Source organism: Ursus maritimus, unplaced genomic scaffold (assembly GCF_017311325.1).
Source record: "Ursus maritimus isolate PB19 unplaced genomic scaffold, ASM1731132v1 scaffold_1, whole genome shotgun sequence".
Classification (NCBI taxonomy): Eukaryota; Metazoa; Chordata; class Mammalia; order Carnivora; family Ursidae; genus Ursus; species Ursus maritimus.
The window spans coordinates 30,736,004-30,808,092 of record NW_024423343.1 but is presented as its reverse complement, the minus strand read 5'-3'; the positions used below and the strand labels follow the sequence as shown (position 1 = coordinate 30,808,092).

General features: G+C 42.0%; 1 long non-coding RNA gene across 3 annotated transcripts; it reads left to right on the top strand.

The window, feature by feature from the left end:
• The first annotated feature begins 37,841 nt into the window (after positions 1 to 37,841).
• Positions 37,842 to 68,442, top strand: LOC103659779. Of its 3 annotated transcripts, none has more exons than XR_567618.2 (5): positions 37,842 to 39,617; positions 49,512 to 49,674; positions 60,041 to 60,243; positions 63,441 to 63,501; positions 67,399 to 68,442. It is a non-coding gene; the product is annotated as an uncharacterized LOC103659779 (long non-coding RNA). The 3 variants fall into 3 exon arrangements; XR_005837679.1 differs by lacking the exon at positions 60,041 to 60,243 and adding an exon at positions 50,754 to 50,938; XR_005837678.1 differs by lacking the exon at positions 60,041 to 60,243.
• Positions 68,443 to 72,089: the final 3,647 nt, after the last annotated feature.

Here is a 72,089-nt window from a genome sequence, read left to right as displayed (position 1 = left end):
AAAACAGCTAAAAAGGGTGATGTCGTTGTGATTTCAGAGTTTCTACTGAAACAGAAATGCGGCAGTGTCGTGCCATGACTCTGTTTATATCCACATTTTCTTATCTGTCAGTGAAGGTTTGCAGTCCTTTGGCAATTAAAATACAGACCCTATTACTGTCATGGTGATATTTATTTTATCAGCGTCAGAGTTGTAAACACCCTCAGTGAGGCAGCAGAACACCATAACCCTCAAGGAGCGTTGAACACAAGCCTTCAACAGCAAGCATATGATTTAATATGTTAGTCTCGAAGATACAATAGCAAAACCACTTCAGGAAGATCCATGATAATGTGAAATCTGTTGTGTGCCTTCTGTTCTAGATTTCAAGCTCTTAAAAGGCAGGGATCCATCTGTCAACTGCCCAAGATGGTAGACTCGTTAGTAGGCCGACAGGAGCCTGAAGGCAGGGCTGTCTGGCTCTGAAGACAGTGTGCTTTCTTGGCACCAGCCCATCACGGCTTCTCCTGGATGACTTTGTATTGCCAGCATTTGGAAGGGCAAAGAATCGAGAGAACATTCCCCCAAAGAGTGCAACCAAGGGATTCACCAGGCTTTGCTTCTTTTTTTTTTTTTTAACCCCCAGTATCTTCAACACCAATGTGATCCTGAAATATAGCATTCCTGAAGTCTATTTAATAACAGTTTTGTTTTTTGGTTTTGGGTTTTTTCAGTCATAATGTGAGGAATATCTGAAGGGCACCAGGTGCATGCTGGTTACCCGTACACAGTATCACGTTGCCCAGTGTACCTGGCGTTCCACAAGTTTCTTCCAGGTGAACGAACTCATGCTTGCCCTTTCTGGGTGTCCCTGCAGAGAGGGAACCAGACCACTCACTCTCTCTCAACCCTTCCAAGCCTTGGTCTTCATGTCTACAGTGGAGATAATCATACCACCCATCTCTTAGAGCAGGAGTTGGAAAACTGTGACCCATGGGTCAAATCCAGCCATGCCAGTTCATTTCCTTATTGTCTATGGCTGTTTCATGCTACAAGGGCAGAGCCGAGTAGGTGTGACAGAGACCATGGTCCTCAAGACATTCTAGGAAGTTTTCCAACTCCTGATGTGAGGGTCAAGGCATATAGTAAGTGCTCAATAAATATTAACAGCTGATGTTATCGTCAGACTCCTCTTCTTTTCTCTCTTCCTCTCCCCAAACACACTCCCATAAGAACTCACTGAACATTTTTCATGCTACAGGTTTCAGTTTTATTCTTTCCCTTTAGATCAAAGCTACTCTCTCTTTTAGCCTAAAACCTCTAGCTCCAATGGAATGTGCTCACCATTTATCAAGCAGGGCGTGGGGTCCGCTCAACTTTGCTAAAGGCATTTCCCTATCCAGCCACCCACTGCTTTGGCTTAAGCTTCTTGAGGACATGAGTGGGGCGCTCACTGTGTATGGTTGTATAGGTTGGACACTGCTCAGCCATGTTCAGGGATTCTGCAGGGCACATGGATACCAGCCGCAGTTCTCTGTTAGGTTGTCCTTTGATTTCTGCCTGACTTTCTGACTGCTTTTCTTCTTGGAGAGGAAACCTCAGTGGCGTCTGTTGATCTTCTCCTTAAGTTCACATCTCCGCTGAGCAACCACCATGTTTTCTTTCCCCTGGTTGCCACTCTGGTCTGCTTTGCTCTCTCAAACTGAGAGCCTTCTTCAAAGTTTTACCTAAGTTAGCTGAAGTCAGGAAAGTGAAAACTCTGCTACGGGGAGTGTGAGCCCTCTCATTCATTCCTCAAGAGCTCCTTTCTCCAGGACACCACCCAAGTAGGGATTCTTAGGCTTCTACTGTGTTCTTGATGAAAGATAATGTCCCTTCTTGGAAATAGAATGATGAGGGGAGGTTATGGGTAGCTAAGAGCAGTCTCTGAACCTTTCTTTTAAATCCAGCTCTTGGCCTTTCCTATGTTCTATACACATGCATATTTTTCTAGCTCATAACGTCAAACCATTTCTTGAACACGTCTCAGTTTAATAGGCAAGGTGACATACTAATTCTATTCCACATGTTATTGTCTATCCCATCTTCTATTGCTTTTTCTTTCATCCTCCCCTCAGAATTGTATTTACATTTTTGTTTTCACCAAGTGTTTTGGGCACAATAGAGATTTTGGGTAGTGATGTTTTCTCAATAAAACTAAGGATGGTCTCACCATTTCCAGTCACATAGGAGCAGGATTTCTGACAAAAAGGTCAGCTTTTGGACTTAAGATAAAGATGTTGCTTTGGAGCAGTTGTCTCCAATTGGTGTATGTTTTGGGGGTTGTGGATGGAAGAGATGGTGGGGAATCACCTGGGGGACTTCTGCAAACTCTCTGTGGCTGTCAAAGATTCTGATACACCTCAATTCTGATATATTCCTCTCCAAATTAAAACGCCATAAGTGAATTAAAGGCAGAGACTGGGAATTAAGTCTGTGAGAAGCTAAGGTTTGCTTGGGCCACTCTGGGTTATTGGGGGGGGGGGTTGAGGGGGGTCTAAATTCGAGTCAGTGACTTTGTTTGCTCAGAAGGCCTTATCTCCAGCATAAAGATGACAAGGAGAGACAAAGGAATCACAGCCATCATGCGATCACATTTTGTCTTCATCAAGGCAACCTCAAATACCAATAACAATAATCAGATTTTCCAATTATGAAGTCGAATCTGATGTAGTTGCATTACAACTTGTTGGGTTCCAGCTCAAACCGTCCTAGGTGCAATTAGGCACAGAGCAAATAAGATGTGGCACAGCCCTCGAGGCGTTTGCAAGTGGATTGAAAGTCACTTCCAGTGGGAGATTTTTTTTTTCTCCTCTTCTAAAAGGCATAACTTTAATTGTGTGGAAAATCATTTTAAAGATCCTGACACAATATACATTAATGACAGTTTGCTCATGGAAAGCACACAAAGTGACAGCCTTAAATGAATTTTCTCTAAAAGGACTTTTCCCTTTTAAGAATTTCTAAGATGTGACCCCACACAATAAAAAATTTGACCTAACCTACCATTAGTCTTGGCTAATCCAAATCCAATTTAGGTCTATCCAAGATGCAGCTAATGTTCTCATCCTCTTAATTCCTTGAATAAGACAATTCCAGAAGTTTAATCGAGGACCAAAAATTGCTCTTCTACCCACACAAATCCTGAAGTGATCTCTCTATATCGGATATACATGTTTTGTTTCGTTTTGTTCTCCAATTAGATTGCGGGTCCCTGAGATGAGGGAATTACATCTTTTTATTCCTTTGTATGCTCCTCTCTTCCTAAACACCCCCAAACTCTTCACATCTATTTCTTGGTAATAATAACACATATGCGTGCTCACTATTTGCTAGGCACTGCGTGGTCTGCAGGCATTACTGCACTCATTTCTTACAAGTACCCTTGGAGATATGGAGACTGAGGCTTAGAAGGGTTAAAATAATTGCCCTAAGGCATAATGCTAAAACGTGGCAGATCGAGGATTTGAACCCAGGCAGTCACCACGGAGAACACGCAGGTGGAAACACCACACTGCACAGTCTCCTGCATGGATGGTTCTCTGGCTAAGCTGACCAAAACGCCACAGGCACTTGATGCTTGCTTGGGGAAGGAGAACACTCCTCCCCTAGCACACTTGAGAGGCATCATCCGTGAGCTTCTGTGATGGGCTAATGAACATTTGCAGCCGCCCTGTGCAACCAGCTGAACGTCTGGCCTCATCAGTTTCACATATTCTATGGCAAGTGCACTCGATAGCATTTTTATGATATATGCTTTTCTCTTTACAATCGTCCAAAAAGGCAAATCACTCCCAACCTTGCTTTGAAGACAAATATAAGGCAGAATAAGAAGAGTAGGTCGCCCACATTCAGGAGGAAAGTCAGTGGGGAAACCAAGGTCTCTCCTGAAGTTCTCGATGTCCCAGCAGTCTCTTAATCCAGACTTTTTCCTCCCTCAAAACATGCGACGGTGAAAACATAGAGCTATGAGACCCCCCAAAAAGGAATGAGATTAAACCATAAGAAAAAAAAAAAGAACACCATAAAAATCCTGGAGAAGAAATTGTGAGTCATTCTCTAGTCTATTGGTAAAAATGTTTTAATGTATTTTTCTATGTGTAGCAGTCATGTGGAATGTTCTTGGGATTCTGACACCACAACAGATCTCTGTGCTAATACAGTTTCAAATATCTAATTTATGGTAGAGCTGTAAAAATCTCTTTTTTTTTTTCTTTCAAAGAGGTGCTCTGTAAATCTGTTTTCCATATTGGGAGATTCTTGAAAGATGTCCATTACACCCAATTAAACACTGGTACTTAGAACACGGTCTTCGCAACACATCTTTTGCCTCTCATTTAGAGTTATTACTCATGTGGCCCAACTATCGCCTGATTTAGAAGGTCTGTGTTGAAAAGCGGAATATGGAAATGGTCCTGGAAAAGGAATGATATATTTAGGATACTTTAAACAGTGTTAGGTATATTTAGTATAGCCTCTTAATGCTGTTTTGGGTGATTTATAGTCTGGGCTATGCTATGCTTCTTAGAAATTATTCCAGTTATATTTCAAATTTTAATTTGCAAAATATTTTAAGAAGTACCAAACAAACAGAGGCGGGTCCAAGTTTTCTTGGATTGCTGGAGCAGCAATAGCACAGATTCTGAAACCAATTCTGGGCACAAAGTGGGCTCTAGCACCAACTCTACCTCTTCATAATTTTTCACTATCTCTGGCAGTATGAGTACGAAGACAACTTGCTGAATTTCAAATGTCCTTCAGTAACTGGAACATTGCATTCTAATGCATTTTGATGAGTCAGATTAGTTATTTGTCACATATGTTGGTAATGCAAGGAAATGTATTCAGTCCAGAAAATTAATCCAGGCAGCCAGCCATGAGCAGATGAATGAAAGTGACCAAAAGCAGATCGGAACAGAAAGCTGAGGAAAGGGTTTTTAAGGAGGCTATTCAGTAGCCAAATCCTTTTAATATTGAGTAATAGATTTAAGAGGCTGAAATCTCCACCTTTGTGTGCAGAAGGCAGAAACCTTTTCCTTGTTTGGGGGAAGTGGAGGTGCACAAAGATATTAGAAGGAGAAGACGATATAATTTTTTCCTTCCTGGATGTATATATCTCACTTCCAGGACACATGTGGATTCCACATGTGGAAAGGGGGAAGACTCTGTTGCCAGCAGGCTGTTTACTAGAGATTAGAAAGGGTTCAGATTCCCTGACACAGCTGGCTGGGGACCCCTCGCCTTGGAGATCAACAGGAAAGTGAAAGGTCTGGGCAAAATTTTGCTCTGTCGCTGGTCACATTTCTCCCAGAGCTGAAAATGACATTGCCCTTCCCAGGCTGTTGAAAGGAGATAATGTCACATCCCGAATGAGATCACTAGGTCATAATCTCATCCTCAACCTGATTTTCTTGGCATGTGTGAGCATCACTGGGAGAAGAGGGGAGGGATGAGCATGGTTTGAACAAAACCATCCCTTGAATTTAGCTCACAGTCATGTCGCCTTCTGCTCTGATGCCATCAGATCTCAGCAGCTACGCGGGTCGGGCTGGGGGTTGGCAATTACACTGTCTGTGGCATGTACTACTGTAAGGTGTAAGTTGAAGCCTTACACTCCTGGCCAGGTGTGTGCTGCTTTGTGGGCTTTGCGAAAAAGAACATTGACAAGGCAATGACCCTAATGTGCTTTGGGGCCTCCGAAAGGCTGGCATGACATAAATGAGGTGGTGTGTTTCAGGGTCCATATGCTGATACCCCAATTAAGAGATCCCTGGAGACAAAGCTTCTTACGCCAAATCAGACAGGACCCGCAGTCAACTGAGAGAAATTCCAGCCTTCTCAGATGTGAGGAGAGTGGAAACAACCATAGAGATTTAGTATGTAGAGTGTTATCTCTGGCACACAAATCCCCAATCTTGGCTGAGGAAATGATTGGACTCTTAGAGCTTCCATGGCATGTTTTCATCACTTCGATGTGACAAAAAGTTGTTGAGACTGACTCTGGATATCACAAATCCTATTAAGTGGCTCTGAGACTACGATGTTATTTTCCCGATCTGCTTGCCAGAGCCACCTTCTCTTTAGACAAGTAACGCTCTACCACGACCAGCTGTGGTACTGACCCTGAGCCTCAGCGGGGGACCTCAGAGACTGGAGGACCCCTTCTGCTTGGCTGGAGGCAGGTCTAGAAGCAAATCATGCCTACGTCTTAGTCTCCATGTCACACTCGAATGGGAGTGTGAAGGCCATCTGAGGAGAAGCAAGGTCGTTACTGAGAAAAAGAAAAAGCGACAGAGAGTATCTACTAACTGCTACTTCGTGTACTGAAGGTCTTCTCTATGTCTAGCTTCATCATTCCTTTAATCCTTTATGTCTCCAGATCTCTGGAAGTAAATTCCAGAGTAAGAGTCTACGCTTATGGACTGCTTTCCATCTCTTTGTTCCTGGTGGAGGAAACTGTAACCATTGGCATTGTGGTCCAGCAAACACCCTTGTCCCTGACCCTCACTCATCCTTGGCGGGGAGTGAGGAAGAGGGAGACGCCAGATGGAAAGGGAAGAAAGAATGGATTGTGACTGCAAGATACCACACCTCCTGTCTTTTCTTCACAGAAGTCCACGAACACGCCACACACAGACCAGCAATTAGGCAAGTGGAAGACAACTTGTCACTTAACTCTTTCCCTTTATTGCCCCCATCCATTTTGATCCTGCCTTTTTTGGGGGCATAGGCTTGCTTCCCTCTTGATTTAGCTTTGGCCCTTGAGGTGCAGTTACCAGAACCAGGAGAGAGTATATTTTGAGAGAGAGATATCTGACAGCAGCCAGACCTATACTATATGAATGTGGCCATGCCCAAACTGTGGCCTGACATGCAGAATAGACTCTTATTCTGCAGTTTACTTCCAGAAATCTGGAGAGGTAAAAGATTAAAGGGGAGGATGATGATAAAACCAGATGTATAGAATGAATACCTGACCTTTCTCTCTTCTACTCTGATCTCCTACTGGCGCCTTCCACTGGCCAATGCCAACAGGTACCTAGAGGGCAAGGGAGCCTACCACTGCCATCCCCATGAGACAGCATTTGGGGCCTGGAGCAGGCTGGAAGAAGGACTAAAGGAGCAGATGGAGGACATCAGTAGAGTCCACACACAGTCGGCCGTTTTGTTGGTTTGCTGGATTTTTTGATCTGATCAGAGGTCCAAAGGGCTACTTGAAAGCAAACACAATCCAGAACAAGAGGACAACTTTTATTACTCCAAACACGTATATAGGTTTAACACACGCTCAATCAAAAGCCCTACGGAATTGAGGCAGGGAGAGAGGGGTGTACTCTATAAAGTTGGCCTTTGTTCTTCAGAAGTATTTCTTTCTAACAAAAGTTTGCCTACAAAGCTACTTTTACATTCTAAAAAGTCCCAAATGTATGACCACTAGCTCCAGATGTGTTAATAGCACTAAAGCAGCTCACAACAGGCTACTTGAGTTATTGAATAAAAGAACTCAACAGGCAGCTAAGCCTTCCGACCACACACTTTCACCTTTGCATGCTCTGAGTCAGCTTTCAATAGGCATTAAATTCTCCCCTTGTTTCCATTCTTTGCTGCAGTCACTTTAGTGGGGACACATGAATAGCCGGGCTACAACTAAGTACCCTTAAATATAGCTATTTGAGAAATCTCTGTGTATATGTGAGTTCCATACATAAGGAATGTCCAAGGGGGAGGTTGAAACGCTGAAATATCAAAATAAAAGACGGGAAGCTTGAGTCTTACTCCGAGTCTATTATTCTAGACCAGCCCCTCAGGTTGACCTTGGACAAACTTCCTTACCCTCGTAGGACTCAACATTTTGCTACTCCAAAAGTGGAAAACAGAGTCGTGTTATCAGGGAGGAGGTGTGGGCTGGAACCGGCCCACACCCATAATCCTGGACTCTGCTGAAAGTGAATGGTCTTTTAAGGTGAGGAAAAGGTGGGTTTTCTTGTAGTGTTTGCTTCTAGGCAGTTGCTTCCAGAGGATTCACGGGTGTACAACTTAAGAGGCAACCAAGTGTGAGGATAAAACTTACATTAAATGGAGCTCGTGTGTCTGGTACTATGACAACCCTCTAAGCCATGCTCCCTGGTTTGGTTGATTAATTTTCACATCTGAAAATTTTTACATCACTCCGTTTTCTACTGCAGTGTAGAGCCTTCCCCAGAAAGTATTTCACGGTGAGTTATTTATTTAGTGTGACAGGGAAGGGATTAATAATGCACCGCCTTACAAAAATCATACCCTCCTCTTCCGCATGTCCACATAACGCACCAGAGCGGCAATAAAGTGACAGTTCTGGGATGGTATCCAAAAACAAGTGGAATTACCCCACCCCCTTACCTTCTTCAAAGCCTCAGGCTGCTGAAACCCACTTTCTATCCTTCTCAATATTTGTCTGGCTGGTACATTCATACGTTTCCCACAATATGCTCATACCACCAGAAGCACTAAGGGTCTTTCCAGATCATTCAAAATTCTTCCTAATTCAACATCTCCTGTAAGGAAAACCCCCAAAGAATCTGTCTCTATTCTAGAACCATTCTTGTGACTGATTTCACACTTCTAGGTTTTACTTTAATTGATATTAGAGGTAGAAATGCCAGATCTGGGATGTCTCTCCACTAACTGCAAAAGGAGAGAGAGAGGATGGGCAAATGGATTTATCCCGTGTTAAGTGAACACCAACACACCTGTCTCAAAGGAGAAATCATTAAACAGGTATTCAATAAGCCTGTTATTACTCCCCCCGCAGGCAAATAGAGTCAGAGCACCTACGTCCTTCGGGAAGCTCTGAGTATTCAGATAACAGCATTTGTTTGTTTCTTCATTCATGCTTATGTTCAGAGAGCTCCTCTGCTGAATGGAAGATCGAATTAGAAAGCCAAAGAGCAGAAACACTTCAAGACTTAAGTGGGAAATATTAGAAGGTAAGAAGGGAACTAGAGCCATGAAAGAAAAAGAAACATCCATTCGCTAAGACAGGGCAGCTTTGTAAAGAAATCTGCCCCAAACTCTTGTGTTCCTCTGCCTGGAGAACAAGGCACTCACCTTTATTTCTAGTCAGAATTGTAAGGACTAGCATTTTAGAGTACTGTAAATGGTAAATGCGTTCTCAGCAATTACGACGGGACCAGGTTTCTAAAACTTCAGTTGTGTATTTATTGGCTTCATAAGTTTTATTATATATATGCAGTGGTGTCCATGAGAATGGGGCTTTCAGAGCTCCGATTTCAGGGAGTGCACCCATGAAGGGTTCCAGCTGCTGCCTTCTGAAATCCGCAGCCACATTGGCCATGAGCCACGCTTCCCATGGGCTGCTCCCTGCAGTGACTGAGTGCAGCAGGGTTACTAAGGCAAACCCATTCCTGGGAGATGTTCCTAACATGGGCACGCATGGCAGGTGGTTGGGGAGCTGATTTTAGGCACTATGCTGAATAGGTTTCCCTTTTATTGAAATCCGGATTTGTGTGTTTACCTTTATGTGTGACTTCACAGATGAGACGGTTTAGGAAAAGGCTAAGTATGGGTTTCCCTGAAGACTGAGGCAAAGGCTTGGCAGGGAGCTCACTTGGAAAAGTACCTGAGTGGGGGTCTGGGGATGTGAAACAAGAAAGGAGGAAAAGCAGGACGTGGATGTACAACTGAACCGACCACTGGTGTGACTGGGCCCGAGGACTCCAAACACCTCCTTGCTAAGGTCTCCCTAGACTGGGCTACTGTCTGAGATTTGGCCTCCTGATTTTCCTTCCCTCCTTCCCTCCCTCCTTTACTTAGTATCAGGCCTGATGTGACCCTGATGGTTCTTAGTCCCTCCTGGCTCCCCTTCCATTTCCTTTTATAGGCATTTCTCTTAATACATTTCTTAGACGTTTAACCCCATCTTTGTGTCTGCTTCTCGGAGGACCCAGATCAACACATTTTAGGTAATCCCACTTGCACCGTATATATAACTATACACAATTACATATTTACATAATCATATGCCATTATGTGTATACTATGTATATATATTTACAATAAACTTACAGTAATGTATCGGATACTTCCAGCTCATCATTCAGTGACTCCTGGGCCCACCTCTTACTCCAGCCATTGCTGCACCAACCAGCTGCGGGTAGGTCGCAACTAACTTTGCACAGCTGCAGCTTGTGTTGCACCTCAGAACACCTGCCAGAACCTGCTGCCCACTCGTGCTTATATAGCCCAGAAGCATGGGCTGTTAATACCCATGGCGCCATCTTTGATTAGTGGAGGACAGGAGTTACTGGATAGATATTTTCCCCTGTCATCCTCTGAGGCTCATGACATAGGGTGCCTCAGAAGATTCTGTGGATCAAATGCTAGTCGTGCTTAGCAACAGTCGAATCAACCACGCATCAGCTCTCCACTGGGTTTCCTAGATCCCTGTTTTACTCTCCCAAACCCTCACTCCTGCTTCCTGGATGGGATACCTTTTCCAGTGAACTCTCCTTGCTGTGACTTTCGGGGAAATCCATACTTAGCATCTTCCTAAACCAGATCTTTTATGAAATCATGCATTAAAAAGAAATACATGAGTACCAAAACTGCAAATAATTAGCACAGTGCTAAAATTAACTGATGTACCACCTGGTATCTGTACCCATTTTAGGAAACACTGTAACAAGAGATGTTTGTTAAGGCATTTTTGTTCAAATTAATTCAGTGTCATAACATTGAGTAAAAATGTCCAGTGAAAACAGAAATAGCTAACAGAACCAGGGCTCCCTGGTGTATTTTGCTTTTACATGTTTTGTATGTCCTCAGTGACGATGGGCTTCTCTCTAAGCATTTTATTCTGTTTGGCTTTGTATCATCTGGGTACATTGTGGTTTAGCCTTTTATAGTCATTTGGTTACAGTTTTGTCTCTTGGGACTGTCTTCTCAGGTAGCTGAAATTCTACTCCCTGAGCTCGCTGGGTAGGCAGAGTTCAGATTTCCCCCCAGATTCCCATTCCCTGGTTATTCAGACAAACACTAATTTAGGAACTGTCAGGAGACTTGGCAGATGGAATTAAGTTTATTAATCGGCTGACCTTAAGATAGGGCAACTATCTTGGAATTATTGGGGTAATGTAATCACAAGAACCCTTAAAAGCAGAAGAGGAAGGCAGAGAGAAGTGGCAGGACGGCAGAGTGAGGGAGAGATGGGGCGGAAGAGGAAGCTGAAGAGGCAGCAGCTGTCTTGTGATCATGAGGCAATGAACACGAGGACAAGACGCAGTGAGCTGAAGACGAGTGGAGGCAGCAGTCTGTCTGAAGGCTGGCCGGGAACCACAGGCCTAGTGCCCTGTCCCCTCAGACTTCTCGTCACATGAGAACAAACCCCTATTTGGTTAAGCCACTCTAGGTAGATCTTTTATCACCTGTACCAAACACATTGTAAAGATTATTTATTTGAGAAAGAGAGAGAAAGAGAGAGGGAGAGGAGGGGCAGGGGGAAAGAGAAAAATCTCCAGCAGACTCCCTGCTGAGCGTTGAGCCCGAGGCAGGGCTTGATCTCAGGACTCGGAGATCATGACCTAAGCCAAAACCAACAGTTGGATGCTCTACCCACTGAGCCACCCAGGTGCCCCTGTACCAAACACATTTTAACCAGTACAGGCCCCTTCCAGAAAAGATTCGCTGATACCCAACAAGAGTCTCTCATATTTTTGTCAGTAAGATGCTTGAACAATTGCTTTATCATACAGATAAATACTACGGGCATTGGGCTGGATGGGCCCATTTCCCCCTGGTCTGCCAAGCAAACGAGTGACAGGCTGAGCCTTCCTTGCTGTGGGACTGCAATGTCCAGGTCCAAACGCATGCTGACGCCCCTACCAACGTATCACACGGTGGATGGGATACTGCCTGTCCGCAGTACATCTCTCTTCTCACAGCTACACATACTTACAAATAGGTCGAGTTCATTTATAAAAGCAGAAAATGGCCGCCTCAAAGCAGAACAATGAATCCGCCCGCAAATCCTTGAGATCATTGGCTTCCCCGTATTGGGATTACTTGATTTATCTTCTCAAGCTGAAGTTTCTAATTTGTGACCGTAAGTTTTTGACTTTTGCCCCAGTGGTATGACACCTTTAGGATTCCACCTCCTGGGTGAAGTACGCACAGTTGGCACAGAGTTGAGTCGGAGCTGCCTAGCTATCTCCTTCCGAACAAAAGCACTTCCTGTTTATGGCAGAAATCACCCCATGTGGTTATTTGTCAGCTAGTTGCAATGCAGCTGACAAATCCCGAAATCCTGTTGTGAAAGACAACCCTCTCCTGACTTGTCCAGCACTTCCACTTTGCAGCCAAACTGTAAATGCCATCCCAAAGGTATTAGGTGGCTCTTTTTCTACGTTCATGACAAGAAACAAGAAAATGAAAAGTTGCACGAAGCTGGGAAAATTGCAGAAACCTGGCAGGGGATGACTTTCACCTGAGCAATTTGTCAGTTCCAAAGGGACATCTGAAGCAGGTTTTAAGAATAAGAAGCATCCGGTTCTCATTCCAACCGGTTCGCTTGGCCATAATCATTGCAATATGGACTAACAACCCCAGCCCTGCAACGCACCTGCAGAGGCTCAATGAGTACAACCGACCTGCAGTATTAATTAACGTTGATGACAAAAGTCAGAAAGGTCTTTATTTATTACAATATGTTCTCTTTATAACTGGGGACAGATTGTCGTTTCCTAGCTCCAGCTTGTCAAAATAGACTCGCTCACGGACTCCTCTCACCTCGAGGGGAGGAAACGCAGCACCGTCCACACTCCCCTTCCCACACTTCCCTTCCCTGGGACCTCGAGTGGGCTAGCCCTGCAATGGTGCGAAGTGGTGTAAGCCATCTCAACCATGTGAACCTTCTGGTAGTCAAATCACTTGGTAAACATATGCCTTTGACGTGAGAAGTCTAATTTTACTTTCCCTCTGCCCAGTCCCCTGGTCCCGCTAGATTGGTCAGTTCCTAATTAAGATAATACCCAAAGTGAAAGGTCAACTTAAAAAAAAAAAAAAAAGTAGTGGATTTGAAAAGAATTCGGGGTCAAGGATGTCGAGTCTAATCCTTATTCAGTCACTAACTTGCAGACCTCCTCAAGCCTCTTAATTGTTGTGCCTTTGCTTGTGGAAGAACTGGGACTGCCCTTTCTTACAATAATGTTCTTAGGATTAGTAAGTGCTGGAAAATCCCTCTGCAAATATGAAATGCTATGTAAATAATAACAGGCTACACGAGCAGATATTACTGAATAAGATCTTGAACCAGCTGGCCCTTCCTGACTTTGGCACCTGGAAGAGTCATACACACGCATACACATACACACGGACACACGCACATAAAACCACTCAGACCCACACACAATGGTCCTAAAGGATCTATTGGTAATGATTCTCATGAGAATGGATGACTCGACTTGAGTGCAGACTTACCTGATGGCTGCAGCAAACACTGGTTGACCTCTTGAGGTCCTTTCTAGACCTCTCAGCCTACAATTTCTTGTTGATGATGCTAACCCGAATGGATATAGAGGGAGGGCCATATCTAAAGGCACCACCCTTGCCAGTAACAGCGATGGTTATCAGTATACTGAGCTTTGGTCTTCATTTATAAAGTGTAATCGCATCAAACACTTTACAAATATACATTTTCCAGATCTGCTGCACTATGCGAAACAAACAAAAGAAAACTCAAGTATCAGTGGATATTATAATATGTGGTACAGTGCTGAAGGTAACAAAACAGTTGTATAATTATTCCCAGCATGACATGTTGATGCACAAAAATTTTGGCTTCCTTTAAACAGTGTCTGTCAATTTCCCTACATCAGCACAGGAATCACTGACATGCACAATTCTACCCATCAGTATGATGCCTAATTATTTGAAAAGGGTGAAAACTTTATGCCACTTTCCAACATGATGGACATAACCTTTAAATATTGGCAATTGCTGAGATGTTTCATGTTGTAAGTTTTCTGAACATACTGGTGAGTTTTTTCTCGCCATCAGCTTCACTTTCCACTCAAATTATGAAGTGTTAACAAAGTTTTGCTTGTCTCTCTTAAGATTCAAATTTATAGTCATGCAGGACGCTTAGCTGTACTAGAATGGGTCTGTGATTGGTAAGGGAGATGGTGGAGTCTGTTTTGGGGGCTATTTTAAAACGAGAGTTTCCTTCCTGGGTATTTTATGTGTAGCGTAGCCCGACGACAGAGGACCGCCTCGGGCGTCCTCTTACAGTCCTATCTGGGTACACCACTCGACTTATTTCTCATTCAAAGCTGACCTAGTCACACATAAAAGTAGTAGATGTTTGATTCCATGTTGGCCTGAGTTAATAGTCCTCCTGAAACGATACACCAAACTCTCAAAGTGTAAATTTATATAGCAAATAATGAAAGCTGCATATTTGCATATGTCACATAATGAAGTATGCAATCATATGCTCTGGGTGTCTATGCTAATGAAATGAATAAAAAATTCCAGGGCTTGGATGACCTCCCAACAATAATGCCCCGTGACTTTTTTTTCTTTTTTGCATTTGTCCCACTTCCTTGATGTCACAGAAAGATCTGATGTGTTCTCATGAAAGTTACGTCCACCCTTAGTTGGCCTTCCACAAGCATGGACTTATCCATGACTCTATCTATGATGGGCATTTGTTGGGTTTTTCTCGTTTTGACCTAATGACTGAAATCCTTTTCAGAGACACCCACTGCAGATGAAGAGGAGGCCAGATATTTGTCCTTCGGAAACCCTGGGAGCTAGGGGGAGGGTATATGATGATCCATCTAGAACTTCTGAGGCTAAAGCAAGGGTGCAAGGAGGAAGAACGCTTTAACGTCCATTGTGGTGGCAGCAGGGACCCTACAACCAGTGTTCGGAGCAGTGGTGACAGTGGATTCGGGATTCCAGCAGTGCCCACCAGGGAGGTCTAGTGCAGATGTTCTAACCAGACAATTCCTACGGCACAATCAGCTGTGTCTCAGCCTCCTCAACTGCCCATCCCCCCAGCCTCCTTCTCGGCCTTTTTGTGGCTTCTCGGAGCTACCAAGTATACTGCCAATCAAGCTCTTTTGAACCTGAGCTAACCAATGTTTTTGTTTGTTTGCAAACAGTAAGCTGCAGTGCTGATGACGTCACTCTTCTGCAAAACATCACACTCCCGATCATGTGTTAAGATAAATATCTATTCATCCCAGCAATTTAGGAGAAATGAATGTCTTCCTCAATTTAAGTTCTATTTTTATTCTTTTACATTTTCTATTCTCCAGCCAGACTGCAGAGTCTTCACATTTTCTACTTCTCAGCCAATATTCTCTGACCATGCTTTCCAATCAGATGCCTGAACGCGTAACAATTTCCTTTCTTACAAAAAGCCCACCTATCATTCAGGTCCGTGTTCATGTGGCTAGGAGTCAGGCCATGTTTAATATCTGCTGTAGCTACAGGGAGCAGTGGTTTCAGATTCCTCCAGATTCCAACTCCCCCATCCAGACTTCCCTGATTGCCCCCAACCCATGGAAAACAGATGTGACCTTGATCTTCCTTGACCTCTTTTAGCATTTTACATTTTTCTTATGTTGAATATCACATTTAGTGTTGGGAAAAAATGGTCGTTTGTTTTTGCATGCAGTATCTCCTAGGTGGTGAAGTCTAACAAACCAGAAGTCATATCTTACCTGTTTTTTTATCTGTACATTCTCTAGCAGAGATTTTTTGATTCATAAATGTCAGCTGAAAAAATGAAATCAATATGCACACATCTTTCTTATGCAAATGGAGATTAATACAACTCTTTGAATATGCAACTGCCTATGTCTCTCAAATTCCACTCACCCATTGGCTGACTTAAGCAAATAAAACATTTTGATTTTTCAAATTGTATTCTATAAGCTCTACCTAAATAAGGAAATAATATACTGAAAAGTTTTTAAAAGTTAGCAATAGGTGCTTAGGGGTTGAATAAGTAAATTAATATATATTTTTAAATTTATTTAACTGGAAATTTTAGGTATATTACAAACAGTCAATGTCTATAGGTGGAGTTTTGAGGGCAGTCTACATAAATGAATAAATATTGTTCTTATGGCAGATGTTTGCCATAATAAGGTTGTTTCTAGCCAGTAACATTCACATTGTTCTTTGATGTATACAGAGTCTCAGAGAAAGGAATAAAGGAACACTAGACAAATTTAGGGAAGTCAAGTATCCGTGTTCATGTGTTATTTCTCAGAGGCAACTGGTTTGAAAGAGAGCATACTGTAGGCCATTAATAACTAATCTGGATAAAACAGAGTTGCTAAATAGCAAAGAAGGGATAGAAAAAGGTCTTTGCTGAGATGGAGAAGTATGATGTATTTGGAAAAAAATTACCAGACATATAAGGCATTTCTGGAAGGTTCTGTGCAAAACTTACTTCTTGCGGGTAGTTTTTTTTTTTTTTAAAGAGAAACTTACGTTTTTCCCAGTTTTATATGTATATGTATGTAAATGCATATCGAAAGGGGCAAAAGGGCAAATGCATTGGGGTACTCTGGATATCATGGATTCTGGAGGAGCTCTTCTATTATTTTGTCTCAATGTGTCAATGATGGTTCTAGGTTAGATAACCTGATAACATTGTGAGAGGGGTTCTATATCCTAAGACCAGTTCCTGCAATTCACATGCGCACAGACACACACACACACAGACACACACAGACACACACACACACACATGCACACACACACACACACACTCTCTCTCTCCAAGCACTGTAACTACAAGCTGTCTTTTTGCTCTTTCCTTCCAGCATGGCTTCTGTCCAGAGCCAATTACAGAAAACAACAGCTCCCTAGCACTATTGCCGACAATAATCTCAAGGAAAGGATTGCACCTACTCAAGCCCGAGAACATATTCAAGAAGTTAATTATTTTCCTAGCGTGGTCCTGGGAGCAGCTTTTTTTTTTTTCTTTTACCTTGTTTCACTATAAAGTGCCATGGGGTATTATTCCCGTGGAACATATGGGGTACTATATAAAACCAAGTTGTTGCTGATTTTACTTAAAATCAGTTTTTATTTCCTGTTTTATGTCTACATGTTTACAGCACCTTGCAACATCTCCTGTTGGCCGGGTTCTGAGGCCTTCCACTCGGAGCTGCTTCTCCCTGGCTCCTAGAGACCTCACTCGAGCATGCTACGTGACCCTGCATGCTGAGAGAAGGAACGAGGGAATGCCAGAAACTAATTTTCAAATAAAATGGCAACATGATTGAAATGCATTCCGCTAAATTCAGTATCAATTAAGTTTAATGGTCACAAGTCTTTCATCGATTTATAGAGCTGTGTATATCATGATTTTTAGAGAGAACATTACTCCCGAGACAGCTCTCTAATTGAAAGAAGGATTCTATAGCACAGAGACCTTCGATTAATGTTCTGTAGAGATAATTTGTAGCTTTTTGTTCTGGTGGTCACTGGGCCAGCCAAACACGGGCTTCTATCAGCAGGTTTGGGAAATTTAGCGGCAGCCACAGCAAACAAAGTCTGAGAACTATATTCTCCATGACAACAGAAATCTAAAGAAAGCATTGGTAAGTGACAGAGCTTTTGTTCTTGTCTCATTTTCCATTATGGGCAAATCCTCAAGGTAGTATGGAAATAGAGAATAGAAGATACAGAGAGCTGTCCCCCAAAGGCAAAGAAGCGAAAAGTAGAGAAGAAACTTTGACATTTGCTTTATTAGGTAGCATGGTAACAGAAACCAGGCTTAGGACTTGGGGCCTGGGTTCAAATGCTGACTCAGTGACACACTCAATGTGGACAGTGTGAAATAATATTGACTATTCATTATTGGCTTTGGGCAAGTTATTTAATTTCCCAGATGCTCAGTTTTCTCACCTGTAAATGAAGTCATAATAATTAACTTAAAGCTGAACATATCAGTGTCCCCACATGGTGAACACTTACCAAGGCGACTTCTCTCTCTGCTCCCTAACATCTGAGAGACCGAGTTTACTACACTGGCAGCATACAGCGACATCGCTGTGATGGTGTAACCAGCTAGAGATCTCCAGAACGGCCAAGGGCGGGCTGGGATGTCTCTACCCCGTCTGCAGACAACTATGTTCCAGTTATCCCTGGGCTTCTCTGTTTTTATTGATTGTTGGTAGTATTCTGTTGCTGGACTCACTGATTGCTTACAAACTCAGCTTCCTCCAAGAGCTAACAAGCTAATTCGAGCTTCCTAAGAATGCAGGGTGGTGATTAAAATGCCAAAGGCATGAGTCAGTCAAAATCTAAAGAAGGCGAAAGACAAAAAAACAAGAAACAGAGAAAGATGGAAAATCTACTGACACTCCAGGGTTTCACTTATGTCCTCAGGCCAGGCACTTGCCCTCCCCGCTGTCCCCATGCCTCTAAGTTTCATGGTGCTCGGACACTCTGCATTACAAGCAACAAATGGCTCTCTGATGGCAGAAGGAAGTTAGATCCGTGGCCGCTACCCCCACTGGCCTACCCTCGGAGGCCAGTGCTGCCAAAGGCTGTTCCGTGCATCGCGTGGGACGAGGTTTCAACCTCATCTCTGCTGCTGGCCAGCTGTGTGAGCGGAGGAAGTTCTCTAACCTCTCTGGGACTTGGTTTCCATCAGTCTAAGGAGTTCCTGGGATTTTTGTGGGAATTAGGGGAGAAAATGCATTTAAAACAAAGGGTCTAGGGGTGCCAGGGTGGCTTAGTCCTTTTAAGCCTCGGACTTTTGATTTCCACTCAGGTTGTGATCTCAAGGGATCATGACATTGAGCCCCAAGTCATCAGGCTCCACGCTCAGTGGGGAGTCTGCTTGAGGATTCTCTCTCTCCCTCTCCCTCTGGTCCTCCCCCTGCTCCCACACATGCACATGCACTCTAAACAAATAAAATAATTAATTAATTAATTAAAATAAAATAAAACAAAGGGCCTAATGATGTGAAAGACATTAAAGTTAAGATCATAGGGGTTCAGAAAATCTCTCTAAGGTGGCATCTCCTCCTCTGTAAAATGATTATGCTAATAATTTCCATTTTTAAGGCTGTTGGGAGGATTAAATGAACTAGTCTATAAATAGCACCTATAAATAGCCCCTGACATATAATCTGCTCTACCTAAATATTGGATATTTGTATCCTCCTTATTATCCCATTCCCTGGACTGTTTGCCTTTTCCTCTGTTTACCCCCCCACCCCCGCCACAGTGTTGCTGGGCCCTCTGTGGCTGTCTCTCCTAATATCCAGAAAGGATTTCCCAAAGAGCCTTAGAAGGCAAACTTCAAATGGTCACCATGGTGTCCTCATGGGGTAAGTCTCCTGTCCCTTTGTCCTGATAGTCATGATTAGCCACTTTGAAGTTAAATTCAGCCTTTTCTAAGAACAATAGCCATTAGCCAAGTAAATGTGACATTTCAATCTCTTTTATACAAGTGAGGAGAGTACTAAAAAGATTGCTGGTTATTTCACAGTTAATTGGCTTCCCCTTGAAGAGGTGGTGTGCCTCTGTCCTTGTGGGGAGTCTCATGTTCACTTCTGGTCACCTTGTTTCAAGAGAAGTGGAACTGAGATTGAAAAATGCTGGAGAAGGGCATGATCTCATGCAGAGGTTGAGGAAGATTTATGGGCTATGAGAAGCAGCAAAGAATAGGATTAGCTAAAGATTAGGATGAATTTGATAGCAGGACTCGGCATTATGGGGGTTTAATAAAAACTCATTGGGCCCCTCTTGTCAACATAACAGCAAAATATGAGTGCAAGTGAATGCTCAACGATATCAAAGGGCAGCAAATGAGAATCAATACTAGGAAAAAATTGTTTGCTTCAAGTATTTACTTGTGGAAATCTCTGATGTCAAAGACATCTCTGTAACCAAGATTCGGTCCCTATATTTTAAAAGACTTAACAGTTTTGTGTAATAAAAATATGTGATTATGCAAGTATGTCCAATACGGGTAATTAAATTTCATGCTTCAGGAGACAAATTAGTTGTTGAGGGATATCTGGAAAACAGCTCTCCTGCATGTATGTCATTTCACAACTAGCCAGCCTCCCCAGTGGGGCTTTGCCTTCCTGCTGGGAAAAAAATAGGGATTCTGTCTAGAGGAGCATTTAATAAGGCAAATTCCTTTTCATTGACTCCAAACATCTCTTATCCTCAATTTGACTGCTAGCCCTTGGGGTCCAAGCCCATTCTAAGTAGGTCCCAAACTAAAGACCTTGAAGGGACCAGGTCAGTTGCTGTATTTAGTTTTCAGAGTAACCTGGAATATCTGCCTGGAAGTCCTGAACCAAAATCCTAAGATGACCTGGGAAAATCCCATTTTCCCTTGAAGTCCTTTGGGTCTGAATGGGTCAGGCAAGGACTGTCACCGGGGTGCTTTGGTTTGCAAGAATGGCGAGCTCTCCAAAGTCCTACTTAACTGCATCAACAGGAATGCATATTTTTATTTAGTTATCCTGTGCTGGAAAACCATAATTCTTCTTTAAAACAGGAGGGTGGATTGGGAAGGAATTGGCAATAAGATTTTATTTCCCATGAAAGAAAACTTTTGTATCTGTATCTTTTGAGAAAAAAGAATTTTGAGAAGTATCAAAAGAAAGTCTCCTCTTTGTAGGGGAGATAGAGCAGCACCCAAAAATAGATGATGTTTCTTCGAATAGATGACATTTTCATACTAACTTTCATATATATAAAAAAAAGTGTTAGAAAGTCAGAATATTTTTGAGATCATGACTTTATTTGGATACATTGCTTTTTTGTGGTATCTCTGTTTTCTTATTATTTTACAAGACTATTGAGGACAGAGCCATATTCAATTTTGAACTGACTTTTGTACTGAACTTAGTACTAAATTAAACTTAGCTCTCAGCACCTCGTGTGCCCCTCCAGCACTTACTAGGTTACAATTCACTGACTTCTGTGAAAAGATCTATAGATCGAAAGGGCATTGGATTGTGTCTGCTAATGGTCAGATTAGAGTTCCTGACTCACTCAAGCAGGTGTTACACTCCATATTCCCTGATTTCCGGGGAGAAATTGTGGTTCAACAGCCACAAATGACTCACGAAAACCAGTGAGGGCAGGTCTGGGAGGATAGGAAAGAGCCCTATGCTCTTATGAGGCTAGGATCTTTACCAAAATCATTTTTCACAACTTCCCATCATAAAGTGTATCTGCATTTCCATTTTGTGATAAAGAGACAATAGCTCCGACAGGCTGAAAACTTAGGCTAAAATCACACAGCCAGGTAATAGTAGGGCAAGAATTTTCACTCTCATCTGAATGGCTTCAAAACCCTTGTTCTATTCATACTCAGGTCAGAGCAGGGAGGGGAAAGTGACTGTGGCAGATTGTAGTCTCCAAAAATGGCCAGAGCAATATTTCTTATCCCACATGCCCTTTCACACCCTTGCCTCTTTCATCAAGGGGTAGAGTCTATACTCCCTCCCCTTGAACATGCGTGGGACTCTGTGACCACCTTGATGAAGAGCTGCGACGGCAGTGATGCCACGAAATGTTCAAGGCTAGCGTTCAGCTGTCTCCTTTGAGAGAGCCTTGAGATGATTCAGCTCGCAGCCTATCAGCTGCCCCAGCCGGCTCCACATGGAATAGGGATGATGAACTTGACCTGCCAGCCCCAAAATGTAGATTTGGGAGTAAAATAAATGTTGCTGTTGTTTTAAGCCACTATGTGTTGGGATAAGGTGTTAGGCACCCATACATAGTAATAGTGACAATCACAGAAAATATATCAAGTTCATACTTAGAATCAGGATTTTGGCATACAGGGTAAGATCACGCCAATACGTATAGATGCATGTGTGTGATTGCGCATATATGCATAAATGTGAATGCATACACGTGAAGACCCTGAACACAGTGCCTGTAGAATTCGTGACAAGAAAGCATAAGCATATGCTCCCTGCCTGTTCAAGTGCCCCCCCCCCCATCTCTGAGAGACAGAGGAGTCAGGATTGAAGACTCTCCTACATGTGATAGTTCAGACCCCCTTTCTCTTATAGTGGACAGTGACAGCTCTGGCTATTACCTGCTAGGCATGCTGTTACATATGCCTTCTCCTTCCTCTGGAGAATTCCTTCTGTGTTCCACATGGTCCAAGGGAGCTGTCAGTTATGATGCCTCATTACCCTGCCATTAATGCTACCTCCATAGGATGCATGGCTTACTGGGTCACTCAGGCTGGCCATTGAGTTTCTATTTCCATTCCAGAGATTGGTTCAGAGATGGGCATGTCACTCAAACAAGACCCATTTGCGCGTACCATGGATTGAGAGCTGGAGCCTGGAAAAGATGTTTTCTGGGGTTAATTGAATTATTAGTTCCAATTCTTTGTCTCTCCTTATATTCATAACCTTTACCATGTAACTTGGCAGTTTCTTTAGTAAAACTGTAGAATGTATTTCCTTACCCCTTGACTTTGGAGCTGGCCATGTGGCTTTTTACCCAATTAGTCAACACGATGCAAGCAAGGGCTTGAAACCTGCTCACACCTTGGAACCTGCCCATTCGTGCTTCGCTTTTGTCCTGAGAACAGCTTCCTCAGGGTAGCTCTTGCCCCTTCATCCTTGGCTAGAGAAGGAATGCACGTGGGGCAGAACTGTTCCGGCTACCTCAGACTGAAGCAAAGTCTCCTCAACCTTCAGATAGACAGGAAATACATGCTTCTTATTGCATGCTATTGGGATTTGTGGTTGTGAGTCAGCATTTTTTTCTTAAAAAAAAGCAATAGCTACCTTATATATCTTCTTTCCATGGAAAGGCTAAACTAGGAAAGCATAAATTCAGGTTACTAGTGGTTGTCTTGAGGAGACAGCTCAGCTGAGAACGAGGCCAGGCAGGTGCCAGAAGGGCCCAGTGATGGACAGAAAAACAAATCCATCTGAGCCCATGGATCTAGCTGCTGCCAAAGCATTGGGATACACCTTAGGAGTTTCTAGCAACAAAGTGACAAATTCCTTTTTTCTTTTTCTTTTTCTTTTTCTTTTTCTTTTTCTTTTTCTTTTTTTCACTAAAGAGAGTTTGAATATGGTTTCTGTCACTTGAAACAAGAAGAGCTTAGACTAGTACCTGTGTCGTGTAACCCATGTGTGATGTGTTTCCTGCCTCTCGAGTTCACTCCTCACGCTGTCCACACTGCCTGTCTAGCACCTGAATAACTGGCTTGGAGCCAGTTTTATACCTTCTTCAGCAGGTATAAAGGATTTTACAGTTGAAGTTTTCTCAGAAACAGAAATTGTCCCAACTGTCCTCCCGTCCTCCTGTACCAAACGCAGCAGAGCTTGGCCCGCAAAGGACACGGCTTGGAGTCCACCCACTGGGGCAGGGCTTTGTTGTCATTTGAGAAGACTAGCCTGATTCTGACTTTCCTGGGGTCTTGGCAGGACAGAGTGCTGTAGATGGATGCAGGTTTTTTTCTGTTTTTTTCTAGGGGCAGGCGGCAGCCAGCCAAACCAAGTGCATAAGATGGGCAGCTTCGTGCTTATTTGTGGGTCCCAAACCTGGAAGGGTCTTTTATGCCCCAATGGTATACAGTTTATGCTAGAAATGAGGAGGTCCCCCACATATGTGTGTGGCCTATGTTTCTGTTCTTTTCCGGCTCTCTGGGTCCTTCAGAAATGTGAGCTGTAAGATTCCAAATGACTCCAGCTCTGAATGAAGAGTATGGGAGTGTTCGAGGCATGGCAGTTCTCCTACCAGGGGACGAGATTCTAGTTTGGTCTCTTCCCTGGGCTATTCTTTTCTCGCAAGTCTCTTTCATCGCCCCCTACCCCCGCCACCCAACCCGAGGACCCTCAGGCCTGCGTCTCAGCGGCCAGAGCAGGAAAACAGTACTTCTCGCCCACACGTTTGTTGATAAGAAACTGGAGGAGGCTGAATCACCATATTGAACAAAGGCCCCGGACCCCTGCCAGCATATGGGACCAGGCCCAGAAATCAAACATGATGTGCCCTCCGTGGCAGCCGCACGACGCGCTAACGACAGGTCCAGCGGGCTTGTGTTCTTTCAACTTTAATCATGAAGCAGGAGCGTAATGAGACTGTGTGGCAGAGAACTGCTGTGGAGCCTGACAAGGTATTTTATCAACTTAATATTATATTCAGACAGAGGGAGCCCACATGATGGGCGTAGCCTCCCCCAGCAGCAAAGTTCTTGGCCGCCCTGAGGTTGCTGCAGCCCTGGGGTTGCCATGGCGAGGCGGGGCTTAACCTCCCTGAACAGGAGACCCCTTGCATCCAGGAATAGGGGTCAGGAGTGTTGACAGAAGGTGCCAGAATCCCCGTGGAACCCATCAGAACCTGCTTGACTTTCCTTCTGAACACACCCCTCCCCCACGTCCGTGTGAGGCGTGCAGAGCACCCCCCGTCATGCTGGGGAGGGACCCGGCGCCGGGGCTTCAGGTGCCGTAGGCAGGCTGCGTAAATGTCTTGTTTAACCTGTACAATGATTCTCTGAAGCAGACTGATGTAAACGCCATTCTCCCCATCTTTTCTACCCAAACTCACAGCCTGCTTTTGTTCAGGGTGACACCTTGCCAGCTAAACAAACCTGATTCCCTAGGCTACCTTGCAGCTCTGGGCGACCGGGTGGCACAACTCTGGCCAGAGTGCAGTAGGTGTAAGTCTACCAAAGAAGATTCTCCAGGGAGCAGCTGCTTTCCTGACACAGCAGGACAGATTCAGCCGGCATGTGCCTTCCACCTGCTAACCTCAGTCCCTTCTTTGCCTGGAAGGGAGCCAAGGTGCCTGGGGAAGCTGCAGTGATCACACCACCAACCATGAGAGGATGGCAGGGCAGGAGGCTAGAAGGATCTCAGAATCCTGACTAATGCAGCACTATTCTTATCCCCAAACTGTGGCTTAGAAAGATGGTGCTGTCTGTATCAGGTCACAACATAGGCCAAACCTCTATCTCTCCCAAACCTCTATAAGTCCGAATTCCATGTCTTTTCCATGAGTTCTGTTTGGAGTGGTCTTAAGATCAGAGACTTTATTTTTTTTTAAAGGTTTATTTATTTGAGAGAGAGAGAGAGAGCATGAGAGGGGAGAGGGGCAGAGAAATAGGCACACTCCCTGCTGAGCGTGGAGCCTGACATGGGGCTCAGTTCCAGGACCCTGAGACCATGACCTGAGCAGAAGTTAGACGGTTAACCGACTGAGCCACCCAGCCGCCCCTGGATCAGAGACTTTAAAAAGTATGTTGTGTACATTTGTTGTTAACTCTTAGTAGAATGTACAGAAAATGTACCCTTGCTTTTAGGTGGAATGAATTCCTAAGGTAGAGAAAGTATGGAGGGGAGAACAGTGTGTGTGTGTCTATATATATATATATATATATGGAAAGAGAGAGCGCTTACTGTGATAGGATTAAATAAAAGCTACTGTAAAGAAAGAGGGGGTGTCACTAAGTAGAAGTTATATGCAAATCCAAGGGAAGCCAGTGAACTCCTAATGGTGTTCTAGTAATAACAGACAGGATTTTTTTCTTTCCTACCCCTTTCCTCCCCCCATTAAAATGAGTTTCAGAAGCACTGTTACACCAGAAGGGAAAAGGAAAAAAAATTGTATTTGTGTCCAAGCTACTGGATTTTAATTTTTTTTTCTATTCAAAAGGTTTAATCTTCTGTGCCCTTTATACCCAAGTGGGGGTGAAGTTATCCTGAAAAGTCACTTTCTTATTACCTTTAAAATGGGGTTTTTTAAAAAGAGTGGTGGGAGGGAATCTTGTCAGGGACTTCTTTTTCTTTAATGAGCTGTGGTTTCCTGATATAGCCTGGATGTGCTTTAAAACCTTTAAAACCTTCTTTATTCACATGCAGTTTAACTCAAGAAGAATTAAGCAGGTCAAACCCAAACAAGGTTTTCACTTATACCGGGAATACATGATTTCCCCTGGAAGTGCCTAGAGAAGAAAATTCTAAGGAGAGATTTGTTTCTAAATTCCAGCACCCCATGAGCCCCGAACTCCAGAGACACTGCTCTTGCTTTGATCATAGATATATGCAAGAAAAGAAGATGTAAAGACCCAGTGTGTTCTTAGCTGTGTCTTGCCTTTAGATGGGCAATACCGTATTGAGTTTCTTTTGAGAAGTCAGGAAAGAAGTACTTCGTTTAAAGTAAATTTCTGGAGCGATATATGGCTTAATATCCCCTTTCCCCCAGTCAGCTGACTTAGTACCAACCTTGTCTCCCTTCAGATGACTTAGGACCCTTTCTCAAACACCAGACTGCCCACCAGCAGTGGGACTATCCAGCAGATATTTACCTCAATTACTACACGGCAGCGGGTGTCAAGTCAATGTTACAGGAAGTGAGGAATAACAGAAGATGTAGAGTCACGTGAGGATTTCAAAGCCAGTCTGGCCACCTGCACCATGACAAGGTCCAGAGTAGACCAATCTATGTGCCCCTTCTCCACACTGTAGCAGTTTCATTCGGGTGAATTCAGATAAAAGCCTAACCCAGCCTGAAATGAGGAAATCATGAACGATGTCTGCAAGCAGAAGGGATTGAGGGCCAACGTAGCTGCTTGAGGTCAGGACGCCTCCCCAAAGCAAGGAACAACCTGAGGATAGGAAGGTTGTTACATTCAGAAGACAAGGCCATTCTTATCCGTATTACCTGAGACAAGTGGAGGTGGGGGCTGCCGAGGAGGGAAGGCACGGCCCAGCTCATATATGTTCTTGGATTCAGACCTTTTAATAACACCCCACAGTTACCGAGCCTTTACCTTACACCACGCAGTGTGTTAAGAACTTTACCTAAAGCATCTTGATTTGTTTTCACAACTCTCTGGCAGTCTTATTAGGTCCTTTAATGGAAGAAGCAACTGAGGCTTAGACCAGTTAAGTAACTTGGCCAAGTCACTATTGTAGTTAGTGGTTGAACTATGATTCGGACATGGGCAGCTAGACCTCAGTCTTGGCCTCTTACCACTCACCAACAGTCAACCGTCTACTGCATGCTAGATGGTGCTTGGGCATTCCCCTCTGGTTTATGGCCCATTTTTTTCCTACTTAGAGATTTATAAAATCTTGTTGTTTCTTGAGATCTTCCAATGCTTAAAGACTCTCCCTACCTCCAACCCCCAAATTCTGGAGCTGCCATGAATCCCGCTGACAGTCACTATCCCTCGTGGTTCCTTAGCTTGGCTGCAGGGGACTCCAATCACCATTTCTGGGGGCATGGTCAGGGCATGGGTGATTTTTATAAGTTCCCAGCTTATGCAATGTTCTGCCAGAGTTGGGAACCTTTGCAGTGGTCCTTGGGACAGCAGATGATCCCCTCTTCTGACGATGCTTCTATGTCTCCATAAGCTTTCTGCCCTCAGGATTGTTTTCTATGGCAGTGGGCCATGTCCTCAACTCTGGTCAGAAATTTCCTTGCTTTCTCTTCAGTACGGTGTAGCCGGGACCCCAGCAGCAAGTATAAAAAACGGAAGTCTGGAAGAAGTGGCAAGGCCCTGTGCTCACAGTCTGGTTCCCCACAGTTAGTCTTGGAATGGGGGGAGGAGGGGTAGGGAGGGGGTCATGTGAATATGATTTCAGGTTGTTAATAGCATACCCTAGGGTTTTACTTCTATTGAATTCGCCTGGGAGAAGCAAAGAGCCAGTGGAAATGAGATGACACCATTTGAAGAGGGTCATTTGGTCCTAATGATAAAGATAAAGAAAGTAGGTAATTGTTTCCTGCCTAGAAAAAGGTCACTTAGGTGACCTTGTGAATAGGTCTTGTGAATAGATATTTTTTTAACTTTCATTTTGTCTTCCTTATCAATTAATTACCTTTCACCATAAAAATTCTATATGGCACATGATATTTCCCTTTTTCAAAAAGCTTTCGGCAACCCTGTTTGGCTAAATAAATACATAAATTCAATGCGTGTGTTGGGGGAGAGGGCATATTTTGGTGAAAATTACCACCAACTATCCAGGCCAGCTGGGATCATTCTGAGCTGGAATTTAGACATCATGCAGCCCATTTTTCTTCCATTATCTTACCCCAAACACTATGCCAGTGGTCTTTAGGCTTAGTTTATTGGCTGGTGCCAATTTGATCCCCATCTGTAGTTATTAAGTGGCTGTTCACGATCACCTGCTTTAAGACTTCTAGCCCTGCTACCGACCCAGCCAACGCTAGATGCGTAACAGATGGACTACCCTAAAGGATTCGTTCCCATCACCACATCCTTCAGATGACATTCTGACCTCGCTCAAGGAACACCTGTAGCTATTTCTCAAGGATCAGCAAGAACATGAAATGGTTTCAAGTTCAAAGTTATCCCATAGTTTTTGTTCTTTTATATAAAGCTGCTTGACATCTTGGCCCTATTCACCACATGAATTTTATAATAATTACCTACTAAGTCAATGGCTAAATATCAAAAGCAGGAGCAAAATCATGGAACTATATAAAGCCTGTGCCTTAGCAGGTCCACGTGGTGTTATAGTAAGGATGTAAAAAGCATGCGAAATGTTTAATAACTAATGGTGCTCTGGACCCTTCTACCCAAGAAAAATTCTTCAGTGAGTCATTTTTAGACAGCTTTTGAGATCGTTTTAGAGACTTTCTCAGCCTGAAGAAGGGAGCACACGGGTACAAATAGCAATATTCCAGGCGGGTTTTGGCAAATATCCTGTTGTTTTTTCTAAAGGTATTTCACTAATCATCCATTGAAGTCCTTGAGAATGTTGGATTTCTGAGTGCCAGTGGCATCATCAATATTCAGGGAGGGGAGTGGGTGCTGGCCAGTCCTAATGAGCCGTTTCCTCCCCTTTCCACAACCCCTACCTCAAGAACAAAGGCTCACCTCACCCCTAGCCCATATCTCAACAGAAACTTTGAGTTATGTGGGGAAAAGCATAGAGATGACTAAAGGGCTGGAGAATGAGACCTCTGAGAAATAGTGAAAGGAGTAGGGATTAGCGAACCCGTGGAAGAAAAGACTGAGGAGTGGTTTAACAGCCTTCACCTTCTCTCTGGAATGATCTCTCACACTAAGGAACACAGCCAGCTGTTCAGCATCTCCGCCCAAGACCGACTGGAGGAAGCGAGTTCAAGCTACATGCATTAGGGATTTAGGACACAAGAAAGAATTTCCTGACTGAGAAATGTTAAACATCAGGAAAAGTTACCCACAAAGGCTGAGGAATCTCTTTCTCTTGGGGTACTTAAAAATAGGAGATTTTCTAAGCTGTCTTGAATGATTTAAAGGCCCTGTGTAACACTGGGGGGGGGGGGGGTTGGAGGCAAAGTGACGAGAGAATCTCTTGCAGAGTATCTTTCACTTTGAAAAACTAGGAAGGCATTTTCAAAAGTGTTTTTGTTTTTTTTTTTAAATAAGACACTTAAACATAGACTTATATTCTCTATGATCTTCCTTTGTCAATGCAGTATAAAATTTGTGTCGAAGATGCATTAAAAAAGGAACAAACACCAGGATTTAAGGCAAAAAAAAAAATGAAATTGTTTATAGTTCAGGCATTTTAAGCTATTTGTGCTTGAGAAGACAGAATAATTACCCCAGTGTCAGTTTGCTCATCGGTACACTGGAGTCCCAATTCAGTGTAATGCTTACATCACAAAGTTACTATGAACGTCAAATAAGAAATAGAAGTGCTCTTAACAGTGTAAATAATTATTTTATGCAGATGTAAAACATCATTACGGAAAGGTATTTTTCTATAAACATCTCAACTTTTCTCTTTCTCTTTTATTTCTGTAAGAACTAACAGTCAGTTCTCACAGAGGAAATCCTAGACTCTCAAGGTACAGCTGGGCTGCGCTTGCCACACCTCTGGCCCACTGTCAAGAAGAAAGTTTAGAGAATTGCGCTTTGAAGTCTGGCCTTGGAATATTTCCCGATCGTCTGACAAACCCAAGGCCTTCCAACTAGAATTTCAAACCTGGGCAGACATCTCAGCTCCCAATCAACCACTTGGCTTTGTTGGATCAAGGTGAACAGGCTATCATCCTGTTCCAACTGTTCCCAAATGACTCTCGCAAGGAAAGAGTTGGAGTGGGTCACATGGTTTAAGAAGCAGGTAGGGAAAATGGAAGAGGTCCCAACACACGTTCTGGAAAATGGCTCATGTTACAACATGCTGGCACCATTTGCTTGGCTAAGAAGCTGTTGGAGGAGTCTGCAGATGTGCTCTGGGAGGCTCAGCCTTCTCCTCTCTGCTCTTCCAATGTCTCCTTAATTTGGTGAGTGTTGACTAACTGGGAAAGTGTTGATTAAGAAACCACATCACTGCCTCAGGTCCTGTTCCCAGCAGGCCTGGGTTTCACACAGAAGGGAAGCTGCTCTCCCACCTCCCACCATGTGTTCCTGCCACCTTCACATTTTTTTTTTCTCCCAAAACTGCCTCCCCTGGTGAGAGAACTTCCCGGAATCCCGGTATTGGCTTTGTCTGAAGTCTCAGTGTTTTTGTACCAGAAAAACTTTGTTGGGATTGTACTCCAGAAAAATCCAATCTCAATTATTTTCAGGCTTTCCTCTTGCTAATGGAAAATGTGTTTTATCCCAAAAATACCAGGCAAAGAGACAAGAAAAAATAGTTTTCTGATGAAAGGAGTTGACTAACCACAAAATAACCATTATGAGAATTGCCATTAAATCTTCAAGCTCAGGAAAACTGTGCTCCCTAAAATGTGAAGTAAGAGAAGAACAGGGCAGCATTTACTCGGCAGCAACTGTGCTATGTAACCCACCAAGTGCAACATGCAAGCTGCCATGGGGAGGAGCATTCCTAAGCTCATCCGGAAGCGGGCGGCAGGAACCCCCCACCTGTCCCCACAGCGGAACATGCATCTGCCGCCAACAACTGAATCTCCAAAGAGAACGTGCCTGAGGATTTTTATTTTTATCCTAGAATAGTTCAGTTTTTTTCTAGGGCCTGAATCTTGAAAAAAAAATTTTTTTTTTCTCTTCCTGCTGGTCCCTTGGCAATTTCTTAGGTGAGAGAAGGAGAACAAGAGCTAAACCAAATGCTACTTCTGGGGAAGAGCCCCATTGCAGATGAATTTCTGTTGCTTACTTCGTTCTCATTTTTTTCCGTCTCCCCAGGGGACAGAGGTTTTCTAGCCAGTTCTGCGGGCTGTGCGGAGTTCTAAGTCAACAGTGAGGCTCTCACCGAATCAAGGGTAAGCGGCATGAAACTGGGATCTCTTGAATCATGCAGTTTTAACCTTCAAATTAATACTTGGGCAGAAAAATGAGAGCACCCCCCAACCCCCCAGAATTGGATACCATAGCAGGTTGTTGGACAGAAATTACATTGACGGAACAGTTAGACAGTGATGAATATGCACCATAACTCATTGCGATATCCCTGGGTCAGCATTCTCTCCTCACACAGTGATGTCCAATTACTCACTATTGATCAGTGATTGCATTGCACGGGATAGAATGGCAGCATCAATTCATTTCACCCTATTGAGTTTCAGCCAATAACAATTGATATTTGGCACATGTTTCCCAGAGACATTTGTCTGCCATCAGGGAGTTGATTAACAGGTTGGCAGTTTGTATGTTTGTGAAAAAGGGAGGAAAAGTGTAAATCCTGCTTGTGAATTTGTTCTCAGACCTGATCTGAAGAAAAAGGCAGTGCTCCCCTGCCCTTATCTACATCTCGTCTCTGCAATCAGCTGTTCGCCCCTGCCAACCTGTTCACGTTCAACACTGCTCTGCCCTTATTTTTTATTGATAATCATGTGAATAATTAAAGTCCAAGTACATGAAACTCACATAAATCATCTTCAGTGGGCACGTAATGGACCTGGGCTCAGCCATTGCTCACAGCATAAATTAAGGCCAAAATATTCATGATGTAAACTAGGCATGTCATTGCCTCCTGCAGAATTCATTGTAACCTGCTTGTCACTCAAAATCTGCCACCTTCAAAGGAGTCAGCAAGTGAAGGGCCTTCTCTCCCCCACCACCGCGGGGACCACGGACGACTTTTTGCCTTCCGTTTGCCTCAACCATCGATGTTATGTAAGCCGATGACATGCTATTTGTTTTGAAAACCCCACTTGCTTCAGTTGGCCGTTCCTGCTGCGGCCTTAGCATTTGTCCTGTGCTTACTTTTAAAAAGCCCCAGCAGCGCCGTCCAGAGCTATTAACCTCTCTCGCTAATGTCATCAATCATGTGCTTGGCACATGGGTTTTGCTAGACAAATCTCACAACATCTGCCATGCGTTCTGCAACTTCCTTTTGATTCTTCACACTTTATTTTCACTTTCATCTCCTCTTGCTGGTGAGATTTATGTCTGAACCCGTTCAGATGCCAGGGAGCTGGTAATGTGCCATTCCTCCACAGGGCAGTATGCCTTGTGAGAAATTGGGGTGGCCATTAATTCGGGGCTGGCAGGCGTTCCTGGTGCCAATACGCAATGGCCACTGAAGCGTTTTACCAGAAATCCTCCTTGATTCAGAGGACACTGCACCTGAGAAACCACTCTCGTGTATACGCATGAACAGCTGGCACATTCAAGACATCTTTGGAAAAAAATCGTTTTATTTAGAAAATTGATTACGTGTTTCCTGCTCAGACCTAAGAGCATCCAAGAGCACCATGTCAGCCAAAGTCCTGCCCTTCGTTCATCTTAACACTCTCCTTTGCCACCTCTGTAGGGAAGCCCCGTTTTCTTTATGTGTCATCATCATCTCAAGATAGCATCACAAGATCATGCCTGCCACCCTGACCGTGACCTTCAAACATCTGAGATGGCAGCACCAAGCCGTTTACTCCAACTGAATTGTTCAGGAGCCCGGAGATCAATAGCTATGGCTCCTCCTAGAGTGTTAATGATTCTCCGTCTATTTCCAAACCAGCAGGCATTTCCTCTGCCACTGTTCTTAGGATTTCTGGATCCAAGAACTTAAGAGAAAAACCGAAGGTCCTGGACTATCCATCAGGCCTATAATTTTATTAGTCACCTTGTGAAAACTTCAACTTGTCCTCAGCCTTTTGTGATGGAAGTTGAAGAGCATGCTAGAGAAATAGATGGACTGTTAAATAAGAAATATCTGCTTTCATGAAAATGTCATTAGTGATGAAGAATGCATTTAAAAGGTCTCTACAAAGTGTCCAGGGCTATTTAAATGATCAAGGAAATTGAGCACTCATACCTCAAAGGTCTTTCTCTCTCTTTTTAAAGATTCAGTAACTTCACTCTTGGCTTACTAAACCTAATATTTATCTTTTTCAATGAGCATCATAAATTGTGAATCTTTTTAAGAAAAATACATGTTTACATAGTTTACATAGGCCATATATCTTCACTGCATAAAATTTATTTTTTATGATAAGGCCATAAAGTAAGGGATAATATTTTAAGGTCCTCCTCATCTTAAAGAATTTTTGAACTGCCAGTGTTTGGATGAAAGAGAAAAATGAGATCATGGATCATCGGTCAATGCTGATGTAAGTGTATTGTAATTCTAAAGAGCTCTCAAATTTTTAATAAACAAAATTCCATAATAGGCATAAGTGAGGTAGGCATCGTGACACACATCATGTGATGCTGATGATGAAACCCATAATTGAGGTGGGGTGAAAGAGCAGGCATTGCCCTCAAACGCATTGATACGACATTTTTTCCCACTTGGACGCCCTTCCCCCCCCCCACTAATCCATGGATCTGAGGGGGAATAATCCATTGACATCCAATTTTCTGGAAGAATTTTTTTTTTTCCTTCCTGAATGAGGCAATTTGTTCGTGATGTAGTGTAAGTATTAACTCTTTCTCGGTTTAAATGGTCCTCACGAAAGCAAGATTAATTCTGGCATTGGAGATTAAGGTCACTAAATCAAAAAACCTAGTCAGATGCCCTCAATTTTTAGCCACATCCCCTCTTGTCTAAAAAAATAACAAGAGAAACTGTGATTTTTCTGTAAACCAGAAACAAGAAAAGTTCAATAGCAAACCCGCAAAAATCTTACATATGAAATGGAGTAGCAGCTCAACCACGCCCTGGTCTAAATATTTTCTACCTCAAAGACAGACCTAGGCAAACACACACACACACACACACACACACACACACACACACACACGTATATATGTATAAAATCTCCAGTTGGTAATTCAATAACCATATATATGGTGCTTAGAAAATAAAATGTGAGCACAAGGTAGGTATTCAGAGTATCATGGGAGAGACATGTGTAAGCAAATTACAGAAAGCATGGAAAGTATTAAAAATAGGAGCTCTATTCAAAGATGTTAAGGGAAATGTAGAGGGCAAGCTTGACCTTGCCTAGTGGATATCAGGGGAGATCTTCATCCAGGGAGGGTAGGGTTTTGGAAGGAGAATGTGGCTAAGGAAGGCAAGCCAAGAGAGAAACAGGTATGGTGCCAACAATGGTAAAATTAACCTGGTCTCACCTGTTCTTATAGGTCATTTACGGCAATAACTTATTTTGCAAGATCTTGTTCCCATCTACCAATACAGGACTTCAGGTTCTTCCATATTCACCACCCCACCCCCATTCAAAGCTCTTCACGAAGTCTCCAGTAGGTATCTCATATGCCCACGAGAGAAGTCCGATGAGTTAGTATATGCATGCACTGCTTTTTTCCTCCTGTCCACCCCAGCTTCCCACTGCTGGGCAGCCTTGGGTCTGCTGGGTGGTGTTGTCTGTTGGCACTACTGCCAGTTCTGGTGAGTTCTGCTGCACTCAAGATAAGACTCCGCCTATTAACTTAGCACTTCCTAATTCCTGAAAGACAATGTTGCTTCCATAAGCTCTCATCTCCACTGTGGCTACTTCCCCTTCTCCTTCAACTGCTCTAGTATCTCAAACCTTGGAGGTGTCAGAATTGGTCCCTGCAACTGTGTCATGGGCTGTAGAGTGTGCCAAACACACTGTGGGGTCTTACAGTATCTGTGGGGAAGAATTCTTTCCATTTTCACACATGGTTCCCTCTCTCTGAAGACCCCAACATAGGAAACTAGGGACAACCCCAAGCTATTCCTCAACCGCTACCCACCCCCATCCCAAAGGAGGTGAAGCTTGTATGCCTGGCTTCCTCATCCCTCAGGGGGACTTTCTCTCCCAAGTTGTAACTCAGCCCTGGTGCAAACACACATATGGCAATTCAATCCCTGAGATGGGATGTGGCATCAAGCTGAGTCCCCTCCCCCCATGTATGATAATTGGGGACATGATATGGAGAATTCCTTAAGAAGCCCCATTAAGTGACTGCAGCCAAGAAGAAGGGTCTTATGTATTAAAACTCTTAGTTATGAGAGGTGGGAATATTGATCTAAAATAGCTTTTTTAAATGAGAGAAATTTGCTGGTTCATGAATTAAACATAAAATTAAATTAAAATCAAGTGAAAGAGATCCACTTCTACAGAGCTTGATCTGGGGCTCCGACAATGGGATCAGGACCCAGTTTCTCACCTTCCATTTCTTGGCTCCACTTCCTTGGCTCTGTAATCAGGCTGGTTGATACCGGAGTAGTTGCCAGCATATCCCAGTATTACATCATTCTCTACCAGATACTGTACTATGTACTACCAGCCAGAAGAAGAGAAGGTAAAAACTTCTCTTTCCCAGAGGTCTGGCAAAATATTCTCTTCTGTCTCATTGGCTGTGATTGGGGTACTTCCTTTAGCCATTATGATGGCCAGAGCAATGTAATGTATTGAATGGCCTAGGAATGTGCCCCTTGTGCCACCCCTGGATCTGGGGATGGAGTCAACTCTTGGAAGCATGTGACTGAGAGTAGGTAAGAGAGCTGTCACCCAGTGGATAAATCAGAATACTGCTAAAAAAGGGAGAGGAGAATAGAAGCTAATGGTCGAAATTAAAAAATCAATATTACACACAAATTTTAGTCCTAAGATATTATTATTGTCATGTGTTAGCACAAAGGTTGTTTAACAAACTGGAGTAGGGTTACTTGCCCTTTTGAGAGAATTTGATGGATACTAGCCTTTGGGTTTGAGACTCAATGCAAGGTGTGTGGGAGTAGGAACAAGGAGGCAGGTGGTTTGGACAGAGAGACTCAGCTGGGGCTCTGGATACCTAGGAAAACGTCTATAAATGACCTATCTCCCAGTGGATGGGGTAGGTATTACATAGCCAAACTATATAAGATAAAAATGGGGGACTTCAATGTGAAAAATAAAACAAAAAGAATTTGAAGAAAATAAAAGATACCACACATATAATCCGCAGGTTGAGGAGAACTCCTAAGCCAAGACTAGGAATTCAGAAGCTAGATAAGAAAAGATAGGCACATTTAAATATATAAAAATCAAGAGAATTTGTATCACAGAAGATCCAATAAATAAAATCCCAGGCAAATATCAGAGCTAGAAAAACGTCAAAGATCTTAAAAGAGGTGGTATCCGTAACATATAAAATCCTCTTAAAATTGTCAGTAAGTCAAACAATCCCACAGAAAAGTAGGTAAAAGATACAAATACACAAATCACTGAGGACCCCTTTTAAATGGCCAAATGCATTTTTTTAAATGCTCAAATTCACTAGTAGTCAGGGAAATGCAAATTAAGGTAACAATGAGATGCCATTTTATAACCATCAGACAGACAAATTAGTAAGAATTATCACACCAAGTGATGGTGGGCTGGTGGGAATGTGATGGAAAGGGTATTCTTACATATGATGACAGAAATGTGATGTGTTATAGCTGTTTAGGAGAGCAATTTAACAATAATTATAAAAATTGAAATTACATTTACTATTCAACTCAACAATTCTACTCTTGAAAATTATTTATCTCATAAAAATGAAAGCATCAATACATGAAGATATGTGTGTGCGCGTATGCATATCATCGTTTTTCCAAAAAAAAAAAAAAAAAAAAAAACCAAAACCTGGAAACAACATAAATGCCCATCAGTAAGTGAACAGCCACAATATTATGGAATATTCACTGCATAGAGTAATGAAGAGAATGACCCAGAGTTATAGCAGTTGACTTGATTTTTTTTTTTTTTTACAGTTTTGTTAGTGTGCAAGTCAGGATAAGGAAAAGTGTTTAACTTTATATAATATGATGTAATATAATAATACAGAATCTAATAAAATATAGAATATAACCTCATTTTATGAAACAGCAATGGCAATTATAGGGTCCTATATTAATACAGAGAAAAATATGGAAGAACACGCATTTTAAAATTTGCTTACTTAGGGAAGAAACATAGAGGTACGATGAAGGAGAGTAACTATCCATCCTCGTTTGCCTGGGAATGAGGGATTCGCCAGGATGTGGGATGCTAGAATTCCAGGATGCTAAAATAGGGCCAATCTCAAGTAAACTGGGTTGGTCACCTACAGGTGCCAATTATAGGATGGAGTGGGAAAGAAATACAAGCCAAAAAAGAAGAAAAAACGACATGACTGAAATTATGTAATCATATATACGTTCGGGTAAAATTATGTATCTGGGTTGATATTTGTAAAACTAAGTTTTAAAAATATTTATTCTCATAGTTTGTGTAGGACTTAGGGGAAGATTTAAGTCCTGCTCATGGACTCCTGGAATTTAGAGGAAGGTACTCTAAAGATATAAGGGATACGGCACCTGGGTGGCTCAGTCAGTTAAGTGTCTGCCTTCAGCTCAGGGTCCCGGGATTGAGCCCCACATGAGGCTCCCTGCTCAGTGGAGAGCCTACTTCTCCCTCTCCCTGTGCAGCTTCCCCTGTTTATGCTCTCCTGCTCTCAAACAAACAAAGATACAAGGGCTAAAGGCAGCTTAGATTGGCAACAAAATATCATTTATTCATTCATTGAATAAAGGTTCATTAAACATCTATTCTGTTTTAATTTACCTATTACTAACACAGCACATAGCAGATAGCCAATAAATGTGTTGAATAAATAAGCAACTGTCTGACCACAATTACAACAAATATAATTATTATAAATACCACAACATGTTATAACATATATACCACATGGGATATTACAATAACAAATGCTTTAATAGAAGTAAAAACAGAAGCCTGTGAGAACACAGAAGAGGGGCCACTGGCTTTGTTGAGTGGAATCATGGGGACATCACAGAGGAGGAATCCTGAGGGTGTGAAGACACAAGTTAGAGTTTGAGGAATGGAGAAAGGACAAAGGAAAACCTAGAAAGCAAGAACACCCTGTGGAAGGCCAAGAGTCACGCAAAAGCAGAACATATTTGGGAAAGAATAAAGTTTCCTGGGGTCTCTGTAGGGGCGGGAAGGCAAGGGAGGGGAGGCGAGAAGAGGAAGCCACTCAGCTAGTGGGAGGTGAGACTGTAGAAGGCCCCGTGCACCCTGCTGGGGAGTCTGAATTTATTCTGAAGGCACCAGGGAGACAGAAAAAGTCTCAGGTCAGGGAAGAAACACAATCGGACTTAGTTTTTAGGAAGATAACACAAGCACCAAGATGGCAAATTGACTTTATGTCAAATGCCAGTTCCAATTGATTGGTCATGAGAGCTTGAAGGGCGGTGTTAAGAACGACGGTGTGGTCACCCATGTCCGGGCTTAGCAGTCAGCGTGCCACGACCGATTAGCAGTGTCTACTGTGGACGCGGCGGGGAGGAATGGTGACGAAGCCGCCGTGTGTTTCCCCAGGCCGCATCTACCAGCCACACGGAGGAATAACCGCATGGAAGAGATCCTTGCCGGGAGGACCGGGTGACTTCCCTAACCCCCACGGGCGCTGGGGGTGTCACTGACATCACAGAGGGAGGTTCAGGAATCTCGGAGGTGAAGTCGGTAGGACCTGCTGAGGGAATTAAGGAACGCGTGGGATCCAGACACGGAGGGCATCTCCGGCTGATCAGCAGCTTTGAGACCAGGATGGCTTTCTGATGCTGGACTCGAAGCCACTTGGCTTCCATAGGCACCTCCCGGGGCGCACAATGACTCAGCAGTTCCAGGGCCTGCCGGGGCACATCCCGCGGTTCCTGCCCCCGAACCGCTTGCCGGCGTCCGCTCCTGGCCGCCTACCCAGCAGGCCTTGCGGTGGCTTCTCCAGAGCAGGTCTCCCCAGTTCAGAGTTCCTCCCAGCGCCGAAAACAGGAAGCAGCCTCCGCTCACCTGGCGCAGGGGCCAGGAAGGAGTGTGTGAGCGCCGACACACCGGCCGCCCCGTTCCCATTCCGTCAGCGCTGTTTACCCTCAGCGGGCGCTTCCTGCGACCGAGCAGCGCGACTAGATCTCTTCACCAGCAGCGAGGAAATGACTCACCTCAGGAAACCATCCCTTTGCCCCCCACCCTCTGACCCCCCAAACTGGAGATGCTGTGGGACTTTCACTAAAAATACCCACACCACCTAAAAATAAAGCCCGTCAACGGGCTCTTGCCTCCGGAAATCCTGGCCAAAGCTCATCTTACATCACCGGCGGCCCTTGTCAAAGTGGCCTCTCGGCGCCACGCCCTACCTGTCCTCTGAGCTGCAAGTTCAGTTTTTGAAATCAGCCCGCACCTGCCTTTCCCGGCTACGAGAGAGCAAAGAGTTGCAGGCCAATTGCACGGAGCAAGCGCCTTCCCGAGGGGTGAGTGGTCTTCCAGAACAACTCCACAAGCACCAGCGCCCGAGCGGGTTTATTTCCTGTCTGGTTGACTTCCTCCAGGCTCATTATGGTTTCAGTGTCATTTTCCAGAGCAGGAAAGAGAGTGCAGGAGCGTGGCCTTTAGCAGCCTCGAGTGGACACGCAGTGGCTGACCTGGAGGAGACAGAGTCTCCGCGAAGCCATTTGTTAGGAAACCACTGACAGGCACTTAACGTGTGTGGGGGCGGCGCGGGCACCGTCCGCCTCCCGCTAAGGAGCCGCTGCCAATGTCATCATTTGCCTTCCGGGGGCGGGGGGTTGGGGCAGGCTCCTGGTGAGCTGTACCGATCTAGAGGCCGAGCTGGGAAGACATGTCTGAACCCCAGTCCGAGAGGGAAGGATGGGAGGAAAGGAGCAATAATTACTGATGCAGTCCTGAACTCCGTTTCGGGAAGGTGTCCTCATAACTGAACCGAGTTATTGGTTTTACTTCCCACACGAGGAGGCACCTTATTATCAAATAAGGGGGAGTAGCACAGAGTGGCCGATAAAGGCTTTCGAGTTAGACTCCTGGGTTTAAATTCTGTTTTCACTAAGTACTGTGTGACATGGAGCGAATTACTAAGGCTCTGTAAGCGTCATGTTTCTCAGCTGCTAAATGGGGCTCGTTCTGAAGATGGCTGAAAGTAAGAAACAAACAGTGCTCCACGCCCCGTCCGGCTCGGGCGATGGGCCTGCAGGTTCTCTTCCGTGTATGGAGTGCTTACGCGTGGCCCTCTTGGAGGGCCGCAGGCTGCGCGCAGAACAGGGCGGGCAGAGCCCACGCCCAGCAGGACACAGCGTGCGGTGAACGGATCCAGGGTGCTTGGCTGGTGGGAAAGGGGTAAAAAGTCAGTAACTGACACCTGTGAACTTTGCGGTGGGAGACATTCTTTCACTGCGAGTTCTCAGTCCCAGCGCCAGAAAGCCCTAGAGGAGGGAAAAGGAAGGAGACAGGCACAAGCATCCAGCGTGGTGTGAGACGCCTGAGGCCAGGCTGGGCTGCAGGAAGTCCCCTCGGACCCCACTGTCAGCTTGCGCACTGTCTTGGGGACGGCCCTGGGGAAGGGTTCAGTGGTCCATGCCACTTTGCAGGCAAAGGGACTCCAGCCATCCCTGTGACATAGCGACAGCAAAGGGCCCTAGCCAGTGCGTCTTCAGAATGGCAATGGGGATGGAATTATGACCTTTCCGGAAGCAGTTTTGGAGACCAGGAGGTGAGCACAGAATGAGAACAGTGATAACTGTTCAAGAGGAAAGAGTACTCACTAAGTTTGTGGGTTTAAATGGAACCTTGAACTGAAGCCATTGTTGGCCTTTGGGAGCTTCCTGTAACAAGAAGCCAGTTTGGTTCTCCTGAGTGCCTCAGAGTAAAAGCTTCCTTGCTCTAAAGAGCCTCACAGACCTTCTCTGTCCCGCACTACAGGGCCCAGACAAGGATCGCTTACCACGATGTGTTGTAGGACCTGCCCCCATACATAATTATGTATCTCTCTCTCAAAATAAACAACAAGATCCTGCAAGGAACAAGAAGGAAGGGAGGAAAGGGGAAAGGGGAAAGAGGAAAAAGGAAAGGAAGGAGGGGAAGGAAGGAAAGGAGGGAAGGGAGGGAAGGAGGAAAGAAAAAGGAAAGAAGAAATCGCTATTAGGTCATAGGAGACAGGATTGTCTGTGAGCTGCCTCTGGAGGCGGGGAGGGAGGATACTGAGGAACACGGCCCTTGTCTTTCATTCCAAGGCAAGCCAGTGCCTCCCCAGAACCAAGGGAAGCTCACCAGAGCCAAAGGAGACAGGGAGACAGAGCGGATGCTCACTGATCTTAATTAGAATTTCAGCTCTACGAGAGCAGAGAGCTACTGGCTGGCACATGGTAACCTCTCAATAGTTATTTGCTAACTTTGTCCTGTTGTTCTCCTAACAGCTTAAAATGTGGGTATCTTGTATGGGATATAGATGTATCATTTTCATATCACTAATACAGTAGAGTGAAGGTCTCACTTCAGATGTTGGTTGTCATTCTAGACTGTCACTGTAGTCAATACTTTTATTCCAGACATCTGAGAGACCCAAACCCAGGTCATACACATCAAGTTCTGCTTCGCACGTCCCTTGAGGCCCCACACCGGTGCCGAGGACTATTGATTAGTTAACATTCAGAGTAGCCCGGTAGTAATTTCAAAGCTGAGCAGACTGTCACAGTCAAGGATTCAGCCCTTTTCCTCCGAGCTAACTACGCACACACCCTAACAGATTTTGTGGGTTTTTTCTTGGTTTTGAGGGTCATGACAGAATAGATCCCCTAGGGGGCAGTGTGCGCACATATTTCAGCCAAGCAAGGCGCACATTTTATGGCCGCTGAGGTCATCTCGACAGCAGCAGATTTAGGAGTCTGAGAAACAAAATTCACTTATGAAGTTGTTTTTTAGGTAGAGCAGAATAGGCCTGAAAGAATTGCACAGTAGAGAAAAACCTGGTGACGCAGCAGAAATTTGGGGGATGGCAATTTTAAAGGCTCCAACCACCGAATTGCCTAAGGTTTAACGCAGGAACGATTTGACAGGCTCCTTAACATCTGCTAAAGGGTTTTTAATATTTTTATTTATTACCTTTCACATTTCCTGTTTCTGAAATCCGTGCCGAATTGTGTTTCATTTTCTTACCTAGCCTGGGTGGCAGTTTAAATTCAATTAAAGTTAACCAGTTTTAATTGAGTAATAATAGTTCAAGCTGTATTATTAAGGGCTTGTAACACACTGAGTGTTGACTTAGGAGGCATTATTTAATTATTTACAATGCATTATTTAATGCTCCCACATCTCTATGAGATGAAGACTATTCTCACCTTACAGATGGGGAAACTAGGCTGTGGGGAATTTCTGGAACTCACTCAATATCCCCAGCCTAAAAGTGAAGTCCAGAACCCATTCTCTTCATTATTTTACTATTTTACCATCCAAAGAAGTGCCTCTCAGACTTTACTATGTAGACATATTACCTGAGGATCTTGTTAAAATGCAGATTCTAGGGGCACCTGGGTGTCAGTCGGTTAAGCGTCTGCCTTCAGCTCAGGTCATGATCCCGGGACTCTGGGATGAACCCTTCTCCTGGAGCTCCCTGCTCAGTGGGGACTCTGCTTCTCCCTCTCCCTCTACCCCCCCCCCACTTGTGCTCTCTCTCTCTCTCATGCTCTTTCTCTCTCTCATGAATAAATAAAATCTTTAAAAAAAAATGCAGATTCTAACTCAGCAGTTCTGAGTGAGACCTGAGAGTTTGCAATTCCAACACTGCTTCCAATGCTGCTGGTCCGTGGACCACATTTTGAGTAGCAGGAACTTAGAGGAGAGTGTGTGCTTGGGGGTGGGGGAGTGGATAAAGAAATGCATGACATCATCCCTGCTCTCAGGAAGGTTATATCTACAGGCAACAATAAGACAAATACATAAGAATATTTTGAGAGAATGTGTACATCAAGGGCCACAGAGGTACAAAAGCAGAACAACCCAACAGATACTAAGTGAGAGACTTTAGAGTAGGACAGTGCACTGAAAGCTTTGGGAGGGATGAGGAGAATGAACAGGGCAAAGCTTCTCCTACCCACAGGGCACCTGCAGGCTTGTANNNGGCCAGTGGCCACACAAATAACACTAGGGCAGGTCCAGGCTCCACAAAAGAGGCTCCCAGGAGGGCTGTGCCAATGGAAAGGAGGGATGAGGCGAGGTGGGTGAGAATCTCATCTGGTGACTGGAATTAGGAGGCAGTATATATTAAGAAGCTTTCAGCTGGCCATGGGCCTAGAGGAAGGCTTCATGCCTTCATGGTGTTCAAGATAAACCTTGAAAGACAGATGGAGTTTTGACAGTGGATATAGGAGGTTATTTCAGGGAGAAAAACCGATGTAAGCCTAAGTTCTGAAATATAATAGTGCAAAAAGCTAATTCGGGGATGAGCACATCGTCCTGTTTTCCTTCTGGACGCTGCAGGGAAAGTTATGCTGGAAACCATGTTTTAAGGCAGTGAGTCTCAATTCATATTAAGAATCACTTAAGGAGCTGAAAAAGATTTTCATGCTGGGATCCTATTTTCAGAGATTCTAATTTCATTAGCCTAGGGGTAGAGCTGGCAATCAGGATGCTTTAAAATCTTCGTATTTTAAATTAGATGATATGTATGTGCAGTCAGGTTTGAGAACCATTACTCTATAGCAGTGCTTCTCAAAGTGTGGCCCCAGACCAGCAACATCAGCATCACCTGGAAACTTGTGAGAAATGCAAATTCTCAAACCCCACCCCAGACCTACTGCATCAGAAGCTCTGGGGGCGGAGCTCAGAATCTCTAGTGTAACAAACCCTTCCGGTGGTTCTAATGTAAGTCAAAGTTTGGGAACCAATACTCTGGAGCCTTGCTACTCCAGTGTAGTACATAGACAAGCTGCACGGACAGCACCTGGAAGATGTCAAATCTTAGCCCTCACCCCAAGGCTAATCAGTGAATCAGAACTGCTATTTAACAAGCTCTCCCGGTGATGGGTATGTAAAGTTTGGGGATCACTTTAAATTTCAGGATGAGAGGGGCACCTGGGTGGCTCAGTTGGCCACTGCCGACTGCCTTTGGCTTGGGTCATGGTCTCAGGACCCTGGGATCCAGCCCCATGTCGGGCTCCCCGCTCAGCAGGGGAAGCTCGACTTCTCCCCCCTGCTCATGCTAGCTCTTTGTCACTCACTCTCTCTCTTTCAAATAAATAAATAAATAAAATCTTTAAAAAAAATTTTCAGGATGAGAAAGCTGAACTATTTTAAATAGTAACGGGGAGCAGCTGAAGGCTATAGAGTAATGATGTAACTCAGGGCTTTCAGAAGAACAATTCGATAATTGTATTTAAGATCAAGTAAGTGAAACAGATCCTGCACAATACACCTTATTTGATCCTGCAAGATAGTCCAGAAACTGTGCTTGCCACTAATACCACTCCCGACTTTCTTGCCCTGTTCATCCCTTCTTCTCCTAGGCTTCAGCAGAGAGCTGTGCCCTGGGGCCGTGGATAGAAGGCTGCCTTGCTCAGAACTCCTTTCATGCTGGAGTCCTGCCAGCCATTGATCCAACAGTGGGAGTTATCTCAGCAGTACAATTCCACTCAGGCCCCACTTCCAGCTTGTATAATATTTCTGATAATAAGAGAGCCTAAATGAAGCATCCTTTTAAAGGCCTTCACTGTTAATTTGGCACAGGGAAAAAAGCCAGCACATTATACTGGGTTTTCCAGTCATTCTGCTTGTGCTGTATAGACCCTTTGAATAGATGTCCATAATGAGATTACTCAAAATGGAATTCATTACCTGACCTAAGATTTATTGCTTTTTAACTACAGATATAAGGCGAGCCACACTCTGCTCCCGGAGTCGGCTGTGGGCCGGCCCTGCTTCTCGGTTCCAGGATGGGCGCGGGAAACTGGGCAGAGGGAGCCCTGAGCCGGGACAGGGTTGCGGACTAAGAGTAGAGTGAACGATGCAGCTTCATTAGGACAGGCATCCGGGAACCCCAGGACTCTGTTGCTGAGTTCTGCTTCCACAGTCTCACCATGGGGACTGTGGATGGGCCAGTCACCTCCCCACTAGCATAATTGGAAAGACGCTAAGGGGCGCCAAAAATGCCGAAGTGCTGTAAATTAGCAGTGTTCAGTCCCGATGAACATTAAAGGGAGTGTGTCGTTAATTCCTCCACACATGCTGCTCACACAGTCTTCCCACTGGGGGCTTTTGGCTCGGAGCATTACGGGCCCATTTGTTCTGCCTGGCTTCTCCATCAGGGCAAGGACCTCAAGGTGAGTTAATAGGCTTGGCTTCTCAGCACTTTATTTTAATCTGTATTTACCATCATCCTATATATCTTAACAAACCTCCGGTGCATGGCACGCCATTGAGCACTGCACAAAACAGATAAGAGAGACAGGGCCCTGGGCTCATTGGCAGATGGTGGCGACTACATTCAGGGCAGTATCGAGGGTGTCCTTTTTTGCACGGGGTTTATGATGCTGCCTGGTCCCCCCATGGTTTCCCACCTGCCACAGTCATCCCAAGTCTTCCCTTCCTACCCCACCTTGGGCCACCTCCGCTAGATTGGCAAGAGCAAAGGGAGGTCCTGCCTGTGCAGTCGCCTCTTAAAGCCACTGTAACCACTGCCCGCTCTATTTTCTCCATCCTTCCCCCCCCTCCCCTGTTCCTACTCAAGAGCTCTCCCTCTGGCCTGCAGTGGAAAACCATTGCCAATGGTGGCTCTACAGGAGATAATAACCTTAAATAGATGATACTTACACGGATAATAGGATAAAGTAAAACAGGATGGACAAATTGATAATTGCAGATTAGGAGGAAATATTATTAGCAAACCAAACAAAAGCCAAAGTTAGGGGTAATAAGCATGATGTGTTAGAATGGCTAAGAGTGACATATTTTCATACGCAAGTCTTTATCCCTGAGGTAAGAGCCTTAGCAGCCTCTTTATGTATTGTGGAAGTGTATCTGAAATGCCACACTCTATTTGTTTGCTCAAAGATTTCACATTTTAAAAGCAAAAGGAACTATTACTGTAGATCTTCTTTTTACCATAGCTTTAGAAGCTCATGGGGGAGAGGGGGTTGTCATCATAGGTTATAATATTGCCCTGGACAATTGCAGGACAAGCCACTAGCCTGAATTCTTGTTATTATTTTAATTTGAATAGAAACCTTGTCAGATAACCAGACATATTTTTAAAAATGCAAACGAATAGCCATCATCGTCTGATGTTCCTGAGACAAACATGACAATGACAGCGTGCTATTAAAGGCCATGTTTGTGCTATCAAAATAATGAGACCATGGCCCAGGCTGCCTGATAATTTCAACTATCTTTTAGTCAATTTGGATTGTCACTTGGGCAACATTATAGACAGATCTGGGATCAGATGTTTAGGTAGATAGAAAATGTCACATTTCCCTCTTTTCGGTGAATATAATAGTACAAGCTTCTTTGAGTCCCATGGCCTTCCAATCTAAGGTAGAGTGGACTTCTGACACTGGCCCTCCATGATGTGTACCATGAGGTGCTGGGACCTGCCCTCATGGTACATTTGCCCTGGCTTGAAGGCAAAATCATCAGGGGAATCTTTCCCAATGTACTGGATGCCCATGGATATGGATTCTGTGAATGCCCAGGACAGGAAAGCTGTCTGGCCCTCCACCTCTTCTCTGTTTGAGGCTCTTCAGAGGAGATCAGATGGATACCATCAGGGCCTCTAGTGAATTTCCAGTACTTGTCCACTGACATCTCAAAACAGGTCAGTGTGTCGCCACTTGCTCTTGCCTAGGCTGGAGACCACCAGAGTCCTCAATATGATGTTCCAGAATGGTGCATTCCGTTTGTGGAATTATTGAGCAGGGCACCTAAACTTGCTGATTTATGTTAGTGTTTGCTGATCCTACATTGTAACATATCACAGAACAACACCAAGACACTTATCTGAAACAATTATTCATTATCCATTGCTGGAAATGCTTAAATTGCAGAAATCAGCTGAAGACTGGGAAGAAGGGGTGGAAAGGATGTAACGAACGAAATCCTAAAAGAGACAATGTCTTGTACACTAACATATCTTAAAAGTTCAGGAAAACAGAAACACACTTCTGCCTGATGACTATAGTTCCTAAAATATCCACTTCTTTTTTTAATTATGTAAGTAAATAATGAGTCCTTGCTTCTATAAAAGATACATTTATGTACATTTATGAAGAAACATTTGAAAGCTTCCCTTTATGTCCCCGCTGTTCTTTCTAAACTCTTGCTTCCTTTCCAGGAAAGCAGATGCTTCCTTCCAGATCTTTCCCTATGATTTTATAATACCCATGCATGTATGTACATAGCTTTAAAAAAAATAGGATCATTCTGGGGCACGTGGGTGGCTCATTCAGGTAAGCGTCCAGCTCTTGGTTCTGGCTTAGGTCATGATCTCATCACATCCAGTTCCACATTCGCTTCATTCTCAGTGGGTAGTCTACTTGAGATTCTTTTCCTTTCTCTCTGCCTCTCCCCACTCACACTCTCTCTCCTCTCTCTCTCTCTCTCAAATAAATAAATAAAATATTTTTTAAACAGTACGATCATTGAACAATCAACTTACTGTTCTGTAACTTGATTGATGTTTAATATGATCTGAAGACTGTTTTCTACATCAGTACGTATAGCACTGACCCATTCCCTTTAACAGCTGCCCTAATGCTCCATATTGAAGATGGATCATCAGGTATTTACCTATTATCCTACTGACTATTATTTATAATTTTACTTTATTTTTCCAGTTTCAAACCCTGAACATTCTGAAAACTGTGTGCAAGTATATTTTTAGAATGTGTTTGTAGAGTACAAGTACTTTTACAATTTTAATGACTGTGGCCACTTGCCTTCCTCACAGGCTTTCCAACTATATTGGGATTTTTGTAGTTTCATAGTCAGGGTGCTCGCCAAATATATTCACCTAGAGACAGTAGGCTCAGCACTTTGGAAGTAAACAAACAAACAAACAGAGCTGAGTTTTCATCTCAGTCACTTCTGGCATGTAGTTCCCTGGGCAAGTTACTTAAACTCAATAAGCTTCAGTCTCCTTGCGGAGGAAATGAGGCTAAGATTATGGATCCTTGAGGGTTGTTAGGAAGGTAAGTGTGATAACATGTAAAAAGCACTTAGCACATAGTAGGTGTCTGGGGAGCCATGGTTATTAATGAGTTTAGACATGAGCTGAATTGCACAACTTGAGAGGAAAAATACAGTAACCAGCAGTTTCCAGAAACAGAAGAGATGCCCTGAGATTAAAAATAAATAAATGAATAAATAAAATTCTGGGGCACCTGGACCATGATCTCACCGTGGTGGGATGAAGCCCTATGTGGGACTCTGGGCTCACTGTGGAGTCTCTTTCTTCAGATTTTCTCTCCCTTTTCCTCCTGCTCTCTCTGTCTCTCTCTCTCTCTCAAATAAATAAAATCTTTAAAAAAAATTCAGATGAATCTATACGTAGAAGCCACATTTTGTTGGTTTTGAATTTCATCAGTGTTTCTATCTCCTTCTTATTTAAACCCCAAAAAGCTGCTCATTGTATATTTGCTTCTTCAATCTTTGATCTACATGTGCCCTTCAGTCTCAAGAAGTAAATTCAGCACAGACAGCACCACTTGTTTACTTCTGGATATTTTATATGACGTAGAGGTTTATGCAAGGAGTTATGCTATGTTAATTACATGTTCCCAAGTTAATATTAAGATTAACTGGCATTCCCTGAACACACACTGATGTAGATGTAACCTAATTTATCACTCCTGCTTCACTAAACAAGTTGTCTTTCCCTGTATCACCTCCCACTGCCTCTGTGGCCAAGTTCATCTATACGGTTGTCTCTTCCTCAGCTTCTCGGCTTTGTATGATGGTGTGATTGCCGCTACCTGTTGCCCTTCATATTTGGGGGGTGGGGCCTGCTAAGAGAACAGTTATTTATAAATTAATTGATCTCATTTGAGTCCTAGCTTTTAGCTGTTGTAGTAAACCTGTCCATGCACCTGATCACTCAGATTTAGATGGAAATATCTGCCATATCAGCCTAAGTCATAGCCAAGGCAGGGTCCCTCATTTATTGCCCAGAAATCACTTGGAGCTTATAAATGAGGAATGGTTTCCAAATCTCCATATCCAGTAATATCCCCATTGCTCTTAGCCTTCCCTCACCTATTTATTCCTCTTCCCTGCCTGCTGCCATCCACAAAAGAGAAGCAGAGGCAGATATAAATGGATGCTTATGAGAAGCCCCTTTATTTAAAAAAATTTTTTTATGGTTTTAGAAAGAGATATCTAATTCAAAACCAACAAGATGGTGCAGCCACGGCAGACCTTTGCCAGAAGGGCTTTGAAGCCTTGCTCGACGCTCAGAATGGCACAGTGGAAAGAGGAGAAGGCACCACAGTGAAAACAGCCTCTGGCCCCCTCTACCTTGCCATTTGCCAGGTGGGTGACCTTGATGTTGCATCTGTACACTTCCTTATCTCACCAATAAAATGGGGTTAGTTTCAATAATCATAAAGTCAGTGTGAAGATTAAATCTGTCTCAAAACTGTAAAGCACTAGTGCCCCCTACGAAGTAAGTATTATAGAAATGTTGGTTATTGATATTTGTATCTAAGAACCCAGGTTCTGGAACAGACTGCCTGAATTCAAATCCTGGGTCCACCACATATTACCTGGGCAACCTTAAGCAGGTTACTTACCCTTTCTGAATGTGCTTCATCGTTTTTAAGTGGGAACGATAACTGGATGTCAGAGGATTCTTTAGAGAAGCAATGGGTAATATGCAGTATTTGGCATTTAGAAAGTACTCGTCGATGTAATATCAGGTCATATTATTTTTGGATAAACTAAACTCCAAGATATTTGTACTGCGTCCATAAAGAATTCATTCTGGTGTGAGTAATGATGGATTCCTTCACTCTCCCTTTTAGCTTCTTACACAGTCTGGTTTAAAAATATACCTAGGTCCGCAGAAAAATCTCTGGAGACATGGAATGCCATTCCTTATTAATATGTTGGGATTTTATTGATGAGGAAACATGCAACCAGTGGACCTTGGGACTGAGCCAGAGCACTCATTTCTGAAGTAACAAATGGGCCTCATTATAAGGTGGTTTTACCTAAAAGGTCAGTCTGTGCCATATAACTGGAGGCTGGCATTATGGGAAGTTTCTAGTGTATTATATTGCATGTCAATATTAACACGTGTTCTATTACTGCTATGTGAATTTTAGAGCCCTTAGCTTTCTATTCTGTGTGCACAATCATGCACAGGCACACTCACACACACACACACACTTTTAGCTGGGACCACTCATCTCCTCACGTCCCGTGATTCTGAAAGCTGACTTTATTGGTTAGGGACTCCTATTTTTCAGGCTAGTTGCACTGTTGAAATGAGTCCTTGCTGCTTGTAAGTCCTGTCCCATAATTTCATTTGGCTGAGGCAGGAGACAAGTACCTCATTTAATTAGAATTTCCAGCAAACTGCATTATGTTATTGTGTGTTATTCCAAAAGAATATACCACATCAAGGACAGCTGTTGATGGAGGAAAGCATCCTGTTTATTCTGCCGAGGAAATAAAAATCCTTTCACTCACTTCTCAAGCTCTCTCACCCTGCCACTCCTCACGTATCCCGTGGGACAAAACAATGTGCCCCGAGGCTCTCCAAGCCAGTAAAGTGTGCTGCACAAGACCCCAGGTAATAACCACGGGCGCATGAAAATGGAGCATCACCGTGTCGTTTAGCGGGAAGATCTTGGGTTCTATCCTGCTCTTTGCGTCTCTGCTGGCTTGCCACAAATCACAGAGCCCTCCGAGGGATCCCCTTTCCACCTGTTGCTCCAAGCAAGGAGCAAGGTCTTCGCTTCGTTGAAGAGAACTGAGGCTGTGCCGCTTTAGACCTGCAATTAAGTCCCTGCTGCTCTCCAAACCAATGAGTTCTTCCAAGTAGTAATCTAATTTATTTTTCCCATTTTCTAAGTAATGCCAGGGTAAGCGCGTTCATCATTTTAGACTCACTGCTTCTAATTCCTAATTCAGACTTGTTTGTTCAGTAGAAGGTAAACAACCCCCAAGCTATCACCCACCCCCATTTATTTGGAAGGAGAGAGTTTCAGTGGGAGAAGATAAATAGCACGTCAAATATGGTTTGGAGGGGCTGCAACTGAGTAATTTCTAGTTTCCTATGCCTGTCTCCAGCTGTTGTGGCCCAGTGTGACTCTGGCATCTGCGTGCTGGCTTGGCTGAGCTGCTATTTAGTCAAATCAGATCAATACCTGTAAGCATTTGTCTGATATAACAATCTCAAGCTAGTCCGGGAATTCACACTTTGAACAACATGAGTGGGGATGCCTTGTTTCTAGTTATCTGTCCATGAACACATCAACTGGTTGATACCTGTAATCCTAAGATCTCTTAGAAAATAAAAGGCAGGCCACATTTAGAGAACTGGCGGACTCAGATGGCCCTAGGGATGCATCAATTCAATTCCACAAACAATGATTGGGTGCTGCTATATATGAAGAAACATAGGAGATATAAAGATCAGTACGACATAGTCCCAATTCTCAAGTATAATTTAATATCAGGCTATAAAAACATCAGTAGGTAATTAATTGTTATTTAGATTTGGCCTAATTCCAAAAGGATCTAAGATGGAAGAGTACTTGTGAAAATACATGCAATTGGTTAAAATGAAATAAAATAGGATTATGTGAGAATGGGGTTGGGGAAAAATTAAGGGTGGAGCAAGTTCCAATGAAGCTGGAAATGAAGTAAGTTCAGAGACTATATACCATGAGAAATATTGCTTACCAGTGGTAGGACATAAATTCGTCTTGGAGCTTTCTGGAAGCCAGCACAAAAGCAGAAACAAAATTGATTTATTGTATTGTATTGTTATTGTATGATCGACAATGTCTATATTGACCTTGCTTTGGAAAAGAAGGGCTATAGCAGGTATGGAAACTACACACATCTTTCTCACATAAAGAAGACTTTCATTATGTTAGTCAGTATCCACAGCTTACTTACAGAAAATACAATCATGATTATCACTAGCTGGAGCAAGGACAGTTTGTTGCTTATGACTTGTCATTCCCTGTCACCTTCTTCCTTGCTTCAAACACCCCCTTCTACTATCACATGTACCCACACTGGGGCTGAAAATGCTAGATATTGGTTGGCTCTCTCAGACTCCCTTGGACATGCGACCCAGTTGTGACCAATGGGATCCAAAGAGTAGGATGCTAGGAAGCTCCCTGTCTATTGATAAACACCAAGTCTGTATATATTTACCCTTGTTCTAGGAGTGAAAATACTATAAACATAAATGAGACTCATGAAGAAAATACTACAGTGTAAAGAATTGGAAACATTTGACTCAAAGTAGGAAGTTATCTCTGAAAATGATCTACTTTAAAAGTCAGAAGATAACATCAGGAATCCACTGGGAATCCTTGAAAAAAATGCAAGAAGACAGGCCACTATAATTCAGGAGCTTAAGGAGACAGAAAGCTGAAATTAATGGTGAGATTAAAATTCAGATCAGGGGGTGCCTGGGTGGCGCAGTTGCTAAGTGTCTGCCCTCGGCTTAGGGCGTGATCCCAGTGTTCTGGGATCGAGCCCCACATCGGGCTCCTCTGCTAGGAGTCTGCTTCTTCCTCTCCCACTCCCCCTGCTTGTGTTCCCTCTCTCGCTGGCTGTCTCTGTCAAATAAATAAAATAAAAATCTTTTTAAAAAATTAAATAAATAAAATAAAATACAATTCAGATCAACAGAATTGACAGGGATCCCAAAAGATCTAAAAAGGTAATGAGACTTCCAGGTACAGTTTGAACTTTGAACTAACATCCCATTTTGCTCCCTTCCAAAGCCCTTATAAAACTATTATACAACATATACATATACATACATACATCTCCATGTGTAGAGAAAATAGAAAAGAAAATAACAGTAAAATTTTGACACTGGCAAACAGAGAGACATGTGGAAACTGACTTAACAGATTTGAGAAAGCCAAATTCTAAACTGTGGGTAGGAAAAACTGAGAATCAGCCCTACCAACCACAGACTGCCTCAGGATGAAGGTGGGGGTGGGGGAAAACAGAAAAATTAGGAGGTCTGGGAAAGAAACAGCTAGATCTACTGCCATCCTCCCACATGCTGTCACTGAGTGCTGTTTCTTCTCCCCAGCAGGAGCCTGTGGTTTATACAATGGAGTAAAATGGAGAATCTCTAGGCTGGGGGACACAAATGGAGACCCCTCAGGTTCTGTACCAAAAGCAGTAGAGTTAAATGCCTGTTTGCATACTGAATGCTAGGGTTTAGTCCCTTCTTCCATTAGCTATCAGAATGCAGGCCTTTATTTTTCAGGAAAGAAATGGTTGAGTCTTCTCTAGGGGATATGACCATCCCATGGTACCAAAATCTCCCCCTAACCTGACAATGGGAACGGTAAAAGCTTTTCAGTGATTCACAGAGGACAAATAGCACCAAGGCACTTGGAGGGCTCCCCATCAGCCCATTAGCTCCCACTCTTAAATACGAGCAAATAATCAAAGTTTTCCATTAATCCCCCCCCCCAAAGCACCTAGTTTAAAAGACAAAGGAGAAGACAAGAGAAAAGAAGGAAACTGAAAGAAAAAGACACTGTGCAGGAAGAAAAGACCATTAAAAATTAAAATGTAACTAATCTCACAAAAGACAGAATAAGTTGCATGCATAAAACAAGAGCAGGATACTCTAAAAATTGAACACAGAAACAGAGAATGTGAAAGATCCTTTGGATAAATGCAATTGTAAAAATGGAACTCACATGACTAGTAGTAGAAAATCTCAATCATATTATGAAACTTTAAATCTGTTGCATGGAAGATGAACTTGAAAAGTTCCCCTGGCTTCCAGAAACAAAATCAACAAGATTAAAATGACAGATATAAAATAGTTACAAAAGGCACATAATGGAAAGCAAAGTCAGAGCATCAGTGTTCTTAAAGGGGAAATCAGTTTAAGCAGAAGAGACAAAAATAACCAAAGATAGGAGACAAAGGCTTTTCTGAGCTGAAAAGATATTTGTACATACAAGTTGAAAGCACCAACTGCATTGAAGCAAATGAATTGCACCTTCTAACCAACTTTGGCATTGAAAGAATAAAGGGAAAAATTTGCAAGGCCTTTGGGGAAAAAAAAAGAAAAGAAAAAAAGAAAAAAAAGTTAATTACCAGGGAATAAAAATAGACTGTCCTCAAACATTTGTTCTGTAACTTAAAAGACAATAGATTGTTTACAGAATTTTTAAGAGAAACTGTGGCAACTAAGAATGTTGTCCCCAGCCAAATTTTGTGTGTGAAAACACTCTCAAATAGGCAATACATGTATCATTCATAAAAATAACTTGAAAAAAAATTTTGAAGATGTATTTGTACTGCTTGAGAGAGAAAACAAACTTTAAAATTCTCAGAATGTGAAAGTAATTGTATAAAACAACTGGTTGCAAACATTGAACCATTTAGAATGGAGAGATTTTCGAATTGATTCTTATAAGTGTGGTTATAAAAGTGAGTGTCAATTTCAAAATTTGTTTTCAAGTTAGAAGACATGTGGTGGTTTGAAGGAAGAAGGGAAGGGATAGAGAGAAGGAGGAAGAGAGGAAGAGAAAGAAGGAGAGAGCTTTAATTATACTGGTAATAACAGAAATGGGAAGAAAAAGGGGTGGGACAACTCAGTAGTTGTCAAATTTTGCTGTGCATTGGAATCAGCTAGGCATCTTCATGTAACAGTGATGCCTGACTTCACCCTCAGGCACATTTGCATTTAATTGGTTTGGAGTCCAACTGGAAGCTCCTCAGCTACTTCCAATGTGCAGCAACATTTGGGAACCACTGGCTTAATTCATTAAATAGGAAAAAGCAAGGATGGCAAAAGGATTTCAGCTTACAGTTCCAACTCTTGTTAATTGGTAATGACTGCCTGAGGGCTTTGTTGAGGTCATATCCAGGCTCAGTGGGAAAGTACTTTAATCCATTTGCGCTATCTTTACTGGAAGGGAAGAGAATGACATCACACATTTGCCATTCCTGGACTCAAAGAGTTTTTTTTTTTTTTAAGATTTTATTTATTTATTTGACAGAGAGAGCCAGCGAGAGAGGGAACACAAGCAGGGGGAGTGGGAGAGGAAGAAGCAGGCTCCTAGCAGAGGAGCCTGATATGGGGCTTGATCCCAGAACACTGGCATCACGCCCTGAGCCAAAGGCAGACGCTTAACGACTGCGCCACCCAGGGGCCCTCAAAGAGATTTTGAAACTAAAGTAACTATTAGTGGTTTAAAAAACTGCATAGATCCCTTCTGAAATGTTAGAGATGATGAAAGCAAAGAAAATATAGTCATATAGTAAGAGGCAGTAAACAAAACAAAAAGAAGAAAGAGGATAGGGGAGGGGCAGAAGGAGGAGGAAGAAGGAGAAAGAAGAGGAAGAAGAAGAGGGGAGGAAAGAAAACACAATAGGAGAAATCACAAAATAAAATGGCAATATACAATTAAGTATGTTTATTGAGCCTACAAATGCAATTGGGAAAATCTCCTTCATTTAAAAATATTATCTTTAGATTGTATGAGAAGAAAAGAGGAATCCATCTATGTGATATTTTCTAAAGCCCCATCTGATACAAAATTGCTAAATAAAAATATAGTAAATGATGAGAAAGTAGGCAAATATATCTGGCAAATACAATAAAAAATCACAATACCAGTAACAAATACGATAGAAACTAAAGCAGAAATATTAAATGAAATGAAGATGTCCTGTCTGAAAGTATATTTCACAATGAATATAAAACTGTCACAAAATTTTATGCATCACATAACATTATATCAAAATACAAAAGTGAAATCTGCTATAAATTAGAAGAAATGGACAGAAGTGCAGTACTAATGGGAAGCTTTAATAATAACTCTTTCTCTTTTTGATGGCTAACAAAAAATGTAAATCAAACTTTATAGCACACAAGCATAGAATGTACCTTTATTTCCAATACTAATAAAACATCTACCAAATAAATAAATAAATAAAAGGATTATGCAGCAATAAAAAATTTCAAAAGTATATAGTACACATTCTGATTAGAAAGTAGTAAAGTCATTATATATATAAAAAAGATAAAAAGGTCATTATTAAGTTAAGGAGAAAATTAAAGCTGCAGAAAGTTTAGAAATTAACAACAACAATAATAATACATAACAAAATTTATGGGGTGTGCCAAAGCAGTGTTCAGAAGAAAAGTCATAGATTTATATGTGTTTTATTGTTGGTTTTTTGTGTTTTTGTGGGGTTTTTTCTTTTCGGTTTCTCTGTTTTTGTTTTTTGTTTTTTGCTAAGGAGGAAAAGGCAAAATAAATGCTCTACATACAACTGATGTCACTATGAGAGGAATGTTCTAATCTGAGGGCAGGTTAGGTTGATGCTGAGGGCCATAATGATTTCATTAAATGAAATCCGTCTCTGCCTTTTACGTTCCTTCTTCAAAAAAAAAAAAAAAATAAGGTCTTTGTTTCAAATTCCAACCTTAGAGCTGGAGTGATATTTCTCACCATTCTTCTGTCATCCCTGGCATAGGTGAAAAGTTTGGGATCTGTATATAACTTTATCTTGTGTTTTACAGAATTTTTTTAAAAAGATTTTATTTATTTATTTGACAGAGAGAGAGAGCACAAGCAGAGAGAGTAGCAGGCAGAGGGAGAAGCAGGCTCCCCACCGAGCAGAGAGCCCCATGTGGGGCTCAATCCCAGGACCCTGGGATCAGGACCTGGGCTGAAGGCAGAGGCTTAACTGACTGGGCCACCCAAGCACCCCTATCTTGTGTTTTAAATCAAGCTTAATTAGTATATGAGAAATGTAAGAAGTAATGAGAAATTATTATAGTACCATTTGTAAATCCATAACAGAAATAGCTTCTTTCTGAACTCATCAGTCTTCATATGGGCTAATCATGTCTTTTCTGTTCTACTCCATTTTTTTGAGGGGGAAGAACAGGTACAGAAAGAAAAGTATGCTTTGTGTCAAATAAATTGCCATTTCCCACAAGCCCAGCTGCCTAAAAAATTATTTCATGAGAAAATTAAAACTTTAATAAGGCTAAATGTAAAATACAAAACTACAACTTCTAAAAGAAAACACAGGAGAAAATGTACATGACCTTGGGTTTGGGGATAAGTTTTTATTATTTTTTATTTTTTTATTTTATTTTTTTAAGATTTTATTTATTATTTATTTATTTAACAGAGAGAGACAGCCAGAGAGAGAGGGAACACAAGCAGGGGTAGTGGGAGAGGAAGAAGCAGGCTCCCAGCATAGGAGCCTGACATGGGGCTTGATCCCAGAACGCCAGGATCACGCCCTAAGCCGAAGGCAGACGCTTAGTGACTGAGCCACCCAGGCGCCCCTGGGGATAAGTTTTTAAATACAATACCAAAGGCATAATTCATGAAAGAAAAACTTTACTTTGTACTTTATTAAAATTGGGCTTTTAACAATTTCGGATTTTATTAAAATTAAAAAATTCTGCTCTATAAAAGATGCTGTTGATAGAATGAAAAAAAAAAGCCACAGACTTGGAGAAAAATATCTGCAAGCATATATCTGATAAAGGATGTCTATCCAAAATATACCAAAACCTCTTAAAATTCAACAATAAGAAAACAGCCAATTAAAAAATGGGCAAAAAATCTAAACAGACACCTCATGACAAATGGTATACAGATAGCCAATGAGCATATAAAAAGATGTGGGGGTACCTGGGTGGCTTAGTTGGTTAAGCATCTGCCTTTAGCTCAGGTTATCATCCCAGAGTCCTGGGATCCAGCCCCTGCTCAGAGGAGAGTCTGATTCTCCTTCTCCCTCTGCCCCTCCCTGCTGATTGTGCCTGTGCTCTCTCTCTCTCTCCAATAAATAAATAAAATCTTTAAAAAATGTCAAACATCATTTGTCATTAGAGAAATTTAAATTAAAACAACAAAGCAATACCAGTACATTCCTATGGCAAAATAGCAAAAATCCAAAAAAAAAAAAAAAACTAAATGCGCAAATTGCTGACAAGGGTACATAGCAAAAACAAAACTCATAGCAAATACAAAAACTCTCATCCATTGCCAATGGAATAAAAAATGTATAGCCACTTTGGGAGACAGTTTGGCTGGTTCTTCAAAGTTAAATGTACTATTACTATGCAATATAGCATTCATGCTGCTAGATATTTGCCCAATGGATTTAAAAACATGGCCACACAAAAATCTGCATGAAAATGTTTATAGCAGCTTTATTCATAATTGTCCCAACTAGAAGTAACTTAGATGTTCTCCAGTAGGTCATTGATAAACAAACTGTGGTACATCCATACAAAAGAATACTATTTTTAAGTGATAAAAAGGCATGAGCTATCAAATCATCTGAAGATGTGGAGGAAGCTTGAATGCATGTTGTAAATGAAAGAAGACAGTCTGACAAAACAATATACTGTGATTCCATTTATAGATATCCTGGAAAGAATTAGAACTACAGAGAAGATAAATAGATCAGTGGATGGCACGGTTGGGGTTGTTGGTGGGGGAGAGTTAATAGGAGAATCACAGGGGGATTTTTGCTTGGTGAAACCATTCTGTATGATACTGTAATAGTGGGTATGTGACACATTTATCAAAACTGATAGACCTTTACAGCAGGAAGAGTGAATCTTAATGTATGAGAATTTTAAAAAACATTGTTTAGGTGGTTGGGACATCCCAGAATTTAATGACAAAAAAATCTGTTTTACAAATGGATGAAACAATTTTACTGAAGGGGGAGAGGGGAAAAGATGTTGACCTAAGTAACTCTGAAAATTAGTGGAATCTGTAAGGCAAATGGAAGAGTACAAAAGCACTGTATGCTAGTTGATAAAGTTGCTGCCCGTGGAAGTATGCAACAATGTCCATGTGTACTGGAACTGAACAATTAAGTCAATGGATGGCGGATGGTGGGAGCTAGGTTTCCCACTGTTGGAGTGGGATTTTACAGATGAACAAGGACAAGAAGGCTAGAATGATCCATGTGGAAATCCATTACGGTTAGAGACATCAATAGGAATTCACACTGAGCTTAAGAGAGAGATTTATAGCTATGTGTATATACATGCATGAGTATACATACATAGAGTTCTTTGTTCTGTCACCTGACAGGGCCTAGAAACTATGATTCCTCAGTAACAATAAGCATATTTAGCACCCAGAGTCCATTTTTAACACTATTCTCCAATAAAAAGAACCAGGGCTCCTTGGAGAAATGGCTTATTCTAGGCCTGAGGAAGGAAACATACAAGATGGGCCTGGAGCATCATGCAATGCCAGGGGTAAGGAAGTGCTCAAAAAACACGATGATGGTGCAATGTCAGAGGCATATAGGAGCCAGTTAAGAGAGCTCTTAATGGCCATAACTGTAACAATTTTAGAGCAATGAAATAAATAAAACAGTATTGGATTATAACTAATGGGAGAAGAGACAATGCTCCCAAGAGAACTCCAAATAATGTATGTACGTATCTGCTTACAAGGACATGAATTACAAGTTCCACTCTTTAAGGGTGTTCTGTGCAGAAGGACTTCCTAACAAAGAGCATGTTATGGAAAGGAGGCAAGAGTAACTTTATGGTGAAGAAACCTGACAAATACCACCCCAACCAGGTCATCAGGGTTAACATCGACAGTGGTTAAGTGTGATAAGAATGGTAACTTACCTCTGTGGTCTTCCTCCCCTTAACCCCTAACCCTAGGGTAATAAGAAGAAAAACATCAGTCAATCCCATCTGAAGGACATTCTACAAAATACCTGACCATCATTCCTTACAACTGTCAGGGTCAGCAAAAACAAAGAATTTCTGAGAAACTGTCATAGGTGAGAGGAGCGTAAGGAGACATGATGACTAACTGTAATGTGATATCCTGATGAGATCCCGGAACAAGAAAAGGACTTTAGGTAAAAACTAAGGAAATGAGACTAAAATATGGGCTTCAGTTAATAATAATGTGTCAATATTGATTTATTAATCATAACAAATGTACCATTCTAATATAAGATGTTAATAATAGGGAAAACTGGGTATGGGATGTAGGAGAACTCTTATTTTCAAAAGCTTTCTGTAAATCTACATTTAGAAATCTATTCTAAAAATAAAATTTTATTTAAAAAATCTTTAAGAATTTAAATCAAAACCTCTAGATTCCCTTTTACTGCTATTACTTTGCTAGGACCTGCCTTTGCTAGTGTCACCCAGCCACTGGGCATAGTGAACCAATGCAGAGCCCAGGCCAGCAAGTATGACACTGAACAGGATCCAAGTGGACAGAGACCCTTACTCCACATCACTCTAATGTTTTTAATGTCTCTTGCATGATGTTTGGTGAATCTTCCTAAACTAAAACTAAAATCAAGGATGGCTGCTGTCTTGAGGGGCCTATACACGCTCTCATCCCACTGCCTCCAATCAGACCCTTCAGACACAGACAACAGCATGAACCATACTCAGTGGGTCTTGATGATCAGTTAATTTCCCCCATCGCTAGCTCACTCCTTCCCTGCTGGGAGCTTCTAGCAAGCTCTGTAGCCTGGGCCAGGCTACTTATGTTGGAGCTGATTAACCAAATTAACCAAGTGCTTTGCTTCTGCACATTTACCTCCCACTATTTTGGCCATTTTAATGCTTGTAAACATATATCATAAGCAGCAATAGCAACCGGCCCTGAGCCTTTGGTATGTTACTGTACACCAAGGGGCACAAATATATATGTACTTGTATATGCATCAAAAAAGACCTACAAGAAATTACATTACACTGTTGATAGTGGCTACCATCTACTTGTAGGAGGAAGGTGGGAGATGGAATTGAAGAGAGTTTTGCTGCATTCTTATTATTTGCTTTTTATTTCTATCTGTAAGGATTGTTTTGGCACAATTCTATACTGTCTGAATTTTTTTATGATAAGCATTTGTAATTTTGTAATCCTTTTGTAGTACTAATTTGTGCAATGTCACAAGTTATTTAAATTTTTTAATGGGGGGGTATATACTGTTAGCTGAAATTATTGATGCCAGCTCTTAAGAAAATGTTTCTACAGGGTGCCTCTGTGGGTCAGTCAGTTAAGCGTCTGACTCTTGCTTTCTGCTCAGATCATGATTTCAGGGATCGATCTCATAACCCTGAGATCATGACCTCAGTGAGGAGTCTGCTTGAGATTCTCTCTCTCCCCCTCTGCCCCTCCCTCCTCTAGCTCTAAAATAAATAAATAAATCTTTAAAAAAAGAAGAAAAATGTTTCTACTATATACAATGTTAATGGAATTTGGGAACTTTATTGGGATTTTTCAATCATGCCGGGGGTAAAAAACTACAAACAGGGTCTTTCAGGGCTCAAAACTATTCCAAGGAAAGAAACTAGGTAAGATAAGCTTTTGACTAAAGGTGAGAGGGTGACAGAGTGGGTAAGAAAGGAGGGAGTTGCACCAGTAGCATCAAGAACTATAGTTTCCACTGCTGTGTCGTCAGTAGCGTCCAAAGATTTAATTATTCCACCCATTTTCCATTTTCTCTTTCCTCTTTTGATTAGAAGCTATCATTGTTCTTTGTATCTTTTTTTTCCTTTTCTCCAAACTATTGTATATAAAGTATGTTGATAAAATTTTTTGATTCACTAGTTGAAGAGAAAAGTGGTAGAATGACAACAAAAGTACAGGAGAAAAGCGTTTCTAAGGGAATAACGGTTTTCAAAGGTGGTGGCATATTTACATGTCCTGTATATACATGTCCTGTATATATGTTGATATTACCTTGGTTTACTTCTTGTTGGGAAGTACGATTATCTGGAGAAGCATCTTTAGAATTGTATATGTGCTCTGGGCAATCAAGGGATGAAATAGTAGAAATTTTGGGTGCTCCTTTCCGGATATGTATGAAATTTTAGAAAGTCCATCTATTAAAGGTCAAAAGGAGTTCTGCATCTCCTCTAAGGGAACTCCTCCAATCTATGGGAGTGGGGCTCTTCAGCAGTCATAGTTCTACTCTGTGATCCTGTCCTTTAGGCTATAACTGATTAAAAAGACCTAGGTCAAGCCAATCAGATATGGTCAAAAGGGAAAGTCACGTGAGAAAAATATAGCTCCTGGAGGTTCATACCTTTTCTTTTAGAGGGGCAGAGGGAGAGGAAGACAGAATCTTAAGTAGGCTCCAGGCTGCACTGATGCAGGGCTCGATCTCACAGACCTGAGATCATGACCTGAGCTGAAATCAAGAGTATGACACTTAACTAACTGAGCCACCCAGGCATCCCCATTCATACCTTTAAGGAGGGGAAAAGATCTACATGGTCTTATTAATTTTAGTAAAAGGTATTCAGTTGTATGTGGCAAGATCAATATAGTATTTTTCTTTTTAAAAAGTATAAGAAAATGCAGCAGTACAGAAAATAATGATTTGAAGTTTTCCCCCAATAGATATGCCCATATATAATGTATACCCATGTGTGTTGTATATATAACGGGTATGACTTCATACCTCAGATAGATATATTAGCTCTATATGAAATAATTAATTTCATACAAAAATTAAAGTAGATAAAGAATGAGTTTGGGAAGATAACAGAATTAGAATATTTCCTTTTGGTTAAGTCAATTTTAGTGAGATAAAATTTACATACAACAAAATAAACCCATTTAAGTGCATTATTTAATGCATATTAACAAATACACCCATTTAATACACCCATTTAACAACCAATACAATCAAAACAAAACATTTCCATCACCCCTAAAATTTGTGTCCCACACCCTACCGTGGCCCCAGGCAACCACTGATTTCTTTTCTGTCTCTATAGATTACCTTTGACTTTTCTAAAATATCGTACAAATGGAATCATATATTGTATACTGTTTTGTGTCTAGATTCTTTTTCTTAGTATATCACTTATGAAATTTGGCCAGATTTTTGTATGCGCCAGTAATTTGTTCCTTCCTATTGTTGAGTAGTGTGCCATTGTATGGCCATATCACAATTTGTTTATCCTCTCATCTGTTGATGGACATTTGTGTTGTTCCAGTGAGGGTTACTGTATTTTTTGAAAGCTATTATAAGCATATGTTTATAAGTCTTTATATGAACATAGGTTTTTTTATTTTTCTCAGGTAAATACCTCTCCTTTGGTTACACCGCTTCAAAGAATGAGGAGGTAGACCAGACAGAGGGGTAAGCAGCAAAGCAAAGTTTATTGAGCGATAATACAAAGTTTATTGAGTGATAGTACAAAGCTTCCGAAGAGGAAGGGGACCTGAGAGGGTTGCCCCTGGAGTTTCTAAGTCTAGGGGTTTTTATGGACTTGTTGACGGGCTGTTTTAACTTGATTAACCCTCCAGGAGCCTGTCATCCAATCAGGTTTTTGTTATCTACCACATGGGAAAGGATGGCGGGCTCCTCCAGGGTGGTGTAAAATCCGCTTAAGGGTGGTTTCCTCTTAGGGCTGGGGGCCCCTTGTCCCTGCCTGCCTTTCTTCCAACTATCTTTTGTCAACTGCACCATTTTACATCATTCCTACCAGGACTGTATGAGACTTTTAGATGCTTCCACATCTTTGCCAACAATGTGTCAGTCTTTTCAATATTAGACATTTTAGTGAGTTATAGTGGTATCACATTGTACTTTGAATTTATATATCTCATATGACTAGCAAAATAGAGATTTCTTTTTCATTTCTTATTGTCCATTTGCATATCTTCTTTTGTAGAAGCTACTACCTTATATAGTGTGGTACAATTCCTTTGTCAGATATATATGTATTATGAATATTAGCTACCAGTCTATGGGTTGCCCTTCTATTTTGACAACATTATTTTTCAAAAAGCAAAGGATTTTACTATTGATAAAGACAAATTTATCATTTTTTTCTTTTATGGTTAGTGCTTTTTGTCCTATTTAAGGAAATTTTGCCAACTCCAAGATAACAAAAAATTTTATGAGTTTATGGGTTTTTGTTTAGCTTTTATGTTTAAAAATATAATCCATTTAGGGGCCCCTGGGTGGCTCAGGTCATGATCTCACAGTTCTGGGATCAAGCCCAATGATGGGCTTCCCACTCAACAAGGAGTATGCTTGTCCCTCTGCTCCTCCCCCAGCTCTCTTGCACACACACACTCTTTCTCTCAAATAAATAAATAAAATCTTTAAAAAATAATTAAATATAATCCATTTAGAGTTAAAGGGTAAAGATGTGAGGAGAAGGGGTCAAAATTTGTTTCCTTTATAAACATCTAGTTTTCAGTGTTCAATCATTGATTGAAAAGACTTTATATTTACCATTGAATTACTTAGAGATCGTTGTTGGAAATCATATGTGGGTCTATATATGTACTCTCCATTCTGTTTTATTGAGCTATATGTATATTTATTCTTATAATAATACTATTGTGTCTTGATCACTGTAGCTTTAAAATAAGTCTTGAAATCAAGTAATTTAAGTCCTCAATTTTCTCCTCTTTTTCAAAATTGTTTTGACTATTCTAGAACTTTGCATCTCAATATAAATTGAAACATTTTTTTTTTAAGATTTTGTTTATTTGATAGAGAGAAAGAGAGAGAGAGCACACAAGCAGGAGAAGTGGCAGGCAGAGGGAGGGAGAGAAGCAGGCTCCCCACTGAGCAGGGAGTCCAATGTGGGCCTCGATCCTAGGACTCTGGGATCATGACCTGAGCCGAAGGCAGGTGCTTAACCAACTGAGCCACCCAGGCACCCAATATAAATTTAAGAATCAATTTGCCAATTCTACATAAAGCCCTGTTGGAATTTTTAACGAGATTACATTAGATGTAAAGATCAATTTGAGGACAAGTTTTATTTGATCCATGGTATACCTCTACATATATGTCTTTAATTTCTCTCAGCAATGTTTCATAGTTTTCAGTGTGCAAGTCTTGCACGTAGCTTGTTAAATATATGTACAAATATTTCATATTCTTTGATATTTTTAATTGTACATTTAAATTCCTCTTTCAGTTGTTTGTTGCTACTATATAGAAATATGATTTATTCTTCATATTGACCTTGTACACTGTGACCTTGATAAAATGACTTACTAGTTCTAGTTGCATTTTTCCCAGCTACTTTAGGATTTTCTATATATAAGACCTTTGAATAAAGATGTTTTTCTTGTCTTTTTCCAATTTCTGTGCCTTTTTAAATTTATTTTTATTGTCTTATTGCATTGGCTTGGCCTTCCAGTATAATCTTAAATAGAAGTGGTGATAGCAGACAACCTTGTCTTATTCACTTCACTGATATAGGGGACAGTTTGTTTTTCATCACCAAGAATGATACTTTCTTTTTTTTTTTTTTTCAGATACTTTTGTTAGATTGAGCTAGTTCTCTTCTATTCTCAATTTGCTAAAAGGTTTTATCATGAAGTGGTTTTGAATTTTATCAAAATGTATTTTTTTCTGCTATTGAGAGGCTTATAAGTTTGCCTTTCTCCCCTTTTATTCTGTTAGTGGTGAATTGCATTAACAGATTTTCAGACATTAAACCAACCATATATCCTGGGATAATCCCTATCTGGACATTATATATTATACTTTGTATATATTACTTCTGTCCTATATTAAGAATAAGTCAGGGATGTGTATTATAAACCTTAGAGCAACCACTAAAACATGTAGAAAAAAGAGGCTTAGAGAATAGGACATAGTAGAGATGCAGTTGACTTTTGGAGCTGTTTCTCTTCATATCCTTCTCTTCTCTAGTGCTCTGTCTTATAAATCCCAAGTGCCTCTGCCTGTTCCAACTCCAATCTCTGCTTTTTCAACTTAGCAAGATCACTCTGCTCTGCTTGAATTTCCTTTCCCTGAGCCATAGTCCAGGAAGTGCCTACAGATAGAAGGCCAGTGTGGTTCTTGGGCTCACATTGTCTTCTCTAATGGATTATAGTCCTGTGCTGCCAGTGTCTGAAATAACTGAAGAATATGTCTTGCTTTCTAGTTGTTTAGTGTAGGAGGGCAAGCCTGATACCAGTAGCTATAATATTGCCAAAAATGAAAATCACGAGATAGTTAATTTTATTTTATTTTACTTTTACAAGATAGTTACTTTTAAAAACATAGTCATTCTACCAGTGCTAATACACAAGTAGGTAATCTTACCACAAAAGGAGGTAATGTTCTGCTTCAAGAAGAACTATATAATATCAATAATTTAGACTCTTTTGTAACAAAGATAATAAACACAGCATAAAAGTTAACTACCTTTGCCCAGATATTTGAGGCCTAGCTATAAAAATGGTGTAGGTAAGATGATGGCTTCATGAGAAAAGTTCAACTCAAGATTGGGTAACTAGCCTTTAAAACTCAGTGAAAAGAAAAGTCCAGTTGAGAGAGGAAACATAAGCCAATTAAAAACATATATGCTAATTATAGAGAAACAGTGGGAAAAAAAAGTGTGTTTTTTTTTAAGATAAAAGTAAAACGAAAATTGACTACTTTGAAGCAAGTCACTGAGGGGAGGAAATGATGATCATTAGTCTGAGAACATTTAGGTACAGGCAGAGGGTAGAGCCTCAGTCCCCTTGGGAACTTTTCTGGTTTAAGGATTCTATGATTAAAAACAAAAACTTTAAAAGCCATTACATTAATAGGCCTCATTTATAAACCATCAACTAAAGTATCACCTTATAGACACCCTGTTTCTAGTTTTTAAGAAAAGGCAAAGGCAAAGTCTTTTCTTCATTCTCAGCTGCCTTTATATATTTGGGACATGTACAAATCAAGAGATATAAATGCAGATTGGACTGGAAATAACTTTTGCAAGATATTATATAAATCACATCATTATTATAAATACCATTTTACTTACTTATATAGTTCCCATCTCATTAACTCTTCTCTACTTTTCTGTACTTGAAGAAAAACAAGAAAGGAACATGGTCCATGATTCTCTAGGCTCTTAACTCTTTTTCTTACTTCTAAAAAGCATCCACAGCTATCAGCAGTAGGCTAAGGGATATATGTTCTATCCTAAAAGATCAAACAGTTAAACTAAAGCTTGTTCTACATTCATGCATTAATTTATTCTTTCCACAAAAAAAATTTTTTTCCATCTAGGTCAGCAAGGAAAATAGATTTCATGTTTAAAACCATCTCCTATTGACTGGTCACAGCTAACTGAAACTCTGCCCTGAGAAGGAAGCTGCTTTCTTGGCTCAGCCAGATTGATTTGCAGTTGAATCCTGCCCTGAACCGAGAAGGAGGAGGAAGCAGCACAAAGGTACATTGCCATCTCTACACACATCACCATACTTGGTTCAAGGGATATTACAGTGTATAACACAAGGTCCTGCTCCTAAGACTAGGGGGGAGTAATTCCAGCAATAATGAAAACTGTAGTGATAATAGTGTATTGCTCAGGTCTCAGTCAGAACAACAAATCAACTCCAGGTATTTCAAGTAGGAAGGGATTTAATGCAGGAGACTGGGTAATTATAAAACTGTTGCAAAGGCTGGCGGAGGGAAGACCAGAGAATGCCACCACAGGACCTCAGCCACTAGTCTTCAGACTGAAGAAGTTGCAAGAACTTTTGAAAAATACTGACACAGATAATCACTGCCCATGGCGCTGAAGCGCATGGGAAACTGAGCTCCAGGCAATGGAGCCAAGAAAAGAACTCAGGTCTCCCTTTCAGTCCACCAGTCTTTCTACATTTTTTTTGTTTCTCCTCATTAAATGTGAGCTATCATTGTTCTGACATTCATACCCACCCATGTCTTTATCATTGTTTTGCTAGTCGTTTCTTCTTATTTTTAAGTCCTTAAGTCACAAAAAACAAACAACAACAACAAAAAAACTGCCTGGTCTCTTAAAAACCTTATTGACCTTTGGAACTCTTGCTTCTCCAGCTTCCACTCAACACCATATCAAATTTATTAACGTGCACCTACCTTGGGGGTAAAAAAAAATGTAATTTTGCTTGTGAAAAAATTTGGCTACAGATAGCTAATTTAATTTGAGATTGGTTATGGTTTCTTGGCAATTACTTTGCATAGTTGGAAATTCTTGCAAAGTCAGAAAAAATTAACTTTCAAATTGTTTTAACTGTAATGAAATATTTAGGAGTAGTAAACATGATAATTAATGAAGTTGGACCAACATTACATTTGGTAGATGTTTAAATGTGAATTAAACTCAATTTTGCAGTTTTATTTTTGAAGCAAATACTTTTTTTTTCAGGTCTCAAACACTAAGTTCTGTGCTTCTATAGTGTTAAATGGCAAATAACGGTCCAGAATCCTGCATATTTCAGTCTTAGTTTCTGCTATCTCCTCTCTCTATCTCTCCATCACCAAGCTTAGCTCCTGGAACATGTGTGAGCCTTCACACACTGCTCCCAATGAATGAAATGATCTCCATTATCCCCAAACACTCCCAAGCCTGGTACACACTCTTCAAGGTTTACCTTCTTAACAAGTCTTTGTTAAATCCACTCACACCACCCATCTTCCTGTAGACTTGATCTATTCCTCTCTTGTCATGGAAACTAAAGTTGGATTGAGAACATTTGTTTCCATCTCTGTGTCCCTTCTCAAAACAGGGAGAATTTGAGTGGTGTAAGAGTTTACTTAGCACAGATCCTTATACATGTGGAATCCACTACTAAAACATTGTGAATGAATATAAATTTATTAGTACCTTTCATGCACTTCCTATGTGCAAGACAATATAGGGGATATCAGTGTAGGGTTTAATACCATCCTTACCATTATCCAGACACCTCCAATTCTTAAGAGTTTTGACCTGGGAGATGAGAATGATAAGTATCATTCTTTAATTAATTAACTAGACTTAAAATTCCGTACTCAGTGTTATAAGTGTAAACATTTCTAGTTTATTTTCATATGGTTTTCTTTTTTAAAAACTGGATAACCAAAATGTGTGTGGACAAAATAATATGGTATAATAATGTGTTCCATTGTGGTAGGTTCTAGAATCTCAAAACATGTTCATATACATAATTTTATGCGAGCCATACAGATAATATGGCAAAAGCAGAGCTGGTAATATCACCCCCACCTTACAGATAGAGAAATGGATGGTTCAGGAGGCTAATAAGAGGCAGAGGCAGAATTTAGGTTGATAATCAATCCTAGCTCCACTCTCTCACTACACACTTTGCCCCAGGTTCCAGAATGTTAAATTGAAGGCAGAATGGTTATAAATTAGCAAGTTGGATAATTCAGCAGTGAATGTAAATGAGAGTTATAAGATAAATGACATTTAGTGACATTAATTAACTGATTAAATTAAACCTGATATTTTAATCAGAATTTGTTTGTGTAAAGTGCTAGATAAAATGAAATGTAGTTTAACCTAGTTACTTTTAAAATTCCAGTTACCATAACAACTTCTTGTGATTTCAATTAAAGGTGGTCTTTTCTTTATATTATTTTTAGAACTTTAGTTACCATAACAACCAGATGCCATGTATTTGATCAGTTAAATTACTCCCAAAGAGTTAAAATATGGTGTTCTCCTGGAAACAATCAAAATATGATAAGTGGCGTGTCAGGAATTAATGCCCAAATGGTGACGCAGACTCAATTTTTCAAGGAGCTCACATGTGAAATAAACGACCACTGAATCTTCCTTTGTATGTTGGGCTTATGATGTTTCTCAGTTACAGAAATCAAAAAGAGATTATTTATCAATTGGAGGAAAGTGGAGATGTCAGGTTCTGGGGTAATATGAATTGTCAGAGCTACAAAGAGAAATGATGTAAATGATAAATTCGTTTTCACTGGGTTTGAGGGCTTTACAGGAAACGATATTACCAGGGCTTTGCCCAAGCTGGGGGTGGGGAGAGGAATTTGGCTTTTCAGGATAGATTACATCTGAAAAGAGCTCTGCCTTTCTGTGCTCATTTCCTCCCTCACCCCTCTGCCCATGTAGGAGATTTTTTAAAGGAGTCTGCTCCTATGTTAAGGAGCAGGTTTCCCTATATCGATGACAAGAGCCACCACATACTGATAGACTCTGCAGTTAGACATTGGGTGTAAGGGAGTTCAGAAACAGAAGAATGGCAGACCCGGAGGAAAGAGACTGCTGGGAAGGGTTAAGGTACAGGATGTGGCCAACCAAGTGAGGGGGGCGGAAGAAAAGGAGGGGCAAGGTAAGAAAAACAGCCACCTGTGTAGCCATATGCTCTGGGAAGGCATAGATAGGCATATGTTTGAAGTGCTGATGGCTATTACTTTCCATATCACCTCCAATCATACGGAAATCGTCCTGACATATTGGGTCCAAACACACCGCTAAGTAACCTCAGGAAAATTCCTCTGCTCTTAGAATCAAAGTCCCTCACCTGTTTGAGGTAAATTGGCCCTCCCGGGCAGATGTCTCTCTTTATTTGATGGGCACCCATCCACCGTGGAGGTGGTTAAGGACAAAAGGCACATCTGGTTGCCCTGAAGGAAGGGCCAAGTTGCCCATTAAGTGACAGGTAAAGATGGCCTCTCCCTGTTATTTGTCCTCTGCCCATAAAATGTGGAGGAGAGAGCTGTCTTTTTGCCCACAGCCGGACGCAGAAGCAATAGACTGATGGTAGGAGTGTCAACCGTGGATTCGGGTTTAATTATAGTCCTCTTGCTTAATGAGGTTTCATGAGGAGGAGGAGGTGGGGGATTCGTGTGTGCTCATGTGGCTGGGGGTTATTTAATTAAAAAACAATAAAGCTGCCAGCTGCTGCTGGTTAACAATCTGGAACCCTCCTCCTCCTCCTCCACACAGACAAGAGCACGGCGGAGAGAGATGAGGCCTCTCTAACCTGCTGTGTGCTGAGGTTCTGTTAGCACCCTACATCACACCACCCATTTCCTTCCCTAGCTCTCTTTGGCTGCCAAAAACATTGCTGTCAGAAAGATCTACAGAGCCAGACTATAGAAAAAAAAAATCCTATCTGCTCTCTACTCTCTTTCCTAGGTGTGCTTGGTGGGAAACAAAAACCATGCCTCTGGAAGTAGGCGCAGGCAAATTGAACAGAAACTAGTATTTTCCAGTTCCTATCCCCTCTATGCATCCTGACTGTGGAATTGGGAGGGGCTATCTCCCATTTTCTTTTGAGAAGAGGATGGGTGTGTGGTCTCCTACTGGTGTAGTTCCCAGTCAAGCGTTCTCAAGGCTTGCCTACTTTTAATAATCACCTAGGTAGCTTGTTTATGTATATATGTGTTTTAAAATACATACACACATAGCTTCTCAGGCTCCTCCCTGGAGCTTCTGAATAAGTCTTTCTCTGAATATGTGCTTTGTTTTTCTTTCTTTTCTTCTTCTTCTTCTTCTTCTTCTTCTTCTTCTTCTTCTTCTTCTTCTTCTTCGTTAAGAGAGAGAGCGGGGGTGGGGTGGGAAGGGGCAAAGGGAGAAGGAGACAGAATCTTAAGCAGACTCCACACCCAGCGTGAAGCTGACACGGGGCTTGGTCTCAACTCTGAGATGATGACCTGAGCCAAAATCAAGAGCTGGATACTTGACTGACTGAGCCACCCAGGTGCCTCACTGGGTCTGTGCTTTTAGTAAGGGCCTTAGTTATTTTTCAGTCAGAAAAATTTAAGAAATTCTCTTTTCTCATTGCCTATTCACATGAGGGACCAGAGCAGGGACTGGAGAAAAGGGGGTGAAACAGAAAGGTCCTTCTGTGAGGGTGGGCTTCACCTTTGATATATTTCAGTTACCAACAAAGGACCAAAGTATGTCTATGATTTTCACTTTTAGTGAAATCTCCATCTCCTAATGCAGCCTACTGGGC